Source organism: Mytilus californianus, unplaced genomic scaffold (assembly GCF_021869535.1).
Source record: "Mytilus californianus isolate M0D057914Y unplaced genomic scaffold, xbMytCali1.0.p SCAF_10, whole genome shotgun sequence".
NCBI classification, from domain to species: domain Eukaryota; kingdom Metazoa; phylum Mollusca; class Bivalvia; order Mytilida; family Mytilidae; genus Mytilus; species Mytilus californianus.
Window position 1 is genome coordinate 32,874,079 of NW_026262582.1, and position 72,089 is coordinate 32,946,167.

Below are 72,089 nucleotides of genomic sequence, written 5' to 3' on the forward strand. Positions count from 1 at the left end.
AATAAAACAGTCAAATAATGTTTAAATTAATTTCAACAAATATATAACCTTACCTTTTCTTCAATATTTTTTAATATAACAGTGTTTGAATAGAACTTGGCAGACAAAGTCAATAACATGATAAGTTAAAACCATTTTCACCTTGTTTATTAGAGAACAGATGTGTAATATCTTGGTTTGTAAATTTTCTATGATAAAACGAGTGTTATTAAAAGACATATACAAAAAAATATACGAAACAATATTAAGACAAACAGACAAATAATAGTACAAGAGACACGACATAGTTAACTAAAGACTAAGCAACACGAACCCCATCAAAAACTGGGAGTGATCTCAGGTGCTCCAAAATGGTAAGCAGATCTTGCTCCACATGTGGCATCCATCGTGTTGCTCATGTTTTTACAAGCCCGGTAAATAGTTTAATTCGGTAGGTCACATTCGTGGTGAAAAGGGAAGTGGATTGTTGTTACATGTACGACATAAGTTACTTATCCGATATCGTCTGTGAAAAGGTTATTCGATAACGATCAACCAATGGCGTCCGTAAAATCTACGAAGTGATGATTTCAACTTCACCATTTTGACCTCTTGGTTTGTTACGCTTACAAAGATGAAGAGGAAATTGATTGATACTTTTTTTAATGCTATTAAATAGGTTACAAATGTTAACGTTGACAATCATCTTTATTGTTTTAAGAAAAGTATTGTAAACCTTAAATATCCATAAAAGTTCAAACAAGAAGCACGAGAGGATTACTGATGGATATTCATTTTCATAAACCATTCAGGTTACATATGTTATAACTTACTCGGTGTGAGTCAAGGCCCCGTGTTAAAGGCCGTAATTTCATCCTATAGTTGTTTACATTTTACAAATTGTGATTGGATGGGAAGTTGTCTCATTAACACTCATACTACATCTTCTTATTCATGATTTTCAAACATGTAGTTTCGTTTGCCAATATTTGCAAGGTCTTTATTATTGAGATGGTAAGTATGACATCCTTTTTAAAAGATTTGATAATTAAAAAACATCGGTATTTATTTATTCATTAGAATCTAATATTGTTATATACTACCTGAAGAATAACAATCAAGCAGAAATAACAGAAATATCTTCAAAATACAGCAACTGACGAGCATTATCACATCTTTTTTAATTAACTGAAAATTAAAAGAATATAAATATTATTAGTACTCATAACTGTTTTAACGTGTCATTTGCAAATAATTTAAATAGATAGGTAAGTAGTTGTAATCTGACATCTAAGTTGAAATTTTTCTACATTGCTCTATATATTTGTTATTTGCATAAACTGCAGACATGAACGTAAATAAATACCATCGACATTAAGACATGTTAATCCTTTTTATAGAAAAGGGCTACATATAGACAAATAGAGAAACTAAAATTGGTTAGTATGGTCTCAAAAGTAGATGAGTAAGTAATGGGTAACACACACAATGAAGCAGAGTATACATGTGAAAAGAAGAGATTCGATACTTAAAATAGTTCGTAATTCCTAATAGTTCTATGTCTGTTAATGTAAACTTAAACTTAACCATGGCGTTGTCATTGTTTTTGACGTATGAGTATGAATGTCCCTTTGGTATTATTTGCCTCTCTCAAATTGTTTAGGTTAAACCTATATACGAACGAGGCAGTTCAAAGATAAATTCCCCTTCTGTTCAGATATCCTGGTATGCAGACAAGATGAAGTTGCTTGTCTGTATTAAATCGTACAAAATAATTAACTGATCAAATTTAAAAGCTAGACGTATAATACAACATATGTTACGAAAACATATTCAATTACATTTTCTCTCAAATATTATTATTGGCATTATGTAACTTTTCACCTTTCCTAAGCCTTGTATATTTTACGGTTACTATATCTTATGAATACGATTCTGAAATAAACTAATCTGATATATTAAACGGTTTCTTTTCATTAGTTTGGTACATGTTATAGTATAACATTTGCAAGATATGAATGTTGTTGTATACCTGGAAACATAAAGGTAGTCTAACGAGTTGAGTTAGGGAAAATCTTCTTTGGCTCTTTTGGTTACAGCGCTGCCTTTAGATCCAGAGATTGAGGGTTTGATTCCCGCTGGAACCATCCATGAGTTTTGCGAGCAATTACTACTTGTACATACAAGTGTGTATACGTGCTTGGCAGTTTGGTATGGTCACGAGTGTCAACCAGGACATAGGTGACCGGTACATGTCTATGTGACATGCAGGGAACTGGCCAGAGGATTACCAAGAAGAGGTCTCGGGGTTGTACAGTAGTGGACCTGTGAGTTGCTCGGATGGATGGTATGCAGCCCGAAAAAAGAATAGGGGGAAGAGTGTTGTACACCTGGGAATATAAAGGTAGTCTAACTAGTTGAGTTAGGGAAGATCTTATTTTACTCAAGCGGTTAGAGCGCTGCTTTAAGATCCCGAGATTGATAGTTCGAATCCCGCTTGTACCATCCATGGATTTTTACAACAATGATTAGGAATAGATTAAAGACAAATTTGTGATAGGACATGCTAAATAAAGGCAACAGTAGTATACCGCTGTTCGAAATTCATAAATCAATTGAAAAAAAAAAAAAACAAATCCGGGTTACAAACTACAACTAAGGGAAATACATCAAATAAAAGAGGAGAACTACGACACATCAGAAACACAACACTAAAATTTAACACACACAAAAACGAACTATAATATAACAATGGCCATTTTCCTGACTTGGTACAGGACATTTTGAGAAAAAAACAAATGGTGGGTTAAACCTGGTTTTGTGACTAGCCAAACCTCCCGCTGTTATGGCAATGTTAAATATAACATTAAAATGACAACATTACATGACAGGACTACACTACAAATAAATGGGAGAACATATAGGACAGAGAAACACACAAATAATAGCTATCAAAAAGTATATATGTTTATGTAACAGTAAATTTGTAAAATCAGGGATTATGTAGAATCCCTTTAAATTTCAGGGATTATGTAAAATCACTGGTTAGTTTAGGGATTATATATAATCGCTCCAATTTTCAGGGATTATTTATAATCACTAGAAAAAACGTCATGGACTATATAGATTAACTGAAATATATAACATAAAGTAAAGAAAAAAAAGAAAAACATGGCATACATAATATTCTTTTTGTCGGACTTTTTTTTAACATTGTTTTTCACTGAGAATATAGAATAAAATGAAAAAAATGAAATCGTCAATAAAGCTAGTTTACACGTACAATCGTAGTGATAGTCGTTCGGTTGTATGACGGAAACCAAGTGTTAAGCACAATATTTTAAAAACAATCATTTATTTTAACAAATTTGGATGGCATCGAATATTACACATTTGCCCTACCTTTGTACAGTCACATATATTCAATTCACATCTGTTTTTACCACAATATCAACATTCTAAAAAACATTGTTCATTATATATCGAATAAGATTTTACGGCACGTCTAAGACAAACAGAGTTTAAAGCAACATCTGAAGGTACCGTTTAAGGGAAATCAGCCTTGAATTGATATCATGTATGAGATCTGACCAGGATTCAATGCGTTATGGCAAGGCGTTAATCTTTTTCAGTCCTTTCGTGAATAATGGCCAAGATGTTTTTGCGATCTCTTTTTCCTCGAAACACTTGTGGAATTGTAATGAGATATGCATATCTTGCATTTTGTTTTTCCTCTGCAATTTGAATTAACATTCAACCCAAGCAATATCTGTGCCTGTACCATGCTTATTTGTTCGTGACATAATGAGGTTTAACAGATGAGTAAAATATAAATGAAAAAAAACTGATCACTTAAGATTCACATAGTAGATCAGGAATGCAAACTGTTCACTTTAACTTTCAAGGAGTAAGAAAAACAAAAAATGATAATATGTCTATATTTATTTATTCTTTTCATGAAACAAAGAATCATTGAATAATTGATAATACCTGAAATCATATTTGTGAATTTGTAGAATAATTATTAAAATGTTCAGTGTTTATGTAAAATCACCGGTCATTTTCAGGGAATCTATATAATCACTAAAATGGTTTAAGTGATTCTACATAATCCCTGATAAAACAGGAATTATACATAATCCCTGATTATACAAATTCACTGTAACATATACATTACAAGATTATTGCATCGTATTTACTTGCGTTTGTTTAAATTACATCCATTAAGTGGCTAAGAAATAATGGATATATTAATTGAAAAGTTTTCAACGAATGGAATTCTTCAAACCACACTGACTTAACAAGAACAGCCGATATTAATCAACTTCGACTGAGGCTTTCGCTAAATTATGTTTTAGTACTTGTTTTTTTTATATCATTATAACTTAACAGACTAAACAAATTTTTGTTGAACTCCCTACAAGATTCTGGTAAACTGAATCCCCCTATCCAATATAACTCTACATTCGAGTTGTAGACCTTATTACCTGATCGTCATCCCGGTCTTCCCACTTTGCAGAATCTATTGCTGTATTAATATATATCAATGTTTGAGCCAGTTCTAAATATGCATAAAGTAAACATCATTTGACTTTAAGCAAGCAACATAAATTAATCATTAGTCCAAGGATTGTCATCAAACGTTGAACTTTCTTTCAATTATAGGTGGCAATCAAGGACTGTTACCAAACTGCTTTTATTTCTAATTTATTTCACGCAACGTAATAAGTTGAATTTATATATGTTGCCTCAAAGAAAGAAACTATGTATAAAGAAACAACTAAATGACTCAAAGAATTACCTTATAACTGAAGTATAACAAACACATTGGACATCACGTACGAGATAATTCATACTTCTACTAATAAGAAACGTAGCGCCTTTGCCTATTGTCTTTGTGAATGTTAATTTTACTGCTTGGTCTGTTTTTGGTAATGTCCGTTTGACGTGACTCTGTTCTATGACATTTTTTGTATTTTTGTCTTGCATTTTTGCTAGTGTGCTTTGTCTGTATTCCCTTTTGTGATTCTTTGATACATATGACATGGTTCTGCACTTATACACACCGTCATTGCGTTATTATGCTATTGTATTTTTTTGTATTTTTGTCTTTCATTTTTGCTACTGTGATCTGTCTTTATGCCTTTTGTGGGCTTCTTTGTTACATATGTGTTTGTTTTTATAGTGATTTAAACATGTTAAATTGTGACACAATGTTGACTGCTGAACCCCTATTTTTGGACATTTTTACTTTTTGTGTCTGTGTGTTTTGTTCACACATTATTTTCAATATATTAGCATTTGATACTACTATCATACAATTGAGAGGTTTAGCTAGCAGCTGTAAAACCAGGTTTAATCAGCTATTTTGTACATAAAAAAATGCCGGTACCTATTCAAGAATATGACAGTTGTTATCCATTCGTTTGATGTGTTTGAGATTTTGATTTTGCCATTTGGTTAGGGACTTTCGTTTTTTTTAATTTTCCTCGGAGTTCACTACTTTTTAATTGTGACTTATCTTTGGTTACCTCCTTAACTGTGCCATTAATAAGTCGATTGTAAGTTCACTTCATAACATTATAGCAAGATTAAAGGCATTCGGTGAAACTATATATTTACGTATTAGTATTTCTATTGACATTAAAATTTAGATAGTATACATTCTGCGAAGTAACAAAATTCTTTTTAAATGAAAATATTAATCGTTAGTAATTAAACAAATCTAACCTTGTTATGGATATATGTGCAGTTAAACGTTTTCTCTGCATTCCATTCAAACTAATATACTCCTTGAAGATTCTTGAAAAGGTTCTCTATCGTATTTTATTCGGTAGAGCAAAAAACGTATAAGGAAAATGAACCCACAACAAATTGATGACAGACATTTGTAGAATTTAATAAGGTTGGTGTGTTTTCTGTGACAGTGCTGATAACATCAACATGATCAATGTAAACAAATCATTAATTCTTAATTTTTCCTCTTTTCGAATGTTCTTTTCCGTTATCATTTATTGAAAACAAAATGAAGAGGAAATAAATACAAATAAAGTACAATGGACAACTTTTACTTCGAATCATTATAACAATTTAATAATTCATATAGTTTCATTTCTTTCCATTTTTTATTTATTTAGCTTTTAAGTGGCTTTGTTGAACTAACTGTCATTAACTGAAGTACTGAGTCTCTCAAATCTGTACTGTCTGTCTTTGTGTGCTTTGTATCGATATTAAGAGTTTGGCACTTTTCAACTGATATAGATTTGTATCAGTTTTTCCTAGGTAATGTTGTTACACATCCGTCTAAGGAGAAGTCGGAAGGAGCAAGGAGGGTTGATGTGGAGCACCTGCAAACAGGTTTATCCCTGCCACATTAGGTATGTACATTTCTTAGGTCAAGACCTGTTATTCGGTGGTTGTATTATTCGTTCAAAGTTGCTATATAACTTAGGACGTTAGTTTTCCTGTTATCAGGCCTTTAAAAGCTGCCTTTATGGCTTATTGAGTTTTCTCATTGTTGAAGGCCTAACATTTTTGGTTTTATTTTCGTCGTTTGAAATCTGGTGGATACTTGACTGATTAGCTCTCATTCAAAATCATTTTATTTTTTTCTTTACGAAATGAATACAGAATGTGGCGGGGTTAAACTAATTTGATGCGTCACCCCTCGCCTATCATGGGACATTGATTTCACAGTACAACATAATAACAAATTATAAAAATCAGTACGAAAAACACACAATGCAAACATTTACTTTACTACTTGAACAAAATAGAAACATAGCAACATAAGCAAATAGTTTGAAAGCCTATTATTTTTAATATTTTGATGACGGTTTCTGTTGCTTGCTTTTGATTGTTTTTTGTTAGTTTATAGTATTTTTTTCTTTTAATTTGAATTTGTTTTTTTGCTGTCGAGATATTATGCACATTTTAATTATTAGTTGACTACGATCCAAACGCTTAAAAGCACTATAAATCACACTCAAGAAAATTAACTCAAATTCTTTAAATAAAAAGAAGATGCGGTGTGCATATATGATTGCAAATGAAACAACTCTTGATATTTGACAAAATGACATATCATTAACAATTATAATGACCATACTGCCTTGACCAATTAGCAAAGCCCATACCACATAGTCAGTTATAAAAGGTCCCAAAATGACAAATGTAACACAATTCAAACGAGACAACTAACTTCTGTTCATAATAATGAAATTATAACAAATATGTAATAACACAGCTATTAACGACAACTACTGAATTACATGTTTTCTGACCTTAAACAAGGACATACAAAATGTGGCGGGGTTAAACCATTTTGAATGCGTCAACCCTCCCCTAACATGGGACATTAATTTAACAGTACAACATAATAACAAACAATACAAACCTGTTGAATAAGGCTTAACTCATCAGACGGATACGAAGAGAAATACATCTAATAAAAAGCACAAAGTGTACGTGGATCGGTACTTGTACACCCCAACAACAAAAAGAACTGTACAACATAATACCAAATTATAAAAATCAGTACGAAAGACAAACAATGCAAAGATTACTTTACTACTTGCACAAAAAAGAAACATAGCAAATAATTCGACAGCCTATTATTTAAAATATTTTGATGACGGTTTATGTTGTATATGACGTATTCAGACATATGTACCAACTGCTCATGTTTGTAAACTAGTCATCATGATTGACGTAAAATCAAGAAATCATGAATGGTTGATGATTCATTAACGCAAAGATACAAATAAAGATAGTTATATAAATTTGAAACTTATGGAATAAGTTATTATACATGCTATTCCAATCAAAATTTGTCTCCTGTGATAGCATGTCTTTTGTAATTTTCTTGAATCAGCTCATTGTTTTCTTTTGTATATTACAAGCCAGTGATTTATGAGACTATCCATTGAAATATTTAAGTATTTGGAAGTATTTTTCGACAAGCTAGGTGGAAATATAATCGTGTTTTGATAATGGCTTGAGACGATGTTACTATAATGATGCATATCGATATCACAAAGATTTATCGCTTGATACGGATTTTCATAACCGTCACCAGATTGTTTTATAGAAGAGCTGTCATCAGAGCTAACAACATGAACAACATCGGCTCTTAATATATTATCGTTACTTTCGATACTGCTTGAGGCATTATCATTATTCAATCCTGCATTGTTGGCTGTATGATCAAAAATAGCATTGTTGTAATTCAAAGTTCCTATTTCATCATAGTTATTATCTGGATTCATGTTAACAATCTCGCTCATGTTTTTTCCACGCTCACTGTAGCAGAAAATATGTAAGCATCCACATAATAAAGCTATTCCTGCAGCTATACTGCCCATTAATATCCAACAATACCCATATACATATGTAGATTTAAAGTCGTCGTCTGAAAATGAAATGAAATACAAATGATGAAATCAATTATTTATTCGTATTTAGACAATAATTAAGTATTTTTGTTATCAAATGACATTATGCTGCAATTTTGTTTGAATCAGGCTAAAATGCTTCAAGATTTTTGTTCGCAATAACACAAATCATAATGTGTGCCTTTATTCACATTGCAAACTCTTACTTTATAGAACACGTTGCATAACTATGCTTATAACATAATAATATGATTTAGATTCGGGTGATTGTAAGTAGAGGACGACACCAAAGTCTATTTTCCAGTCTTGGAATAGCCTACCGCAGGTTACAACAATATGCATTATGGTGGTATTAATATTTTTCGTTAGTTTTAATTTGAATGTAAGATGTTTTATAAAAAAAATCAACTACTTATCAAAACAAAAGGATACATATATCAAGAAGAAATTGAAAACACATCAATAGAGACAAACATGAAAACTAGGTTGAAAAAAGTAACAAATGTGACGAAAATTGAAAAAAGTTCTCAAAACCTTTCCTCAAAAACTACATGAATTAATAACTGATATTTTAAATGGAAACACGTCTGATTGGTCAATTTGAAGTTGATATGGTCATAATCACAAATAACTACATTACATGTATAATTCATTATAATACGTTATAATGATTGACCAACAGAATCTCCCGTCATTTTGAAATAAGATTAATTCCAAAATGAATTGTAACATTCATGATGACTGGAAATTTGTGCACAGGTAAATAAAAGAAAAAGACTCGAAAGAAATCGTGTTTTCATGATCCTAGCAAATAAGAAATGTAACTATAAGTATTGAATGATTCTTTTAGTAATTTTATAGGGTTGTAAAAGTGTTGACCGTGCGTACATTTTTAGAATGAAGTGCTTCCGCGATTCATACAAAATGTTCTTCGGTCAACGCTTTTACACCCCAAATAAATTTACAAAAAGAAGCATTCAATTCTTAAAATAACTGCGAACACCATTTTTTTTTTAATTTTAAGGTTTATTTATCCCATAAATAGATTGCTTTATTATGTTTATCAATATATGGCAGAACCTTTCGAATTTTGGGGTCGAAATGCTCAACAACTTCGTATTTCACTTGGCGTTTCTAACCTTTTTAAATTGCGCGTCACTTATAATCTTTGAAAGACGAAACGGATGTCTGGTATTCAACATGTTAATCCTCGTTTTTAAGATTATTTTGCTTATTACTTCTTGTAACATTTATATTTTATTTTACCTTGTATTTGCATTGTTATTTCCTTTAACATATTATTTGTTTTGAAATCTGATTTTATTCTTAACGTTTATCTAATCTATTAAAGATAGCAAAGCGCACAAATTTGAAAAAAATGAGAAAAAGTAATAAAGAAACTGTATCTTAGTGCGATAAAAGGATGTCTGTCTTTTTTTTTTGCTAAATTTACGCCATGAAACTCACCTGATACATTGTCAATTAAATTGGTTGTCGTGTTGTTCACTGAAATAAGATTTCAAGAATATATTAGAGTAAAATAACGAAAAATGATCGAATACTATTTAAAACAAAAATTTCCGTTATATCATATGTATCATATGTATATAGATAATAATGTACATTTGATTGCAATAAAGAAAATATATTGGAAGGATATAAGTATATTATTTAATTATTATCAATGTTATTAAGTGTGAGAATGTTACATGTACCCTTAAAACTTACCTAAAGAAGTGACAACTAGTGTGATTGTTGAAGGTGTATCTGTAATAAGATTTAAAACAAATAAGAAAGCATAGTAACGAGAAACGATAAGAACGCAGACAGAACAATGGACGAACACGAGTCAACATAACAAAGATGCCAGTTAATTAAGATATATGTATGGCATTTTATTATTATTATCATTGATATAGCTATCTTTGATATTTTAGATTGAAAACTCACCCAAAGAAGAGTCAACTGATGGGCTGGTTGTTCTGCTATCTGTAAAACAATTTCAAAAATTAGAAAAGCAACATAACGAGTATCAATACCATGAGACATTGATTCATTATGCACGTTGTAGTTCGTCTCATTTTGATAGCACTTTAATAAATGGTATCCTACATAAGAGATATTTTCAAATGTTGTGTCAAATGTTTCTGCAAAAGCGCCTACAATTATCTTATTTGAGATGTTGTTATTCATATGTAGAAAGGTGCAACAGCATCTGTATCAAATATTAATACACAAAAAACATGATCCCAGGTGATCCTGTCTTTCTAATAATAAAATCAAACATTTTAATTCTATCGAGCCTGCGACATATTTGTGGAATCGAAAAATAACGACGCAAAAGGTAAACACATGTGTTTCATTCATGTTCCCTATTCATCTGATAACTGCACTTTAGTCTTTTTTTTTTTTTTGCAGTTGGAATTTAGATACAGTCGGGATTACATTTTTGTCACCATTACAATTTTGTTAAATCTATTCAGATATTTTTAAAACCTTTGAACATTTTTTTTTATGGTTTTTAAAACAAAATCATTCTTCTTTTACTGCTAAATGGTGTAGGTTTTAACACTCAATATTACATACACTTATTGATACCGAGTCGCATGGTTCAGGAAAACCTTTTACGATATGATTAAAATTTATTTTTTTGAATAGTCATCATCATTTTTTTCTAAAGTAAGACTGCTATTAACAAGTGCATTTTCCCAAACAAATTGAAAACAATAGTGATCTCATAAGTTAAGTATGTTAATTTCAACCACAGTACACACGAATGAATTTATACATGTGCAGGTATCATTGTACTAGCCAGACATGCATGATTTAGGAAGAACCATCTAAGGTATATCAATAATCTGTAATAAACTAAACCTATAACATGCAATTGTGCCACATGAGCTTAAACCTAGTCCTTTAAAACAAATAGTTCAGGACATATCATAAAGCTTTTAATTCATTTACAAAAAACCTTTAACACTGAAAAAGTGTCCTTTGATTTGGAAACTGCAAAGTTTTCCTTGATTTACAAGACATGTTTCGCTTACAATCATGAAAATGATAGACCTCTTTCTCTTACATGCATATGTTGGAAAATTATGAACATGTGGGAACTTATGCCGTCGTGACACATGCAGACAACAATCACACGAAATAAACACGCATTAAAAACCATACATGACATCCGAAGTAATCTGTATACTCACTTGTAAGAAGAAGTTTGTAAACATGATTGTTTGTAATATGATTTTCAACGTATTGACATTTGTATGTTCCTTCATCATCAAAAATAAATTCTTTTATCATCAAATTACATGTTCTGTTTTTGTAACTTCCCACAACATTTATGTTTGATATGTTCAACTTTCTATTAACACGAAATCCTTATGTATATGGAATTAATTTTTCTTCATTAAATATGTTTGTCTTTGACGATGACCTATTTGGTCCAACCCAGTTTCCGTTTATTTGACTTATGCATGTACAGTTTAGACTAATTATATCACCACTCCTGACAAATACTTCTTGTTTGTTAGCTGTATAATATAAAAAAAATCCTTTCATTTATACAAAATTCCGACAATGGTTTGTGTACATATGACCGTATCAAGTTAGGAGCTTAGACACTGCTCACACACTTATGCTATAGACTGTTATGTGGGCCTCAGTTATCGATTTGGGTTTTTTGTTACAGCCTTTTATATTTTAACTACCCCCTTTTTTTATTTAGTAATGGTTTACGATAAAATTGAAATGCAAAAAAACGAATAAGAGACAATACAAAATCAAAGAGAAAAGAGAAACTGACAACTGTATGGCAAAGAACGAAAAGCAACAAACAGAGTTTGATTTACAATTATCTATCGATATAAATATCATTCCAGAATCAGAATGATGCCGAGCTCTTATGTTTAAAGAATTATTTTTCAATAGTATTTGACTTCCAATCATACCGTCATTTAAGTCAAAATGAGGAAAAAATAAAAACTAGAGAATAATTGAGTGTTTACTATATAGAATAGAAAAAATGGACAAAATATATTTATAGGAAAAAAAGTGTCTGAATTATTAAAACAAATACTCATGTTTAAGAAATGAACAACACCCCACCATTTGAATCAAGGTCATTTTCATATGGCTACATTTCTAGACAATTTTTAAGATAGTAAGAATTCGTTTTCACAATAGTTATATAGCTAAACATTCTCAACCAACATAATGCATTAATCAATATGCATTCGGTCCGATATTATCTAATGTACATGTATAAATTATTATAAGAAAATTTCCTGCTCATGGATATTTACTATCTGATATGATTTTAACATAACAACAGCTACTAATTTTACATATAACCACTAAAAATCTATTACCTATTACTTTCAAAGCTTCAATGAATACAATGATAAATTTCCTTCTGTCCCACATCTTTTTAACAAACAAAAATCAGTGTACATTTATTTCGTTAGAGTTCAAATAAATGGTACATATTGTATTTGAAGTCTTTCTTAAATCATCAGGTTTGAACTAGCTAAAAAATTATGAATATTAAAAGTTTCAATTTAAAATATTCTCGGGTTTTAAATTTTGTATGTATCGAAAGCATTTCTATTTCCCTTTTCCGTTATTCATCTCGGAAACAATAGAAAAAGGAAATGCGAAATGTTTTCCTAGGGTCATTAACTAATTGTATAATATTTTTAAATTGTATAGCTCTTATCGATTTCTCTTTGACTGTTTGATTAAACAACAACTTCCTGAGTTCTCCATAATGACAATTTTAAATTGAAATTGATTTATTTTAACATACCAAGTTTATCTTTACAAAAATGCTATACTGAACATAACACTAACTGTCACATTTCAGCATATCGCGTAATTTTGGTGCACTGTATGGGCTAAACAAACGATCCGAACAGCGTCAATTACTTGTACAGATCATGAACGTCGAACTGCGACCTTGTTTATATGAAAATTTAAAAACCGATACTTGAAATTTACAATGCATATTTCAACTTCAAACGTGATTCAACGGTACACTACGGATTTTTTTTAATACAACTGACCATTTATTGTTAGATAAGGATTTTCGATATCTTCAAAAGCTCGTTATCTATAATCAGTCTGCAAAATACGAACCTTTGATCGGAACTCTCGGTTTCAACACCTAGATGTCATTCATTTTGACAAATAAAGTGTAAAAGTATAGTTATCAGTGCTCGTTATTTATATAATATGTATAAGTTTATTTCTAACTACAGTGTTGATTCATATCAGATATACTAGACATCTACGCATGTTGAAAAAAACCACAAGACGTGTTTGGATAAATTTGTGTTCAAGGTAGATCTACAATATAATTAAAATTTTATTTACACTCGGTACAATGAAGAATTGAAATTTAAAAGAGATATGTTAATTTTTTCAAGAGTAATATAGACTCCCAAAAGACAACACAACATGCAGGAGGATACCATGTCTAAATTGGACCGGCTTTGTACTAGACCTTTATTTTCTAACGTGCTCGTTTAAAAGTGGTTGTCACCCTGAAAGGTAACAATCCCCTGATCTTTCCACAACCTTTCAGCATGATACAAAAAATGCGAGCTTAGCGGAAAAGCAACAAATACAAAGTGTTGCCATATCAGTTTTAAATGACTAGGATCAAGCTCATGCCATTCCGTACTCAAGACAGGCACACCACGTTTAGAACTTTGAAAATTGTGTCATTCTTCAGTTACAACAGTTATTATATTTATTTTAAGATGCTCACCTGTTATCTTAAGTGTAACGTAGGACTCCAATATCCCCTGTTCATTGCTTCTTTGGGAACATATGTAAATCCCGTCGTCGTTCAATGATACATTTTGTATTTGGAGATTATAGTCACCTTCGTTTATATTACCAACAATTGCAAGGTTTTGCTTATTAGGTAAATCTGGATTGATCTCATTACCATCTGCATACAAAATGACTGTATTTTTTTCATTGGACTTTACTTTGTCCCATGTCGACTTGCTGTTTGGAAACAGTTTGCATTTAATGGTTACATTAGCACCTTCTGATGCATATACATTTTGAGTGTATACAGCTATAAAAAATAAAAAGAATTGAGTTTAAAATAAGTGTTTCACTTCCATTATCATTTTTTTTTTAATTAACATAGTGGATAAAAAGTTGTATTTTTATGTTTTTTCAAATAAGACGTTATCCTCGAGGATAAATATTGGAAATTTACAATTAAGTAATAATTTCATTAAGATCAATACTTTGTAAAAGTACAATCAACTGATTTTATCGGTGGGGGGGGGGGGGGGGGGGGGGCAAACGGCAAACTAGGAATGAAATCATTTTATTTCATTTTATTTTCAAACGGCTACTACTGTATCAGTAAATACTAATAGGGTATATCTATATTTTCGTTGTAAAAAAACAATTAATCCGTGGCCAACTGAGAACCAAATATTTTTCAACCACTTTTCTTTTACATGTAGTATATTATTGAGAATTGTTTTTGTTCATATCAAAAACAGAAAATTCTCTTGAAATCGCAAATCTTTATTAATTGTGATCGATAATTTGCCTTTGTTATAGCACAACAATGCAAAACTGAATAACATAAATAGTAGTAATTTTGAAGTACCAGGTGCGAGTTTTGACAAATAATGTCTCCACAGTGATGCTCGAGGCAACAATGTTTCGAAATACTCAAATATTAATACTGAATGATAATCATGATAATGCATGTTATTTTACTAAAATCAAATGTTTGTTTTATATTACCATTCATTTCATTGGATACATGGCATTTGTTAATTTTCACTAAACCTTCCATACTCCCCGCACCATAGCAAGTTACATGTGATAACATTAGCAACAGGTGCCAATGCAAAACGCTGAGCCCGACGCTTGCCGATCAGGAACAAAAATACCCAATGCAGACGATGTTTAACAATTCTTATTTCTACATCATCTCCGTCGTTTTGTTGTTATTAGTTATCTTTTAGTTATGACTTAATTTTCTGTTTACAATTTTCTTTCGTATTACATAGTGAACATTTGAAACATGAAGTATTCACGACTTCGTCTTGGGTGATAACTTTCCCCCTGTTTGTATATACCTTAACACCACAAACCAATTCAAGGGCTGTATGTTTATAATATGGATATGTAAAAAAGTAATTAATAATTTTTGCAATGCTAATACGAACACAACCATTCAACCACCCTACATGCAGTTATAATACGTCTGAATTACTATTCAGAATTCCCAAATTGGAAGTGTGGTCAACATATGTAGCAGAGTTCACCGTGACCATTTTTCTACAAATAAGATAAGTTGATAACCTTTAAAAGACTTTTGTTTAGTGTTGACATGATAACATCGATGCTCTCTGTGAAATGTCATTAACGACGCTACAGAAAGCAGACTGTATTATCTTTTTTATTTAATTTAACAAATAACGTAGTTATGTAGGATTTAAGAATCCAAATATTGATGCACTGATAATTGCGATTAAACATTCAGCTCTTGTAAATATTGATCTTAAATACATATCTAGTTGTCAATTTAATTTGACGTTAATGCATGTTTATGTTATAGCGAAATAGTTTTCACTCTACAGCTCGATTTTGTTCTGAATAAATATTCATGCGTAACACCATCATAACCATGTCACAGTGTCTATATGTTGTGGATTTTAGAGACGCATTATTTTCAATTCATTTAATTATTAAATGAATACTTTTTTACAAAATCCAAGAAAAACAAATAAGATTTTTGATAATGCATTTTATCTCAGTTACTAAAACTTTTTTTTTAACTCTTATCCAACTTATTATTAAACGTAGTTTTTGTTTCATTTTGATCAATATTCAGAGCATATAGTTTCTCGCTAAACGATGAACAAATGATCAATATAAACATGAAATGCGTGTGCATTAGCTAACTCGAACTTGGTGCCAAGGATATAGCAGATACATGTACAGTTAAGTCTGCTTCATAGTTTGACTTATATCTAGAGAAACTGAAAATGAAGATCGGTTTAAAAACGAAACTTTACAACAAAAAATAGATGATTGTAGCTTCCAAATTGCAAAATTTCTCTTTCTATGTAGCACTATTCAAGTAGTGCCTTCATACAGAGTTTATATCTCCAGATTAATACGATATTTCAGGGCTTGTAATTCATGTCGTGTTTTCCTTGAGTTGCGGCTAACAAAAAAGCTATTAATGACGTCGAAATCATCAATTCTTAAATTTTACGAACACAATCAAGATTTAGTTGACCGTTTTGAAATATTTGTTTTATTCCACAGATATCGGATATGTTTCAAATGTCTTTTGTAAATTCCGTTCCATTATCCTCGAAAATTACCTACCAAATAAGACGTATAACCGGGTTTTTACTGACATGAGCAACACGACGGGTTCCACATGTGAAACAGGGACTATTTTAGATCATCCCCAACTTTTGGTGTTATTCGTGTTGATCAGCCTGCAGTTTTTAGTTTTCGATGTTGTGTTTTGTGGAATAATCTTCTTCTGTTGAACTTTTATTTTAGCCATTGCGTTGTTAGTTTATTGTGGGCTTCTGAGTTTGAATGCCCCCTTGCTTTATTTTGCCTTTCTTTAACACAAAAATATAACTTTTTCTCTTACTGTTGTTTATATTTGTTTACATCTAAATAAAATGTATTATTTGCACAACCTACCGTATAAATGAATAAATAAAACTTCTGTCAAATTTTAAAAGAAGAATCAAGGCAAAACAAGAAGAAGGCGTCAGTTACTATATTCCTTACAAGCACGATCTATCCTCATATATTGCATTGTTTCGCAATCTGTGACGGAAGCAATTAAGAAAGTAAGTATTTCTTGACTTTTGATTTCAAGTAATTACAGATTGTTTTCATTACTAGACAAGACAAACAACACAACATGACGATATACTTTTTAAAAGTGTCTTTGTTGGTCTTCCTTTCAATGTATTTGTAATTCACCTTATTGTAACATCAACACATACTTGAATGTGTAATCATGTACTTAAATTAAATAATGCATCTACTTACATAGAAAATGCCATAAAGGAATTAAAAATATACACATGCATAATATATGCATTTTTCTTATCTACAATGAAAAACAAATAGTCATTTGTGTATGATCTAACAAACAGTTACACTAAATATTAGATGCATCGTGAATATCTTTGTAATATTATCTTTCAAAATGTAGGTTTATTGATGAACATGATGAATGAGGGACGCATTAATGATAATGACAGTAAAATTTTATGACAATTTATCGAAAAAGAGATATTCATAAAGAAATACTACGTACCTTTTCATGAAATGTATTGACGGACTCATTTAATAACTTCCTGTCATTTCATTTTTTTTTTCAAGTAAAAGGAAGGTTTTAAGATCATAAAACGGATATAGCAATACAACTTTGATAGGGAAATCATAATATCATACGAAACAATGGTAGATAATTATGATAAAATGTAACCTGTGACCTTGTTTCTTTACAATGTAGTTTGAATTTCATTATTTAAAAGGAGTCAATTTTAGCGAATAACTTCTTTTGAGGGTCAGCACTGTAATCTTTCTTAAGTTTAAACAAGTTACAAATGTACCATACTTTTCTTATTCATATTTCTGTCAATAGTTTTTGCCCATTATTTTTCTAAAATTCCTGGACTGCATATAGTTAATTGTTATATGTATCTTGTAACGAATTAAAATGCATCCCACTTATCAGTATTTCGAAAAATCAGTCGAACACATACGACTACATATTCCTTCACTTTGTCATAGCAGCACATCCGTTTATCATATAAAGTCTATGTCATCGTCATATCCGAACAAACATATAAAACTGTAAGCTTATCATGAAGTGATGTCGGCGGAAGGAGATGGGTATCACACGTAGGCATGCATTTATAAATGTATTCATGACGGTGCAGGTGAACTTTGCTTTGCTGATTTGCAAACATTTGTTGAAAAACAGGTCCATAGAACATGATAAATAAGTTGTAAGACCTATTGCTTTAAAAAAAAAAGAAGATGTGGTATGATTGCAAATGAGACAACTCTCCACAAGAGACCAAAATGACACACAAATTAACAACTATAGGTCTCCGTACGGCCTTCAACAATGAGCAAAGCCCATACCGCATAGTCAACTATAAAAGGCCCCGAAATGACAATTGCAATGTAAAACAATTCAAACGAGAAAACTAACGGCCTTATTTATGTACAAAAAAGAACGAAAAACAAAAAGGTAACACATAAACAAACGACAACCACTGAATTACAGGCTCCTGACTTGGGACAGGCACATACATACATAATGTGGCGGGTTAAACATGTTAGCGGGATTCTAACCCTCCCCCTAACCTGGGACAGTGGTATAACAGTACAACATAAGAACGAACTATAAAAATCAGTTGAGAATGGCTTAACTCATCAGATGGACAAAAATACAAGTGGACGTGACCGGGTTAGTTATAAGTATAAGTTTAATTTGAAGATAACTTAAAATAACGTCATGTAGGCGGTAAATGCATCTCAAATTCGAAAGTCGAAATATCTTAATATTATAAAGTTAAAAACAACATAACGAGCCATGCTTATTACAAGTAAATTAGGCTGAATGGTTTCTAATGACATATCTCTTGTTCATTGAGATATAATAAACTCTCAAAAAGCATGTCTAACAGAAAATGACTGTACAGTATCTTTAGAATTGTTCCAAAATTGTTATTCCACGTTATATTTACATAAGTAATCTTTTGGATCACATTCTCATCATTCCGGAATGCAGAAACTAAGATATTAACGCTATCTTCAAATTGAACAAGATATCAACTGATGTGTACAATTTAGTACCACAAATGTAAGCCTTAAATGTATGAGTGAATACATATGCAATATTCGAAATTAATGAGTCGAAAACAAATGACCAAATAGGGCCAAAGGTTGCATTTCTGTAAATATATACCGTACAATTTCCAACAGGAACTCTCATTACAGCTAAAACTGTATCACTTTTATTTATAAGATTCGTGAAAAATTATATCCTTGAATGGATAGTAGAAATACACTTTTAATTTATTCCAAAGTCAAAACATACGGCTGTGCGGCATATTTTCAACATATATGCCCGGACGTTCTAAGAGTCTTAACTTATAATTAAATATGTACCTAGCTTCACCTCGGGTGACTCACAGAATTCAGAATTCCCTGCAACCATGTTTATATATACATTCCTAAATTATATTTCTATGAGATGAAACATATAGATTTGACTGGGAACCAGTACGTAAACAAAATTATATATCTCCCTAAAAGAGGTTTGGTTTGTGCAACAGCTGTATTTACAAAGTGCAACCAAAAGTTCTTCTGTAAAAACATTGTCATTGTAATTGAAGTGGTCGTAAAGTCTTCTCGAAGCATCGATCAGTTACTGCAGCGAATGATAATGCCCTGTAGAAATTATTTCCTGAAAGACATATATTTATTAACCATATTCCTAAACGGTCCTTAGACATTTTAAATCAAGAATCAACATCAGTCAAGAACGATAACTTGCAAATACTGTTCGATTTATTGTTCTTAATTATGACCTTTGCTTAAAATGACATCTTCAATGAAACTGTGCAATAAAAGTATGAAAGGATGGCTTTGGAATATTGATATGAAGATATGATGCATTTGGTACACAGAAATTATAAAAAACGGCATTTCGTAGCCGTAGAACTACGACCGATAATGTTATTACTACCATGGGTCAATATTTCTGTCGAAAGACTATACGTCTGGCCACCAGCATCCCCTAAAGAGACATTAAAATGCGGGTCTGGAGCATTGACATTTGTACTGTTAACCAATGTGATATGAAAGGAGTTATAGGCCTTGGCAAGTTTAAATAAAAGCGTTATTGACCTGAACTTCATAATGGCTCACGGTATGCATGTCCTTAGTTTGATGTTTATATGTGGTCTTGATACAAATAAATGGAAGTGCTTTGGGAAAACCAGGATTAGTTGTTAATGGATATTTTGGCAGGACATTTAAGTTACCGAAGGAGCTATTTTCTAGAAATTTTTATTGTTACACCCAATGTACATGTTAAGGTGGATTGACCTGCACTTGTAATATAAACATTTTTTTTTTTTTTATTGCATATTTCATTTCTCTCATTCATAAAATTGAACAAAATACCGTCTTATAACTTAGAAGCCTCAGTAGCCTGGTGGTTTAAGTAGTTCAACAAATGTATCACTAGTCTGCTAACCTGAATTTGTTACTTCGAACCCCTACTAGGTAGATGCACTCCAATCTTAATTAATAAAGATTGTCAGTTTTTATCCCGAAGGTTGGTGGTTCTCTCCAGAAGTTACGGCTCCTTCCATTAACAAAAACTAACCGCCACGAAATAGCCACTAATGTTCAAAGTGGCGTTAACCATTAATCAATCACTTTAACTTTTGATTATATTACTTAATTGAAATGGGATTACAAAATCTTGTAATACATTAACATTTTTGAATTTAAAACATTATTCATGTTATATTTATTATGATAAGTTATTTCAACACTTTCTTGTTCAGACACAAGATATACATCAAATCAAATGTTTTCTACAGTAAACTCAGTACAGATAAAAGATTTAAGTCCATGATGCTATTACTGTCTTAGTTCAGGTTACTGCATCTTCTTGTATACAACAAGCCATGGCTTTGTGTAACTATCGATTGCAAAAGTAATGTGTTTTGAGGATGTTGTCGCTGCGCTTGTCGGTGATATAATTGTGTTCTGATAAATAGTTGGGATGATGCTACTGTATTGATGCATTTCGATAACCGAAGGAAGTACCGCCTGATACTCATTTTCATAACCATCACCAGGTCGTCCTATAAAAGAGCTTTCATTAGAGCTTTCTCCATCAACACTTGACGACACAGTATTGCTCTCGTGATCATGAGAGATATTGTCATTGTTCTCTTGCTCAAAGTCAGTTATTGGATCAACAATCACATTATTATAATTTATTGTTCCTATTTCATCATATTGACCTTCTAGAGAGATTTCAAATGTCGCAGTAGATTTTCTTGTTCGTCTTAGACAACAGCAAATATGTGAGCAAATACAGCATATAAGCATTCCGCCGACAGTGCTTCCAATGATAACTGAGCAATAATCATATGCAACAAGCGTTTTTTGTTGACACTCTGCAAAAAAAGTTAAAGCTTTCAATAACATCATGTCTGATTCACCAGTATACTGAACTGTTGTTTATCAAGTTTTTATATTGGTTTAATTACTAGCGATTTTGCGGGTCTAACATTTCCTCAAAATACATTAGTTTTATTTGTATTACTGATTGAAGGAAGGTTATTTGTTGAAAGTTATTTACATTTTTGCAACAACAAAAATGTTAACCTGAATGAGACCATGGACAAATTGAAGCACAAGCTATACGCGATTAATAGAAATACAATGAAAAGGCACAATCCGCAGTTTAAATTCAAGTTTAAACATTTGAATACACAGTTTTGATTAGTATTGTAATAGTGGGATATATATTGGAATGTCTGATATCTGAAAAAGGTATCTACCACATTTATTTCATGAACATATTATCCTGAATAAAAGTTATCAAACTAATCTAAAACGAACCACTGTAAAATAAACAAAGTAATGAAATTACCAGTAATGAAACATTAATGTCAAACTTGTCAGTCATATGAACAATAAGAGATAACAATTGATATAGTCTTCAATACATGAATTTATGATGAATAAACGCATTTTATATAAACAGTCAACTTTTAAATAGATGTTTCTTAAAACAACAAATAGGAAAAAAGAACTAAATTGACACATTTGCATATGTCTATAGATCAAGCGCGTTTACCCCAAACGAATTTCGTATACAATGATAATTGTGTCGACCATATTTTAGTAAATCATTGCAATTGAGATCCCCAATGCTTGTTCTAAAATTTGATACCTCATATCTCTTATTTATATAATTACAAAAAAACCTAATATTATATACCAGTCAAATTTGATAAGTCGACGATAAGTAATCAAGTTATTGGCTACAAGACGAAAATGACGTTCGACAAACAAATCCACAAAACATAGACAATTAAATATGCAGCAGCATAGTACCAACAATAACCTCTTCAAATCCATATTAATGTTACTCCCTCGTATCTTGTGATCTCGAATTTTCCATGGAATTACATATAATCCCGTTCTTAACCTGACAATGAACTTGAACATCTTAAGAGTTTTCTACTATCGTCATCAGGAATCAGTTGATATGATTAATGAAAAAGCTTGGGATATTTTAAACTAATTGTCTAATATATGACATGTTTGATAAATAAATATATATATGTAAAAATGGTGTACATTTATAATACTATTATAAGGTTAAACTGCGTTCAAACAGACAAGCAGTATATTTCCGAATGTGTACTTACCAAATGTTCTTGATACTGTTATATTAGTTATATTGCTATCTCCAATTTTGTTTCTAGAAAACATGCGCACAAAATATTGTTTTGTTGATACAAGTTCATAGAAAGAGTAATGCATTTTATTTTCCGATCCATCTTCTACTGCATCTGTGGTTGTCCATATTTCTGTGTCATCAGCTCTATATTGTATGAAAAATTTCTGATTAAATCCGCCATTGAACTCAGACATCCATGATACTATCATGTGGTGTTCGTATTGAATCACTGTAAGATTGGTAGGGGTTTGTGGTAAATCTAGAAAACATAGTATAAAAAGGTGACGACATCAATCTAAACATCAAATATGTTATACTAATTAACTGTGTATGAGAAAACAAGTGTATTGCAGCCGAGGGCAAAGTTGTATCCGAGGGGACAATCATCTTACTATTCCACGAATATCTAGTCAGTAACTGTTTTGTTATACTGAAAAAGCCAACATAAACAATGATAAATAATCATGTTGGGATAAATCAACTATCGTAATATAAAAGAAGAAACACAACGGTACCATACTTTTTAACGTTTACTTTATATTCTGAATGCTTTGTCTACGTCATGCACTAACGTCAACCCTAGATACAATAGGTAAAACGCGACGTCGCCACTCCCGCGGTATAATCAACATCCTCCAATCCCGTAGCTGGATTTGAAATTCCACGAAATATAATTACGCTTGCGATCACATATTTTCATTTCGCTTTGGGATACGTTACAGGTGCATATTTAACATGTTTATGCAAACCTCGTCGGAACATTTTATGCCACATTTAGTAAATGCTAAAATTCTTCTTTAAGTTATTTGTTTATGCACGCAGTTTATATCACACTAAAGTATTACTATTTGTTAGTGAAAGTTAGATTCACGGTATACATATAAATAATCACTAACTTAAAGCCAAGAAAGGCTTACCTCCCGATCTTATGTTAACAATATATCTATTACAACCTTCAAAGTTGCAAGCCACTACTGTATAATTTCCAAAGTGCTCCCTTGTCGCCAAACCCATGTAAAAAACAACTTTAACTGTTGATACAGTTACATTGACGCCATGCAAAATATCATGAGTATCAACTCTTTCCTGTGTAATCTTTGGTTGTAAATACTTTTTATGATTTGATATATTCAGTGATATATTAGCAGATCTAGTGAACAAAAAGACTGTTATGTTAAGTCCACGTTCACATTGTCCATATTGTACCCTTTGGTTGGTTGAAACGAATATTGGTGGTACTAAATTATAATAAAATAAGAACATGATTATATATTTGGATAAGTTTATACGTATTACTGTAATATTGTGCTGTTAAAGGAAAATAATGGGTTTCACACTTTGTGGCGTTTATATTCAATGCATGTGACGTGCAGTTTAAACTTTGATGGTGGTGTCCTGATGTACCGTCGTTAGTTCATGGGAGATGTCCGCTGCTATTCTGTGGTTACATGTTGTAATGTAATATTATGTTTTATTGATGTTTGTCTCTTTTCTTAGTGTCCTTGTGTTTAAATTGTAACAGCTCGTTAAAAATACTGATTTGTTTAACCCATTTTTCTCAAGTTAACTGAATATTTCTGTGATTAGAAAATACTGCAGACGTTGTTTATATTTTGAGCAATGTATGTGTATTATAAAAGTCATTACAAGATATGGCAACGGAATTAAAAAAGATTTGGTGAGACTTCGGCAATTGATAATTTGCCTAACGAATTTATAATGAAAAAAATCGCTGTTTCGTACCAGATTGAAGAGTAGTATTACTATAAATTGGCTATACTTTCGTTTTTCTTTCTCATATCACATCCCATTTAATAACATTCGGGGAATATCTTTTCATGCGAAAAATCTTATATAGACAACATCAATAAGACCCTGTTCACACTATGACACTAAGATCGATTTTAACTAGATCGGTTCACTTGAAATCAATTTAAGCCCAATATGAACGTTTTGAATCGATCTTTAATCGGTATAAACTAAGACACGAAAATAAGTAGTTTAGTTTTAATCGAGTTAAAATTAACCGATCATTCTTTAAATGCTAAAGGCTGAAATTAACGAAATCTTTACAAACAGCAGTGAACGTGTTATTAAGTGACACAAATACTTATCCTTTGTTTTGTACTTGTAAACGTGTGTATCAACAAATTAGATTGATTAAATAACTATATTTATACACAGTGTTTACATGGGTAATTATGTTAGATGGATTTTTTTTACTTGAGGTGTGAATTCAGTGGATAAGATTAGACACAAGGAGATCGTTAGTACTAAAAACAAGATTGACACTTACTGGTTTTATTTCGGTCGATTCAAATTGAGATCGAGTGAAAGAATGCTACTTGGAAAGGGTCTTAGCAAACAGTATACAATTGTCTTGTTTTTTTAACTATAGAGATTAAGTCTTCTGGTCTATTCATAATTTTTCTTGGAAATCAATTTTTATTTCCTCAAATAAAAAGAAAAAACATATAGACATATTTAACAGATATTCATAGTTTATTGTGAGACATAATCCTATCTTACCGAAAGAGACTTTAAGATCGATGCTTTACCATATCATGTTGTTTTTTGTTTTTTTTTATTTTTTATTTTTGCCATAATATTCATATTTAACGTTAACGATACCGTTTTACATGTTTGCATAATTATTATACCTGAGGATTGAATTAAAACTGCTCCTTCTTTGTATACATTTCTATAAGTATCAACTATACCATTTGACACTCTACATATATAAAAGCCGTCATTTTCATGAGATCGGGTTTTGTTTGGTGCACCAATAATGAGATTTCCTTCTGGGCCCCGGGGTTCCTTTAAGTTTTCGAATTGTTTCATTGTATTCCGATCGATGATACCATTTTTCAAATATATAAAGTTTCGGATTACCCTTTGGATTACAGTGCAGAATTATATTTGTCCCTGAAAATTGTTGCGATACGATGACGGATGGAGGATCTGGAAAAAAACATCTGTTAGATATGCTAAAGTTGTTACAGTTCATTTAAAGCTCCACCAAAATTCAATTCATATGAATAAGGAGATGTTGATATAGGTATTCAATAGACAACTCGCCATCCAAATCACAATGTGTAAAAAGTATAGTATTATTAACCAAAGTGCTTCTTTCAATGCGCAGCTTTTTTTTGGTGGGGTTTGTGTTGCTTAGTCTTTAATTTTTTATGGTGTGTCTTCTGTACTATATTTGTCTGTTTGTCTTTTAATTTTTAGCCATTGCGTTGTCAGTTTATTTTCAATCTATGAGTTTGACTGTCCCTCCGGTATCTTTCGTCTCTCTTTTTATTCATATCTAACAACGATTTCATTGTAATAGGCAAACAACCCATAATATAAAAATATAAAGGCATACACCACCAGTACGTGCACACATTCTACTACATTCAATCAGCACGGGCAAAAACCCTGCATTCAATATAGATAATAAGATGTGATATGAGTGTCAATGAGATGACTTTGAATGTATTTTTATTTCATACATTTATGATACTAGTACATAAAAGTTAGAAGATAACAAAGATAAAAGTTTTCGAAAAATAAAATACACAAAATGCTCTATCATTATAATACTTACAGAGGACGTTTATTTCTATGGACGTATTTGATGTTCCTATTGAATTTGAAGCAAAACATGTGTATCTTCCTGTGTTGGTACGGTGAATCAGCTTGAATTTCAAACACGATTCAGTATTATTAACAACTATAGGTGTAACATTTCCAGTCCAGTATAAATGAGATATAGGTGGGTTGCTGTGTCCGTGACAACAAACTTCTAACGAAGTATTTTCGATAACTTCTTGGTGTGCAAGATAATCATCAAACAGTATTGGTTTGTCTGCAAAACATATTATTTCATTTCAGTACTATAACGATTATGTGCCTTTCCCAGTCACAGAAATGTTGATTATTTCCATTAAATTTATAAGCATTTGAATATATATATATATATATATATATATATATATATATATAACTGTTTATAGAAAATATGTATCGAAACAACATGACAAATAGGTCAAATTGATATGGCGTTGGTACTTATTTAAATGATTAAAAAATCGAAAACTCTACGTTTCTTTGTATTTCTAAGTTATTCAAACTGAAAGACTCGCATACATCAAATACATATTATTTCAAAACAATTTCGAAAAAGAACATTCACGTCATCGCTGACAATGGTGTACGATTGAACTGTAAACTATTTTATACGGAACAGCAAGGAAGAAGTTACAAAAATAAATACCTACGATTAAAGATGCGTACTTAACATGATATGAAAAAAATTGCGTATATTTCGAGAACTGCTACAACACTTTGATCTTTTTAGGTTGCACTTTGTAAATACGGATGTCCCGCAAACCAAGCCTCATTTGGGGTGATATATTATATTCATAAATCATTTGTTTTGTTGACGTACTGGTTCCCAGATGAATGTATAATCTCTATGTTTCATCTCATAGAGACACAACCATGATAACTTGTGAATGTTACCAATATAAATACACATGAAAAGCGGTAAATTTAAAATCTGAGGAAAACCCAAAATGAAGAAAGGAGTATTGCAGACGTTAAATATAATTTTAAAATCCTAGAAGTTCAGGGAATATAAATTTTGAAAATATGCAACACAGGCTTATGTTTGACCTTATTTTGTTACAAGGCTTCATTTGTTCATTCGTAAAGTTTCTGTTTGCGTTTAGCAACGGTTAAGCAGTTGTGTTATATTAAGCATGTTTCTCCGAGTAGATACGACATGCAAGGATTTTAATGTTTTATTACGATCTCCTGAAAGTAAGTTACATATATATTCAACACAATAACTTAATTCTTGCTTCTCACAAAAATTATAAACATAGAAATATTCTTAATATCCTTTTTACTATATATATAGCATGTTTAACTCAACTTCGTTCTTTCATCTTTGAATTTCCACAAAAGTGTGTTAACAATGTAATTTACAGAAATGACACTCGAACGACAAACATAAGTTGATATATGATAGATAACCTACATGTTAATACATTAAAAAAAAGTACGCAAACATATTTTTGTACTTACACTGGATATCTAATGTTACTTCATCCGTCAAAGGCATTTCTATCATCTCACGGAAGGCAAAACATTTAAATAATTTCATGTTGTCTCTTTTGGTTGGGGTAAACGAGTATACCAGTGTACTACTTCCACCCATTGCTACATCTGAACCATTTAGGGTCAAAAGAAGAGTTCCCTCAGGTCTACCGCTTTTAACAGTGCAAACTATGTCAAGTGGTTGTCCATCTGTTCCGCTTATTATTTTTTTGTCCTTTGTTTCCAATGTATTCAGAAATGTCAGGTTGGTTGGAGGACCTTTAAAATTATGTTTTGACACGTAAATAAACAAATAAATTTAAAAAACATGAAAAGCTGTTTCTCTATCCATTGTTTCTGGAAATGTTAGCAGTCACTGGGAAAGTTTCCTATCTTTAGTAGTCTTTAAAACAATACTATTCTCCGTTTATTTGACTGACAATAATATATTGTTGTTGACGCACATTCAAACTTTCAAAACAAATAATGTGATGTTTTTTTAATATGTCGTTACAATCAAGGGGCTTTGTTAATAGCCATTATCAACCTTGTTGATTCATGCTGTGCTGGAAATCGTATCATAACTATGGTTGTTACATTTGAAGAAAGAGTGTGTGCTCTCTTTGTATCAGTTCTTGATTTTGTACATTTATAAATACCTTACACTTTATTGCTAGAGAAATGAAAGAAAATATTTTTGTCTGAATGGTTCATTTACAAAAAAAATATAAATCCTTTTCATCGGAAAAATGTCATGAAACAAGAGAAAAAACATAAACTATCCGTTCATGTAATTACACTAACAATTGGAACGTTTTATACAATTGCATTTAGATTACATTGTGCATCTTCATCAATTAAAAAATATACCATGGGCTGTGGTTATATTTTTACGTATATATAATGAATATACCACGTTATTGTCTTTAATACAATAGGATACAAATCTTGCAAATCTTTGCTGATATTATTTTTGTTGACGGTATATAGAAATGTGTCACAAATTAAATTAACTTGACACCCCTAAGTGTGTTTGACGCCAAAAAAACTTAATATATATATTTGAATAGCATAATAGTAAATTAATGATGTCAGATCAAGTATAAAATATTTTTGGCAAGGCAATTAGTTAAAAAATGTCTCGACTGTACGGTCATATATATTTTAATAATAGTTTCTTTCACATTCAACCAAAATCATTAAGTGTCAAATAATTGACCTCTTTATCTTTGATTTGTTATATTATAACTTATGATATAATGAGTTGAGACTTATCAATAGTAAGTTGAGGGATATTTATACATATATGAAACAGTGGGTGTATTTCAGATATTTTTTCGAGACTTTAGTGTGTAATATTTTCATTTGAAGTTCGCCCAGACAGTCCATCATCATGATTATATCATACATTTTGTTTCGTTTCATGAAACACTTATACTTTAACTTACTTTTTAAATATAGTGTGAATTTATTTAAATACAACACTCCTGATTTCCATAACTCGCATGTGTAGTTTCCAGTATCTACATCTGAGACATTTCTTATAACCAAGTTGCATACACTTTTACTATAATCTCCAATGATATCAATATTCAAGTCTTTAAGATTTTTGGTGAGTATCAGGCCTTGTGCGTAAAGATCTGTTCCTTGATCCTTTCTCGTTCTTCTAATTGTCGATCTTTGTGGACCGTACCATGAAGTTACGGTTTGACGGGAGCAAGTGCAATTGAGAATAACGGTTGCATCTAATTCAACAAATATGCTAGTGTGGGTCTTTACGTAAGGTGATTTACCTTGATAAGAATACAATTATGATGATTAATGTATTCAAAATATATTTCCACGTTTTCCCTTTATATTTGAAAAATAAATGTTTTTATAGCTTAAAATAGATTACATTTTTGAAATAATAAATAACAGGCCGTGAATTCGTGTGTTAAAGAAGGGTCAGTTGCATAATATGAATATATTTTTTCCATTGATCTTGCTAACATTCAAACGGTTATATCATATGAATATAGACTTTTTGCGCTGATGCTGCGTGAAGAAATCGTCAATCAATCAAGCATTCAATAAAAAGGTTATACAGATTCTAATAATTGCTTCACGTTTCTAAAAGACTTATCAACTGTAATATTTATGTTGTTTCACATTGCTATTTCAAATATGTCTGCTAACTGAATGCTAGTATATTACCTGAGGAAAAACAATAAGACAGAATTGTCACTAAAATCGTCAGCGAAATGACTAACATTTTTTTACCTATATATAAAATAAACATAATTAATTGAATTTAACATGAAGTTACAGTATCTGTTTCAAAGTTTGTTGTCTATTGAGCGACAAAGATAATAAATTAACATACTGTTAATTCAAACATTATTGCAAGGTTTCATAAATACGAATAATTTGACTTGTTTGGTTCTGCATAAGAAAACGTCTGTATCAAGTCAGGAATATTATTAGTACAGTTATTATTCATTCGTTTGATGTGTTTGTGCTATTGATTTTTCCATTTGATTAGGGACTTTCCTTTTTGAATTTTCCTTAGAGTTCGGTATGTTAGATATGTTAGTGTTTGCAATAGTGCTACCACGTGTTCTGACACCTGAAACATATATTTGTATCCAGATTTTTATAAATTCGCATTTATTAATATAGCATGTTTGTCTATTCTTAAGAGCTGAGGCGGAAGATACCAAATTCATAAGTGGAAAATAAACTGACAACGCCAAGACAAAACAAAATAAAGTAGTGACAAAAGACAAGCAACAGTATTCAAAACACAACATACTTATAACAAATTAGGCAACACGAAAGCCACCACTAACTAGGGACAATCTCATGTGCTTCGGAAGGGTAAGCAGATCCTGCTTCATGGAAGAGGGACGAAAGATACCAGAGGGACAGTCAAATCCATAAATCGAAAATAAACTAACAACGCCATGGCTAAAAATGAAAAAAGACAAACAGACAAACTATAGTACACATGACACAACATAGAAAACTAAAGAATAAGCAACACGAACCCTACCAAAAACTAGGGGTGATCTCAGGTGCTCCGGAAGGGTAAGCAGATCCTGCTCATCGTGTGGCACCCGTCATGTAACAAATCCGGTTAATAATCTAATTCGGTAGGTCACATTCATGAAAGGGAAGGGGATTGTAGTTACGACATAAGGGACATATCCGATATAATCTGTGAAACGGTTATTCCAAAATGGCCAACCAACTCGTGATGGCGTCCGTAAAATTTACGAAGGAATGATTTCAACTTCACCATTTGTAACTCTTGGTTTAATAGCTTCCTTGTGAGCAGCAACCCTCTACCAAGACATTGATGATAGAAAATACATGCACAGGAATATCGTATCAATTGTGAGATATATACCCCGTATGCAGGTGCTGCTGGAATGTTGCTACTTAGAAATGGAAAGTTCACAATTTGAAAGCTGGAACTTGTCGTGTTGCTCAAGTTGATACAAATCCGGTGACAATTCTAACTAGTAAGGTCATATTCGGGGAAAAAAGAGATAATACCGGTTCTAATAATTGAAACATATCCATCGTCATTTGTAAACATATTTTTCGTAACGGTTTTCCAACCCGTAATGGCGTCCGCTAATTACAAAAATAAACGTACGTTATAATTTTAGAATTAAGATTAGTACATTAATTATCTGAACTGTACAATGATTTTCTTGTTAGAGGTTAGTTAGTTCTAAAATATAAATAGAATGTTGAAATTAATTTATATAAACTGTTTACGACGTCATCCAGTGTTGATAACTGCTAGGTAGACCGTTAAGTTACTTTTCGATTTTCGGTTTATCATAATACGAAGTGAGCAAAACGTGCTAGGTGTACACTTTCAAAAATATAAATGACCATTGAAAATCTGAGTTACAGTTGTGAAGATGGTAACAAGATAAAGCCTTAATGATCTACCACTAGTACTGGTCGGAGAATAGCTAAAAATCTTTCATACACTTTAAATATATGCAGACGACAGAAATAAGTAATTCCGTTTACCTTCTTTTGTTTAAATTACTGTATTTTATAACAAAAGAAAAATAAGTAAACCTAACCTTCTATTGAGTTTTATTCATAACATGAATTTTTTTGACATGAACAAGTCAAAAGTATGGTCCGAGTTTTGTAATAATTTGTAACAGTCTTTTCGAACACAACTTTTGTTTTTCTTCGGTTTTCTTCGGGTCTACTTTTTTAATATATTTAAAGGATAGCATGAATTTTATCAGATTGTGTATGTAAATACTTACAGAACTCAACATTAGAATGTTCAGTAATATTGACAACACATAAGCTGTATTTGTCAAAACTTTTAGGAATTGATGGTTCTCAATGCTCTTCATATTCATATTTTATTTGTTGTTTTAACCTTTTTTTGTAGACGAAAAGCGTTTCTGGCACAATTACAAAATTACAATCCTGTTATGTACATGATGTATGTTGAGTTAATTGTACTTCCTTAGTGGTAATTTTAGTGATCGGCTTTTAATGGATTTAATGTCCCTCGATCGGCGGATTTCTGTTTACGGTTGTGTTATTCTTTTGAATTGTGCGTCTTCTTTTCGTTTTTTTATGTTTGGTCTTGACGTAGTCAGTTTTTTTATTGGCATGATTTTCTTGTTGGCCAGGCTGTATTTTCTCTCCTTTTTATTGGCTAATGAATAGACTGATAATATCTACTTACCAAAATGAACAGCCATTATTGTAGTTGTGTCCGTGATGATGTCAAAACATACCGAAACAGACACAACATGGACAATGAACATGAAGTTTTATTTAAAAAACATTTTACCAGCACCCTAGCCGAAAACAAAAACAATAAGCATGATAACAAAACTGTATTCGAGATAGCCGGCACTTGTATTTGATAATTTATGACCCCCTTTATGTATTGGAGGATTCAATATTAAAAGTAAGCCATTATTTTACCATTATTTTATTGTTAACACACAATAACTGCTATTTGATAGTTTAAAACATATTTTGATTAATCTAAAATCAAATGGACAAACATGTATCAAAGCAGACAGTTTCCTCATGTGCGGTAGTGTTGGGAAACATTACTATATATGAATTCAATCTCATGTCATGCATCGTCGTTCAGGGCTTGTCCTTTTTCTCCTTTGTGTTCCTTTATTTGTATACATATTTTGGTGGGTTAGTGTTCATCCTATAAAATGTTTGGTAATACTTGATCATGATGCTAATTTCGTATTGTTTTGCTTCATTGCCATGAGACAATTTGTTTTCTTTTGTTTCAACTATCATATCAATTGACGATCAGTTCATAGCATTTGAATTTTATTTTAACCTCTCGCATCTCTTACGGGATATTCCTCAAACTATTACAACTTAGAAATACATGTATATTTTTATATCTACAAATAATCCATTTGTTTCCAACTCGATTGAAAAAGAGAAATTTCCATTACCAACTAGATGAGAAGTTGCAATTTTAAGATAAGTTGAATAATGATTATATGTAAATTCCAGTATAAAGAAATCTAAAACGTTCTTACCTAAATTAATACCCAAACGTTATAATTTATGTCGCAATATAGTATCCTTGACTTATTTTCAACATTTCCTTGTTTTATTGTCAATTGGTCAACATATTTTGCATAATGTTCCGAAGCAACACCTGCTATGATTATAATGCGTAATAGTATTCGATTGTAGTTAATTTTACATAATGTATCCATGACATAGATTTTGAAATATAAACAATAGAAGGAAGTTGATTTGCAACAGAAATCCCATTATTAATATACAACCGTATTCAAATTAACATAGAATGTTAGTGAACAAATTATTCATTACATGTATCTGGGATTGTTCTTGTGTTTTTTTATAATACATGCATATCTTAAATATATTCTATCAGTTAAAATGTTAACAGATATATATAAAAAGGGGGAAAAAACACCAAAATACTGAATTCCAAAGCAAATTCAAGAAGGGGAAATCCATAAAAACTACTAAAATCATACGCTATCAATTAACGAAACAAGTGTAAAACAACTCCAATATATCTTGGTGTAAGACATTTTCTTATGGACATTATGGTTTAGACTTGGATTTATAGCTACACATGATGTAGCTAAAATCCAACTTGTTCGACAGTTATTTTATCTACAACACTTTTTTTCTAGTCCAACTTCTTATTTTGCATTTAGTATTTTAATACTTTATAGTATTCAAATAGATATATGTTAAAACATGTGTTCCCACAGGAACTGGAGTTTTATTCATCACCCAATGGTCATGTTCAAATAAAATTTTACCTTTTGAAGAGTTTTAACCTGCACGAAAATGTATGGCTACTCTAGCATTTAAAACATGAACCAAGAACAAGACATGTATTTGTTTTCTTCCAAAATTGGCATCATTAACTTCAGTTCATTGTTTTGTCGTGTATATAACAAGCCAAGGTTGCCTGAGGCTATTCATAGCAATGCTAAAGTGTTTTGGGGTGTTTGTCACCAATTCGAATGATAATATCATCGTGTTCTGATAATTGTCATTGATGATACTACGATAATGATGCATTTCGATATCGCAATGGTTTATACAGTAACTTGATAAGAGTTTTCATAACTGTCACCAAACTGTTTTGTTGATGAGCTATCATCGGAGCTAACGATATCGGCTCTTGGTATTATATCGTTTGATTCGATAATACTCGATACGCTTTTAATATTCACTTCCGCAGCATTGGATATCCAATCAAATATATCAGTGTTATAATTCAAAGTTCTTATTTCATTTTCGTAGTTGTGTTTTTTTGAGGTTTGAAGCACTGCGTTTAATCATTAATTTAGTAGTTGTATTGGTGTTTTTGATAACAAACAATGTTAAGACGTTTTGATAAGTATGTTGTCAACATAAAGGGTATGACTTTTTAAAAGGACATAGATTTGTGACGTATATGACGCAATACATAATAGGACAAATATGTGAGGATGAACAAATGTGTAACTATTCAAACTATATTAATAGCTACATCAGTTGGAAAGCAAGTCCTTGGAAACATCTGTTGTCGTCAAGCTCTATCAGCAACAATAGCAGGGGGAATTGATTATGTGGCGCTTCAGTCGTCCGTGACGTCAAAAAGTCCAGCTAATCAATCGGCTAAAAGATTGACGTTTAGAGTATTTTTTCAACTTGTCATGCTTTTATCATAATTGAACTTTAAAATTTGTTGGTTTTGCGACCAATATAGTTTCAATACGACATATAAACATTATCAAAAATAGCTTGTTATTACTATTTTTTTTATCTTGTCCGTTCTAAAAAAAATTCAGCCATCTGTTTGTTTGCCAAAAGCATCGATTTTTCATAACTTGACGTTTGCGTATCCAAATACGGAAATGAACGGTAATAACCTTAAATAAAACCGGGTAATCTATTTCAAGTTTCTGCATAATTTGAAGCCATCATTTTTTACTATTATACATCAATTTTAGTGACCACCAGTCATGTCAATTTGTACTTGGTTTTGGCTGCGTTTCTACTTCAAAACAGTAAAGTTCAACTTCTTTTCATTGTATCTGTTACCAAAGTACTATAACATACTGATTTTATTATATATATGAATGAAATTGTAATTAAAAATTGTTGTTTTTTACAATTCCATACGATACCTCCATTTTAAAGTAATTAAATTTCTTTTTGATCCCCTACACAAATTGACGCTGACATTGTTTTCTTTTTCAACATACGTCATATAACTTTAATAAAATATGTGTCAGGGTCATGTGCATAGTGAATATTTGGAAAAGTGAAACAACAAACAAAGTTCTTTTTTATAGCGTTTGAGACTATGCGTCTTAGAAAAATTCATTTATACTGGAAACAAATTAATGATAGCTTATGGTTGGACAAAAGCACAAAAAATAGCAATAGAAAATGCATTGCAAAAAAAAATTTTGGAGGAAAACACATATGAAAAAAGGAAAAGAGGGTCAGTTAATTATATTTATATTTATAAGTTAAAACCCTTGCTTATTTAATTATCTCTTTACTAGGTAAGCTACATTAATCAGAGCAAAAACTAGCTTATCAAGTAAAACAAGAAGTTAGATAGAGATGTGTTTTAACAAAATTGAATTTATTCAAATGGCAAATTCTTGTCAAATTTAATCATTATTGATCATTATCAAAGTAAAATGCACAAGATTTGTCCCACCAACTTTCATTTCATTTCTGAGATTGATATCCAATTAATCGGGTAAAATATACAATACTTTGTTTTGAAATATGTTAAGCAGCTGATACAGCAGCCTGAAGAGAAGAAGCACCATTTTTTTTCTCAAAAAGTTTACTTTAATAATCTTTGAAATACCCTGAGAAATTAGACAAGGCTGCCGTTTCATAAAACAATCGCTAATAACGATTACCGTTAATTTTAGCGTGTAACTAACGACTACATAACGATGACGTTTACGTGCGTTTCATGAAGCATACGTAGACGAATCGTTAGAATTTTCGATCGCTAGACAATCGCTATTTATTTATAGCACGGGAATCCCCGGATATCGCACTCTTTGTCGTTGGAGAAAAATCTGCTAGCAAACGATTGAAAGTAAAAAAGACTCCAAGTACAAGAAATCTCAATTTTAAATGTTTCCTCCAACGAGGTAGACTTAATAAAATTGTTTCTTATTTATTAAAGAATAATTCATGCAAGTCCTAGATTAGTTGGAAATTTTCACATGACACACGATTTATTTTTGCGTAGCCAAATTGGCCTTCGTAGGCTATGCGTACCCGCAACCGATTTTATAATAAACTGTCATATGATCGGGAATGAAACGTGAAAGATACACGAAAAATATCGGCTATTTCCTGACTTTGTGAATTCAGTGAAGATAATGGCAAAAAATATTTTTTTAATTTGTATTATTAGTTATAATACCGAAATTAAATGTAAATGCACATTAAAAGAATAAAATTATACAGAATATGAATAAATATATGTAAAAAAAACTCGAGTGAAATATTATTGGTTATATTTGTTTCGCGATCATTACAAGTAATATCTAAAAAAGTCATATTGTGTTCCTGTAATATAAATCTATACTACTCAAGGAAGAGAACGATTTCATTGAGCAGCAACTCCTCTGAAACCATACAAAGTCGGAAATATTTGTGATATGACGTATACATGTAGTGTTTTGTAGTACGTATTTTTCTTTGAAACAATCTTTTTTCTACAGAAAACGACAATTTTATTTAGTAAATATCAAAATTCGAAGACCTTTATCAATCCGTGTCTTATACGCTTTCGTGTATGCTCAGTCGGCGTACTACCCGCGAAAATTGATTTTTGTTTTGTTTAAACTCTTGCCTAATTGTACTGCGATTTCGCGGGCATCTTTAGTATATAGAATGCTGTCAGGATCAGTAAACTATGTTTTTATAAAAATTTAATACTTAACTGAACAGTACGTCAATTAGTCTTCGGTGAAAATTTTAGGATGGTCTATCTGCCAACCTCGCGATGCAGCGATTTACTTCCGGAATCAATCGTACGGCGGTTATACCCCGTGGGCATGATAGAACTATTTACATATGTAACAATAAAATGTATTTAATATGGCCATATATTCTTGCAATCACGTATTTGCTAATTTGTAACAACAATTTGTAAAGAATTCAAACATAATTTAAGGTGACTCGAATGTTGCTGATACTGGAATTTTGACTCGAACTCGAAGTTTAACTTGGAAAATAACTCAAAATATAACTTGAAGATCATCTCGAACTTGAACTCGAACTATAATTGATTGTAATTAAGCCACATGCAATTTACCACCTCGCAACTCCTAGAATGTGTGTTCCAGATATAATACACGCAAAGAATTTTGAATATCACAAAAGGAACTGATAGGATTCAGTTTTATTCATGTTTGATAAAAAATGAGGTGTGCATGTTAAGGTTAGAACCTATAATTATGAGATATCAATCTTGACCCCGAAATTTACTAGGCCGACATAAATGGACCTACCAATCTTTACTAATACCCCCACATGCTGCATACTAATAGGAAAAACAGCAAATACCAACTTTCTTCTTTGGTTTCAACTTGCTGAGAATCGAATCCACGTCGATTCAAATATGAGTAAATATTTTATTTATTTCATGGCAGTGCTTAGGTTTCGAGATATAAGCAAAAAACCGCCCCATTTATGTTTAAGTTTTTGCAATGGTGGCAATTTTTTTATGTATGAAATCCCCGGATAGAATTTATAAACTAGACACAACTATAAAAATCATCCAGTTAAAGTTGGATGTATTTGGAACAGTAATTTCAGAGGAGAAGAATTTTAAAATAATTTACGACGACGGACGTCAAGTGATGACAAAGGCTAACATCGCCCTATTTTAGACTGTATGTGAAATGTTAAAGCTGCAAAAAAACAAGTACTAAATATCTTTTCGATCTAGACTATTTTTGACATATCAATTTTCAGAATAATTTGATGATTTCTGAGTGATATTAAAGTCTAGGGACACGTGAGTTTTATAAGTTATAATTGGTGTAAGACTAGGTTCAGTAACTGTCAATCGGTACTTTATCTTTTTGATCGTTGGTTTTTTTATGCCTTGTTGAGTTGAACCATTTTCAATATATCTTTATAATTCATTCTTATGTTGTACTGTTTTGTAACTTTTTTTTCATGCATACTCTAGCCAAAATCATGACTCTGCACCCAAGCGACATTACATATCCAAGTGATAATACAGTCGAAAGTTGTTTACCGACAAGTGACCGTACAGTGAAAAATATATAGTGACATGTGTTTTTAAAGATTTAGAACTATTTGTGAGTGTAAACATATTGAAGTTAAATTTGAGGAAAAACTATATATTAATTCTTTTTAAACATCTTTAAAATTTTGAAAACAATTCTTTTATTAAAAGTCAAAACTTCAGCTGAACGAACACAACTATTTCCATAATTTGGGTCGGAGCTCTTAGTTTTATTTCAATTTCCCCCCTGTTTTTCTTGCTTTAAGAATTGGTTCGGCACCCCTTAATGTTTGAATATTAATGACAGATACAAAAGTTTTCTCATATACATTACAAGTAAGCCCCAGAGATAATAATGAAAAAAAAAAACACGTATCCGAAAATTATTTCGAATATCGGAGAACCGCTTGTTGACAGTCTCCCGAATGACCACAATATCTAAAAAAAACATACAGTTGCGTTCCCACATTGTGTTTATTAAATAGAGAACATAAACATTTATAGCTCTTTTTTAAAAATTTTTATACCTTTTTAATCACATCGATGGCTTTAATGAGGGTAGCGATGCACTTTACCGTCAGGCGCCAAACGGTCATTTTCGGCTTACGTCGCGTTAGCGACAAAATGGTTAAAGTTTTATCGTGATTCGTCCAAATATCCTTATCGTACGGTGGCAGAATGCTGCCATGTAAGAAAAAAATACTGTTCCCTCAAGATACTTTGTCGTTCCCTCAAGATGCTATGCCGTTCCCACAAGAAAGTGTTATCGTTCTCTCAAGATATTATGTCGTTACCACAAGATAGTTATCTCGTTCCCTTAAGATGCTATGTCGCTCCCTCAATATGCTATGCCGTTCCCACAAGAAAGTTATATCGTTCTCTCAAGATATTATGTCGTTACCACAAGATAGTTATGTCGTTCCCTTAAGATGTTATGTCGTTCCCTCAAGATGCTATGCCGTTCCTACAAGAAAGTTTTATCGTTCTCTCAAGATATTATATCGTTTCCACAAGATAGTTATCTCGTTCCCTCAAGATGTTTTGTCGTTTCCATGAGATAGATATCTCGTTCCCTCATGATGATATGTCGTTCCCTCAAGATATTATGTCGTTCCTTCAAGATATTATGTCGTTCTCACAAGATAGTTATCTCGTTCCCTCAAGATGCTATATGCCGTGTCCACAAGATAGTTATCTCGTTCTCTCATAGCCGCATATTACCACCGTATTCTCGAGATTCAGAGATCTCAAATAATTATTTGTTACCGTTATTTGTGGAGAAAAAAAATTGTCAAAAGCAGTCGATTTTTTTTATCGTCATTAACAAAATGGTCATGCATCGAAAATTACAGTTAATGTCATTTGACAACAATTTTTTTACCGTTGTTCGTAATGAAGGTTTCCCAATTACGACCCTCTTTTACATGGCTTTTGCCGACTGAATAATGTTTTCACAATATTTTAGTTCCATCTTCACAAAGAAGCGAGAGAAATTTTATTAATTAGAAAGATGCACAAATGTATACTATATCATTTGAGCTTTACTTGGCTGTTGATGGAGACCTTACATTTCAGCAAAATAAATATAAGAAGATGTGGTATGAGTGCCAATGAGACAACTCTCTCTTGTAAATATGTATACATTTTTGATTCTCTACAATCTTATGTCAGAATTACACATCGATTCAAAACATGCAATTGAAATGATCAATTCTTAATTTCTCTCATTCCAATCCAGACCAGTCTTATCATTTTACATGTACATATTTCCACCCTTTTTGTCAAGCCTGCGAAATCTATTTATAAAGCGGGACATACCGATAATAGATTACGTCGTCGGCGTCGGGGTCAACATTTCGGTACAGTCTGTGGACCCTCTGTGGTTACATTTTGTTTGAGATATCAATAACTTTGTCAACCCTTCGTATAATTTCATGAAATTGGACAGAAGGTTGTTTATGACCAAAAGACAGTATCAATCTAAGATTTTTTTTTTTTAATTCTGTAAGTCACTGATAAATGGACTAATTTTTAAGTTAACATTACACTTTTACGCTGACAGCAGCATAAAACCGCGTGACAAAGGGTTCCGAATTTTTTGATAACATGTATTCCTTTTCGGTTATCGTCATTATAAAATATTTTTTCTTTGTTCATATTTATAACCATTTTGCTACTTTTGCAGATAAGATATGTTTAAACTAAATGGCTTTCTTTAAATTATTTATATCGTTCCTTTCTCATTGTTTTAAAACTTTAAGGCACTAGTATTAAGGTTCTTTGGCTATCGTAGTACTACCATTTCATTTTCATAGTAATAATAACATTTGCAAAAGCTATTTTCTATTATATATAACTATTGAAACCATTTTAAGGGGAGCTAGTACCGTTCTGTATTGTTGCACACCCGAAATTTTATTGTTCAAGTTCCAATTTTATGTATATTTTTCGTCTGTTGTGTAGGTAAGGAACAAATATATCCGTGTACATCACAGGCACTTGTTTCTGTCATTTGGAAGGTCAACTACTGTGGATTAATTTATTTTCGTGGCTATCAATGTTCGTGGATTAAGGAAAAAATGCATTTTATTGATATTTATTTCGTGGTTTTGCCAATTTATGCATACAAAGCCTATAGAAAAAAAAATAATTCGTTGACTTAAATTATTGGTCCACCTGTACCCACAAAAGCCATGAAAATTGGTATCCAACGAATAATGTTGAAACCCGCACAGTATCAAAATATCTGACGTCACAAGTTTTTTTTTATAAATATACCCTCATACCCTTCCCATATCTTTTTGAAAGAGTGCTGCTTTTTTTTTTCTAACAGCTACAGATTTAGATAATTTCAAATGCACTCGTGGAATAAAAATTAAAAACAAAATATTATTAATATTTCAACCGGAGTTATTATAATTGGACAAACAAGCACTCCCTGCCAAAACGCGGACGTGACAGAAGACACCTGTTAGTAGCGTCAACAGTAAACATTTGGTATAAAATTTAATTTGTCCATGTTTTTATTCATATATCACCAACAAATGGTTTGGTCCAGATATTTCTGATTGTTTTGTTGAAATAATTTGTTATACATATAAATTGTAAGTACATAGCACGCACATTCTCTTTTACTTTACCCAAAAGTCTGTGTGAAAGGAGGTTTTGAGAAATTTATCAAAGTCGTCCTTTCAAGGCGTGGTAAAAGTGTATCTGAAAACTCAAATATGCCCTATCTACCAAGACGGTAGCGAAATATGATATATGTGTCATTTAAATTGTCCATGATTGCAATCCTTCCCTGAAAACCCTGTGTCGTCTAAAGATTCGGTGTCGGTTGTGCCTCAAAGTATGCAAGGCGACGGCCATCTTTTATGTAAAGATCGCTTTGCGACAGGTTTAACCACACGTAAATAGCGTTCGCGATTCACACGCAATGTACGACCATCGCAAAGTACGATTGTTTTATGAAACGGAATTTTAGCGTTACGTTTGGTTAACGTTTAAACGTATGCTAACGATTGTTTTATGAAACAACAGCAAGGGCTACTGTGCTAGCTAATCTAATAGTTGAATTTTACAATAATAATGATTTTAAAATTCAAAATTATGTCACTTTCACTAATAATTTGAAGCATTATTTTTTTTCAGAATTTCTGTCAATATTTTTAGTAAACTTATCCTTTTTCTGTAGGATATTTTCTAGGCAGTATTGTACTGTTCAACTAAGAAACAGGCTTGAGTTTAAAGGCTCTTTTACTTTGAAGAAACCTATTGTGACTCTTGGTCCCACTTTATAGAATATAGAATATAAATGATTAGTACTATTTATTATTTTACTTTCCAGAAAGATTATTCAAATTGTATAAAATATGTTTTATTGCATTAAAAATAATAAGAAGTGTTTAAAAAAATTCTACTAGGAGTGATCCCATATACCATTATAAAAAAATACAAAGTATATTTCATCAGCCAGAGCTAATTTGTATCAATATAGCTAGGTTTCTACATGTAGGTGCCATTATCCACATTTCTTAATCATTTTTTTTACTAATTTTTTGTCTTTTAATTTTTACATCTAATCCTTCTCTGAAAAGTAGGGAAGTATCATTCTTTTCTTTATATTTTTTTAACATAGTTGTTAATCGAATTTCGTTTATTTTCTTTCTGATTTTTGTAAAGTATAAAAAAAGAAGATGTGGTATGATTGCCATTGAGACAACTCTCCACAAGAGACCAAAATAACACAGAAATTAACAACTATAGGTCACCGTACGGCCTTCAATAATGAGCAAAGCCCATACCGCATAGTCAGCTATAAAAGGCCCCGAAATGACAATGTAAATCAATTCAAACGAGAAAACAAACGGCCTAATTTATGTACAAAAATTGAACGAAAAACAAATATGTAACACATAAACAAACGACAACCACTGAATTACAGGCTCCTGACTTGGGACAGGCACATACATACAGAATGTGGCGGGGTTAAACATGTTAGCGGGATCCCAACCCTCCCCCTAACCTGGGACAGTGGTATAACAGTACAACATAAGAACGAACTATAAAAATCAGTTGAGAAAGCTTTACTCATCAGATGGACAAAAATACAAGTGAACGTGGACAGGTACTTGTACATCCCAACAACAAAAAGACACTAGGTACAGATCTGAGAGAACTCGCAGTTAACTGACAACTAATAAAAAAATTCATGCATCTAAGACTAAATTATCAATCCGTACACATCCAACATCCAATGGATTTCGTGTAAAGTCGTCATAAACAGTCAGAGAAAAACATGACCTTGTGCAATGCCAAGATACAGGTTTCGACGGATTGTAGATCCATGAATGTGTATATGTATATAACATACAAGTAATATTTAGTTTGCTTTTAATTTACTGATAACAAAATCAATATTTATACCAATAAAAACAATATTCAATGATCTTATTACAGTGTTGAATTGGTAACCTTTTAGAATAAGTGTATTTAACGGATCGACAAGTTTACCAGGATCGTTTCTAAATTTTCGGGCACGGTTAACAACATTTCCGTAAAAATAGTATACGCCTTTTTATGCATTTTGCTGGGTTTTTATTTTTGACTGGTGATATTAAGGGGAAATACTCACTTGCACAAATCGTCCATAAAAAACACCGCTTCGTATTAAAAATAACTTGACGTTTGCGTATCCAAGATTCTATTGCCTAGATATTCATAATGAGTGTTTGTCTTTATGAGATGCTTTATTAGATTTAAATTCAGCTCATCATTTTTAGTTTCCTCGACAATATTTAGATTTTTCGATCAGGAGACTTGACAATATTCAAGATTATTTGGCTCAATAAGTTTTTATAACGAGAGTGGTATTTAGTGAGTAAAATTGAAGTTTGTCTCATCCGTAGTTTTACTGAAATTTCACGGTCACGTGACTCTATTGTTGCTGATAGACTTGGGGTCAGACCGTGACCTGCTTTCCAACTGCATCTCAATTAGGAAGAATATATTTGCCACTTTTGTCAGAATTGGTTCTATAGTTCAAAAAAGATGCCTTTAATTAGAATTAAGACTTTAAACTTAGCTGATGAATATTTGCAAAACAACTTGTTCGAAATGCTGATGATCATGCTAGTTCTGCAGACTTGGCAATATATGTAATGATAATGTTTGGATAGAACAGTTAATTCATTCTTGTTGTTGGAAAGTATAGTGCAACTTCAAAGTATCCCTTTACTCAGAATAGTATTAACCAATAGACATGCGTATAACACAGTGTCTTAATAATTCTAATCTGTTGATAAATGCCTGTTAATTGTTGATACTTTTATAAATCTATGTGGCAATTCAATGAGAAAAAAATGACTATGTCATTGTGTTAGTGTTTTACTCTTCATTATTATGCCTTGCTACTTTGCGCATTTGAAATGAGTTTAACATAATGTTTTTGGTATATAAAAATTAGACAGTTAACATCTGGATGAGGTAAACAGTGATAGGTGGTCATCCTAAACTTTGATGTACTTTTAGTCAATGGTAAACGACTCGCTGTGACTTTTGATTGAAAAACAGCAACAAAAGACCTATTCGTGAGTCGGAATTGTGTCATGTTAATTTACAAATTGTTTATCAAGAATATATACAACATTAATTCTTGTAGTAATTGTTCTGTTGATACTCTGTCTCATATGCATTTTTAAGTTCGATAAAATTATCCACGATAGTGAACAAATCATAACCCGCCAGTGTTCTTTCTGTTAAATCAAAGCATCATGGATATTGTGATGCAGCCAATTTTGTAGCTCGTCTGACAATTTTTTTTACCATTTTTTCAATAATTATCTTGTTGATCTTTATTTCTATTATTTTACTGTAAAACGTTTGCTCTATTGCCAAAATACTGATGCAATTTTTTTGGTATTTCAATTGAAAACACTGTAAGGGGCATTTTTTTTTTTTGAAACATTTGAAATTCAATGATTTTGACAAAAATCCTCAAATGTGTAGCATATACTGTATATGCCACTAATAATAATTGCCTTCATAATTTCTAGAAAAAGGCATGAAAATGCACTTTCTCATCAAAAAAAACTTTTATCTAAATTGTTGTTCATTATTTCATTTAGGAAAATATACATGTCCTGTATTTATAGGTACACGTACAAAAACCTAATCATTAGATAATTCCATTTACTGTTAAATAGCAATATCAAGCTTTTCCCGTAGTATAATCCACTATTATTAAATGTCATCGAAAAATGAGATCTAACTTAAACATCAACGAAAGTTTGTTAACTTTGCAAACAGTTGTTTTACTCTAAACGTTTATCGTTTATTTAGCTCAATATACAATTACATGTTTACTGCATTTCCTTTCACTTTCTCAAAGTTCTTACATTGACTTCAATGCATTTGTTCTCTAAAGATGGTCAAGCCAAGGTCTATACAGGGAGTCACTACGCCAATTTTGTCTATTAGGCTGATGAATGTGAAAACATTTTTTTTACAAGTTGAAAGTAATATTGTTAGCTTTTGAGTCATATTTTTTTTTTACATTAAATGTCTTACATGTTACATTTTTGTAACAAAGAATAGTTTGTTGAGTGTTTTTTACTTGATCCATTTGCTTTCTCGTTTGAATTGTTTCACATTTTTTTTTTATGTTTTGGCTTTTTATAGCTTTCTGTGCGATATGGGTTGTGCATTTGATCAAAGGCAGCATGCTTCAATCTATTTTATTTGACCTCTTGTGGATTATGTGTCATTGACAATCAGATTATTTGTTTTTACTTTTTTGGATTCGAGCGTCACTGATGAGTCTTTTGTAGACGAAACGCGCGTCTGGCGTATATACAAAATTTAATCCTGGTATCTATGATGAGTTTTTTTATACTTATTGTAGCTGTACAAACTTTAGCATCCTTTAATTTAAAAAAATATCGACGAAAAGGAAACACAAAAAAAAAGAAAATACTACAAAGACAAATAGAGATTTAGCGACGGAGAGACACAATCCCCACCAAAATATAAAGGTGTCATTGTGTGCTCCCGAAGGGAATGCTGCTTTTTCTTAACTAATGTCATCTGTTTAGTTGCAAATGACAAGCAATAAATCGTTGTTCAGTCTCATTCGTTCACTTTTTTACTTATAAAATTGAAAAGTTTAATGTTAAGAACGACTGTCTATTGAAACACAGATATATCAAACGATAACTATACATCGTAGATAAAAAAAAATAAAATAAGCATCAAGCACATTTGCTATGTTAATAACAACATAATGTCGATACGTTAGGCGCGTTTTGGGTACAAAAATTCAACATGTTTAGCCTTGCATCTGTAGTTTTTATACAAAAACGCATATCTTTTCAATCTTATTTCTGATAAAAAAAAATGTGTATAGATAAAAACACTGTTGTTATCAGTGAAACCATGCTCCAAATGGTGAGTCTCGATCACAAAACTTGAAATTTGAAATCAAAATCATACAATATACGTTATTATTCATTCCTTATACATTTCTATTTAAACAAAAATGTAAAAATGATATTAATACGATAAACTCATCATAGATACCATGATTGAAATTATGTTCGCAAGACATGAGTTTCATAAATAACAGGCTCGAATAAACAAGTTGAAAAAGCCAGATAAAGTTGAAGACTATTGAGAACCCCAAATTTCGAAAGTTTTCGAAATATTGAGGACTGTTTAGGATGCAATGGGGTGTCAACATTGTTCACCAAAGGGGATGATCATTCTTTTCCTACCTTTATTCGATAATACTGAATCGTTTGTGTTTCACATTCACCCCTTCATCAAATTTCACAGAACGATTTCAAGTCAGAGGTACTGCCTATCTCGATCTCGATGAAATATTTGAATTTGTGAGAAATTGGAAGTTTGCAGCATGACACTTTACAGACACTGTCTATATAAAATAATCAGAAATATAACATCCTGTACTTTGATATGCAGTATATTTTAGAGTTTTAACTCAAATTAAGACATATCTATTTTTTCTTACGATGGCTATATATATACATGTAGTTAAAGAATTATTAGTTGATTCAGATGTATAAGCATATTCATAGCAACGTCCTTATCTTAATCATTATACTAAACACATGTTGTGCTCAATATACCAAATACTATCAAGATAACACGATCATATACTAATAAGAACAATTCAAAGATGTATTCAGCTATAAATGATTTGAAACAATGATAAATACTTACAGCAAGAAATTTCACGAGCAAGTGCCTAATCACAAATATGAACAATTTGAATGTATTGTAAAGAATGTAATATGCACTTTAGGTATTTTTTTTTCAATTATCCTAAGTTATGCATGATAAGACAAAACATATTTTAGACACCAAGTATAAAAAATATATATAAGACATATAATTATTTTTTTGTATTCATCTAATACTTTCTCTTGTATATAACAAGCCAGTGATTTATTTTGCTATCCATTGCGAAGTATTTTAACGTATTTTGCAGCACGCTTGACGGGAATATTATTGTGTTTTGATAATTTTCATTGGTGATACTACTATATTGATGCATATCGATATCACAACGATTAATCGTCTGATAAGGATTTTCATAACCGTCACCATATTGTTTTAGTGAAGATCTTTCATTGAAACATACGACATCATCCCTTAAAACCATATCTGAGATACTGTTATTATTCAGTCCTGCAACGTTTGTTATTTGTTCAAAACTATCATTGTTATAATTCAAAATTTATATTTCACGATCATTAACCTGTGCAGAGAAGTTAAGCGTCCAATTGAATTTTCTTGAACGCTTTACTGAGCAGTATATATGTAAGGCAATGCAGAATATTATAATTCCTCCAACTATACTGCCCATGATTGCCCAACAATCACCATACTTATGTGTAGGATTATATTCTTCGTAGTCTGAAAATGATAAAAAAACAATAAACTGAAAAATTTGTTTCAATTTCATAATACGATAATGTTGCAAGTTTCCTCTATATTATGCTGCTTTAATTTCAATAAGATGTGAAAAAAGGTTTTCAAAGCTCTATCCAAAATTGACATTATTCTTAACTAATTGAAATACTTTTTTACTATAGGACACATAACATATTAACGGTTTAAAATATCATGTTAAAATACATTTAGACGCAGTTAACTTTTCTTTTTTTCTGAACTTTATTTTCAAATAGCCTCATGAACACCAAATATATTTTGAACCTTGCTGTTAACTTTATTTAAGAAAAAAAAACCGTTCGTTAGTCATATATATGATTAAAAAAAAAATGAAAAACTATTTGAATAATTTATATCGAGATGTTAGTTAAATATTTTTTAGGGTAATAGGCAGTTGATAATAGGTCAATTTTAAATGATAAAACAGGCAAATAATGATTTTTTTTGTGACGTCACAGTGACACAATTTGGGGCATTTTTCAACTAGTGATACATGTGATAGCACTGTTTCAAATTCATTCACTCCTTTCACCACACTTAAATTGTTCATCGCTAAATAATGAGGATAAACAAATTATCCCTTTGTTTAGAGAGATACTGATGTATGCCGTTCACAACTGCTACACGAATTCATTATGAGGAGACATTTTAACTGCTTTCAAAATTTACTAATATATATGGAAGCCTCAGCTGTCATATATTAGAGATTTACAAAACGTTATGCTGAAGCTTAAAATGTAAAGTTAAGACAGCGTGATGTTGAATTGAGTCATCAAAATGCTAACTCTAAATTACAATATGCTAAGTTGAATTTGCGCAAAGTTGACTTGCAATGACAAGTGCTTTAGTCGTGATAGTATAATGATAAGTCACGATGTTGTGATGATATGCCAAACACACGTAACGTTGGGTTTAAAGTACATGATGCGAAGTTGACGTTGCATGATGTTAGCTTGCAGATGGATACTGCTCAGTCGTCCACTTCGATAGCTATGATAGCAAATAAAATGAATAGCTAAAATGTATGGTGCTGACTTGTTATTTATAAATGTTGAGCTGAGATAGTACGATGTTATATCATTGTGATATTACGATAGGTCTATCATGCAATCTGTTGATTTAAAACACCATGATGCACAGTTGAAAGTACATGAAGTTAAGTTAAGATAACATGATGCTACACCACTATATTGAAACGAAAGGCTTACCATCAATTTGTTGACTTAAAACAACACGATACAACGTGTTAAGCTAAGATGCTCACTTGAAACTACACGACGTACAGTTGAAATTTTGTAATGTTAAGCTACGATAGCACGATGTTATATCATTATAATGTCACAATAGGCTTATTATACAATTTGCTCATTTAAAATTACACCTCGTACAGCTGAAAGTACGTGATGTTAAGCTAAGATAGAACGTTGTTATATCATAAGAATTTCACGATAGGCTTACCACACGATATGCTCATTTAAAACTACATGATTTTCAGCTGAAACTAAGTGATGTTAAGCTAAGATAGCATGTTGTTATATCATTAGAATGTCATGATAGGCTAACCACACGATATGCTCGTTTAAAACTACACGACGTACAGTTGAAAGTACTTGATGTTGAGCTGTGATAGCAATATCTTATATCATAATAATATCTCGATAGGCTTGCCATACAATATGCCCATTTAAAACTACACGACGTACAGTCGAAAGTACGTGTTGTTCAGCTAAGACAGCACGATGTTATATCATCATAATGTCACGATAGGCTTATTATACAATTTGCTCATTTAAAATTACACCACGTACAGCTGAAAGTATGTGATGTTAAGCTAAGATAGCACGTTGTTATATAATTAGAATGGCACGATAGGCTTACCACACGATATGCTCATTTAAAACTACATGATTTTCAGTTGAAACTAGGTGATGCTAAGCTAAGATAGCATGTTGTTATATCATTTGAATGTCACGATAGGCTTACCATACAATATGCTCATTTAAAACTACACAACGTACAGTTGAAAGTATGTGATGTTGAGCTATGATAGAACGATGGTATATCATAATAATATCACGTTAGGCTTGCCATACAATATGCTCATTCAAAACTACACAACGTATAGTTGAAAGTACGTGTTGTTGAGCTAAGATAGCACAATGGTATATCATTATGACGTCACGAGAGGCTTATCATACAATGTGTTGACTTGAAACTACACGATGTAAATTTGAAGTAGTTTAGTCTTGACTTGAAACAGTAAAATGTTAAGTTATAAAAACAGAACGTAAAGTCAAAATAAAACAATGATAGGATGACATATACTTGTGCAGAATTGAAGATTTTTGGTGTTGACTTCGAATATAGTACAAATATTAGATCGTTTTATGTTAAATTGAAAGACAATAACGATGCGTAAAACATTACAGAATTATGTGAATTGAAACTGCAATTCTATGGAAAAGAATGAGGGACAAATCCCCAGGATTTTTTCTTCTTCATTTGCAAGTTCGGAGGCAAAATGATATACAAAGAAAGTTTTCCATAAATTCATAAAGCAAAAGAATTACCCATCGCTATATATTACACTTGAATACAGTTTTGCCGTATATTTTACATGTTTTGTTTGGATTTTTTTATGATTAAAAGCAGACTTTTTTTTATGAACAATATTTAAGAAATATTTATCTACATGTATGTTGTGTGTTAATATATATACAACATAATATTGTGCTTATAAGACTTATGAATGTAAGGGTCAAATTTTACTCATATAAAATCACATCTATGTAAGAGTTAGCGGAGAATTTGTATTTACCACTCCCGTTTTCCCCGAAATAAAACATAAGAATTTGGAGTTTTAATCTTAAAAAACAAAGATCAACTGTTATGACAAATAATACGCTTAGCGTAGGACTGAGAGGGTCAGAGCTATATCAGAATGTGACCCCCCCCCCCCCCCCCCCCCCCCGGTCTTGTTAGAGGTATCAAAAAATTTGTGAATAAAACAAAAGAATCTGGACTTAATCAAAAGCGATGCGATTACGATTTCCATAGAATGTCAGAGACAGTTTGTCGACTAGTTCGTTGAAAATTCGACTAGGCAAGTAAAGTTTGTCTTGTAACAAAGCAGGGTTTATTCATATTCATATCACACTTACATATTCTTGTCCTTATATGCATGTAATATTTGCCACTGTACACTAAATACAAATACATTTTGATCAATTCTTTTTAATGAAAAGGAGCCTATTTTAAGCACGTTCATCGATTTGACACCCTGTAATTCATGTTTTTTGGGAGTTCCTCGAAAATTATAACACATTCCTTCTTTATTTGCAAAATCGCCATGTGACGGGTGCCACATATGAAACAGGATCTGCTTACCCTTCTGGAGCACCTGAGATGATCCTTTTTTTAGGGTTTCGTGTTGCTCAGTTTTTGGTTTTCTATATATGTTGCGCTTAATATACTGTTGTTTGGCTTTTGATCTTTTTTCTATCGTTTATTTCGGCTGAGTTTTTGTCATGACATTGTCAGTTTGGTTAAGAGTTTTACTATCCCTTTTGTATCTTTCGCCTTTTTTTATCCATTTTTGTGTATTTTTTTTTCGATTCTCCCCTCCCCCTGAACAGTATAATAGATAGATAAATGAAAACATAAACCCTTTTCAACAAAAGGAGATCTACAAGTAACTCGACGTGATCGAAATTGCAAATTTCTTCCTCATTAGATATATTGCCCTTAGGGTAGATCGGGTTTCTTCCGCCATCTTAGGGAGCTACCATTTGATTTTTATTGGGGGGCTAGGATGAAATTTGAAAAAAAGGCAGGACAGGAGTTTTGGGTAAAAAAAAAGGCAGGATGAGAAACTTGGCAAAAAAAAGGCAAGATGACAATTTGTGTAAAAAAAAAGTCAGAATAAACTAATAAAAAAAATGCAGGACCGAATAGAGTGAAAAAAAAAGGCAGGACAGAGATTACAACTAAAAAAAGGCAGGACAAAATTTGTCATCCTATCCCACCCACCCACCCCCCATAAAAATCACATGGTAGCTCCCTCAGATTCTCATATAGCTCAACACAATCGGTCTAGATCTAAAAAAAATATACACATTTTGAGAGAGGAATGTCATTCATATGTAGTACTTTTCATCTTGAAAAATTAAAAAATTATGAGATTTATCTGATTAAAACGACTATTTGTTTTTGAATACAGAACGTTTTTTGCATATGTTTTTTAACTTTTCCATATAGGAGAGATAACTCGGATAACATTATTTTTTGTCGTTTTTTATTTTTTTAATTTTTTGCCATGGTATTGTCAGTCTGTTTTCGACTTATGAGTTTGAAATCCCTTTGGCATATTTCGTCTCTAATGATGGAATGTGTAGGGACTTTATCTATTTTGTTTTGTAGACAGAAAACGAGTTTTGTGATCCCAATTTTTATATTTTTATTTTTATTTTCTAACATTGAGTTTTCCATGTATAGTTTATACAAAATCTGACAATACTGCATAACCTGTAGCTTGCAAAATGCTCTGTGGCCCAAACTTTTTATTATGTTTTTCAAAAAAGAATAAACTTCATTTTGGCAAATAATTTTAAAAAATCTACCGATTTTAATTTAGACCACACTCATGAAAACTATGAGAGAGAGAGAGAGAGAGAGAGAGACTGTTGACATAAAAAAAAAACATATCTACAAATTAATCAAAGCAATACCAAAATAATTCATGGACTTTAACAATTTTTACAGATTTTTGATTTTTTTCTTTTTCTTTGAAAACACATATAGATAGAGAGAAGCTGCAAAGAACCAAGAAAATCACTATGGACAAGAAAATAAGTGACGGAAATCATTAATTGGCTTCTTATTATAAGTTAAAGGGGTCATTGTCCATTAATGACTTTACAAATTTAAAAACATAAAATATTCTCCGAGTGGATATATACATAAACCTGGGCACTATCTTACTTGGTGCTGGAAAAATGGTTGGCACTGCTGTAAATGTTATATATTTTTTTTAAAGTTGCAATTTAGAGTGGAGGCTCTAGGTCAAATTTCATTCGGTTTCATAGACTTCGTGTATGAGCGAAAAGTATACAACAGAATCTACCATACTTTATGTTTGGGTTGGCCCCATGCAGTAAGATTCTTCCACTTATCAATTCTTTTTGTTTTATTTCGTGGATAGGAAAATTCAAATTTTCAGGGGGGGGGGGGGGGTCACGTTCTCATATAGCTTTAGCGTATTATTTGTCATATCAGTTGATCTTTGTTTTTTAAGATTAAGACTCCAGATTCTTTAGTTTTATTTCGGGGAAAACGGGAGTGGTAAATACAAATTCTCCGCTAACTCTTACATAGATGTGATTTTATATGAGTAAAATTTGACCCTCACAGTCATATCTTATAAGCACAATATTATGTTGTGTATATTAACACACAACAAAGATAAATATTTACTTAAATATTGTTCATAAAAAAAAAAAAGGTTTTTAATCATAAAAATAAATCCAAACAAAACATGTAAAATATACGGCAACACTGTATTCAAGTGTAATATATAGCGATTGGTAATTCTTTTGCTTTATGAATTTATGGAAAACTTTCTTTGTATATCATTTTGCCTCCGAACATGCAAATGAAGAAGAAAAAATCCTGGGGATTTGTCCCTCATTCTTTTCCATAGAATTGCAGTTTCAATTCACATAATTCTGTAATGTTTTACGCATCGTTATTGTCTTTCAATTTAACATAAAACGATCTAATATTTGTACTATATTCGAAGTCAACACCAAAAATCTTCAATTCTGCACAAGTATATGTCATCCTATCATTGTTTTATTTTGACTTTACGTTCTGTTTTTATAACTTAACATTTTACTGTTTCAAGTCAAGACTAAACTACTTCAAATTGACATCGTGTAGTTTCAAGTCAACACATTGTATGATAAGCCTCTCGTGACGTCATAATGATATACCATTGTGCTATCTTAGCTCAACAACACGTACTTTCAACTGTACGTTGTGTAGTTTTGAATGAGCATATTGTATGGCAAGCCTATCGTGATATTATTATGATATACCATCGTTCTATCATAGCTCAACATCACATACTTTCAACTGTACGTTGTGTAGTTTTAAATGAGCATATTGTATGGTAAGCCTATCGTGACATTCAAATGATATAACAACATGCTATCTTAGCTTAGAATCACCTAGTTTCAACTGAAAATCATGTAGTTTTAAATGAGCATATCGTGTGGTAAGCCTATCGTGACATTCTTATGATATAACAACGTTCTATCTTAGCTTAACATCACGTACTTTCAGCTGTGCGTGGTGTAATTTTAAATGAGCAAATTGTATAATAAGCCTATTGTGACATTATAATGATATAACATCGTACTATCGTAGCTTAACATTACAAAATTTCAACTGTACGTCGTGTAGTTTCAAGTGAGCATCTTAGCTTAACACGTTGTATCGTGTTGTTTTCAGTCAACAAATTGTATGGTAAGCATTTCGTTTCAATATAGTGGTGTAGCATCATGTTATCTTAACTTAACTTCATGTACTTTCAACTGTGCATCATGGTGTTTTAAATCAACAGATTGCATGATAGACCTATCGTTATATCACAATGATATAACATCGTACTATCTCAGCTCAACATTTATTAATAACAAGTCAGCACCATACATTTTAGCTATTCATTTTATTTGCTATCATAGCTATCGAAGTGGACGACTGAGTAGTATCCATCTGCAAGCTAACATCATGCAACGTCAACTTCACATCATGTACTTTAAACCCAACGTTACGTGTGTTTGGCATATCATCACAACATCGTGACTTATCATTATACTATCACGACTAAAGCACTTGTCATTGCAAGTCAACATTGCGCAAATTCAACTTAGCATATTGTAATTTAGAGTTAGCATTTTGATGACTCAATTCAACATCACGCTGTCTTAACTTTACATTTTAAGCTTCAGCATAACGTTTTGTAAATCTCTAATATATGACAGCTGAGGCTTTCCATAAATATATATGCAAATTTATCATATTCATGTCTAAACAGAACTAGGTCTGCTTTTTAAGTAGTAATTACTTGTCTTCTCTAAGCAAAACATGTAGAAATGTCAAGTTTTATCAGTCCCGTAGACAATATGTTTTCAGACAACCTGGTACATTGTAACTAAACACTGTCTTGTCCAAAGAAACTTTGAATTTCTAAAGCATTCAGCTCAGTAATGTGTCACTAAAAATGTAGTGATTTGCCTAGACAGTAGACTTAAGAGTATATCGAAGGTGGGCGGAAAATAATGCATAAATTGACTGAGCACAAGAGTTCAAATTCGTTTAAAATTGAATATTTAATTGTGGGATTAAAAGTTTGTTTTTGAATTAACCCTGCTAATTCGTTTAACACATTGTGTCGTGCTCACATGGCAATAAAGTGATAATGTTTTATATTTAAATGAAATAAATAAAAAGTGTACTCAACTTTTTTCTGCTCACTGTGGTACAGCTGCAGTAGTTTTTCCTTCCTTATATACACTAAATCTAAATATACCACTGAAACTTCATTCTCTGATTAAAGATCACCGAATTCTGATAATTTTCTTTTTGTTGCATATTTCAAATTTCCGAAACTTATTGACCAATGGCTACCGAACCACGCAAATCATTGCTCTGTGGCAACACTTATATGTCGAACATTTAAAACAGAATTCCGTATGATCTGTTTTTGAATTAACCCTGCTAATTCGTTTAACACATTGTGTCGTGCTCACATGGCAATAAAGTGATAATGTTTTATATTTAAATGAAATAAATAAAAAGTGTACTCAACTTTTTTCTGCTCACTGTGGTACAGCTGCAGTAGTTTTTCCTTCCTTATATACACTAAATCTAAATATACCACTGAAACTTCATTCTCTGATTAAAGATCACCGAATTCTGATAATTTTCTTTTTGTTGCATATTTCAAATTTCCGAAACTTATTGACCAATGGCTACCGAACCACGCAAATCATTGCTCTGTGGCAACACTTATATGTCGAACATTTAAAACAGAATTCCGTATGATCTGATATAATGTGTGATTTTTAGTCAGCAAATGGACTTTCAACGGTTTTTCTATACTGCGTTAATAGCTATAGATTATAGTAATGACCCAAAATATATTTTAGATTTGTACGACTTTGCCCCCCGCAGAGCTATTGAAAAACAGTACATTAACGGGTGTTACACGGACTCTTTTTAGATGATACACGGACTCTTTTTAGTTGTTACACGGACACTTTTTATGAATAGATTCACTCGTGCATGATCAGTGAGTTCATGGGCACTTTAACTTTCAATTAGATTTGAACTTTTTGGTTCACCGACATATTTCCTGTCTTTTTATTCAACAAAATATTTACGTTAGCATCAATATCTTTTTTCAAACATTTTCAGTAAAATACTATTCATATCAGTACACTAAGGGATTAGACATTTAACTTCAAAAAGGGGGGTATGGTTTTCTCCTAAAAAAAGATATTTTGATCCCAAATTTTATGAGAAAAAATTTACTGTGGTCAAGCAGATGACAAATTAATGTTCTGCATGATTCCTGATTTTCCGAATACCGTATAGTGCTAATTTAAACAAAAATATTTGGGTGATGGCGTTGAAAAGTAAATAGTTAATATACTCAGAAAAGAACATACCGCCCCATTTATGAAGCAAAATAATCGGTCAATAAATGTTTCTTCGATATATGGACATGAATAGTATTTTGGACAATGCTGAAAGTAAAGAAATGATGATACCGACGTTCATATTTCAATAAAAAAAGACAGGAAATAAGTAAATAAAAATCAAATCTTATCAAAAGATAAAATCCCTATCAACTCACCAATGCACGATTGATCCTATAAAAAAAAAAAGTGTTCGTGTAATATACGTCCAAATAAGCAGCAAATCTACAAGAAAATCATTCAACTTATGTGATCAGTTTTGGACGGTAAGCTGCGATTGGACCATATAGTAACACGTGTTTAATCCCGATCAACACTTGCAGATCTAGAGACGAGCATGAATTTTAAAAAAAATCAAAGTATATGCCTGAATATATATAATATTAAGACAAAATCCATTTTTTCATAACATTTCATTCACTAATGAAGTAGGAAATTCATTCTTTTGATACATTTATATTGTTATTGAATTTATATATACATATATATCAGTTGCGGATCCAGCCATTTTAAAAAAAGGGGGTTCCCAATCCAGGACAAAACAGGGGGGGGGGGGGGGTGTCCAACTATATGTCCCCATTTAAATGTATTGATCGTTCAAAAAAGGGGTGTTACAACCCCCGGGACCCCCACCACTGAATATTGAATTCATGTATTTGGCAACAAACGTGCGATTTTTACGATTTTTTTAAAGGGGGAATGGGGGGATGGAATGGCACATTCTGCATTTTTTCATCAAAATAAAGATCACAGCCTGTTTATTTTAAATTAAATTAGGCCCCCCTCCCCGCTTTCCGTTTCATCCATAAAAATCAAACGTTAGCTTACTTACCACTAAAATATTTCTTTAATATATTACTTTTTTACGAAGTTGCATTTTAAAAAGTCTTAAATGTGTACAGCATTCATCTTTTACTTGATATGGTTCTTTTTTATCAAATTACTAGATTCCTGATTTTTTTCTTGAAAAAAACTCTCGGTTGAAGGGAAATGAAAAAAAAAGTGTGTTTATACTATAACTCACATTTACTGCTTTATGGCTAGTATCTAAGTTTCTCAAATGTTTAGTCTTGCAAAATGTATTATTACTTTCTTGAAACGTCGTACAAGTCAGATACAAAACAAAAGTAACAAAAAAACAGGCCGGAAACAACCTGCCGTATAGTTTTTCTGCACTTGTAGTCAGGTCAAGGTCCTCGGCTATCGCCTCGGACCTTGACCTGACTACTCGTGCAGAAAAACTATCCGGCAACGGTTGTTACCGGCCTGTTTCTTTGTTACCTTTGTATTGTATCTAATACTTAAACCCCTGCTCAATACATATGTTCTAACCATGCATAACATAACATGATGAATGAATGTTCTTCAAGTTCCTTTGTTGCGTATTATTGAAATAGTAATCAGTTCATGTCTATATATATATATATATATATATACATTTGTACGTTTTGTTTGCAAACTACAATTAGCGAAAGTTTTATTGAAGTATAGAGTATTTTTATGATATCTTTCAAAATTTGGACACTACATATAGTTACAGTCTAGGTTGACATCTATTCTTCCAGATGACCGTTGACAACCTATATTGTATTCAAGTTACCCGAAATAATACTGGATCATACTGGGGTCCATAACTTTATTTTTGTTGCTAATATTTAAATAATCTCAATCCACGTAGGTTGTACTAATCTAGTCTTTCAGTTGTACAGGTTATGCATTCTATTCAAATTTATATTTTGTATACACATAAAATGACAAAGAGGAAAATCTTGATGATGTCATTTTCAACGTATAGGAACTAATTAAAAGTGGAAATAAAATATCTGTATTTTTGAAATACTACATTTGAAAAAAAAAATGTTGAAAATTTCGGTTTGTATGCGTAATAGACATTTGCGGAAACTAGGTCTATACCTAGGATTACACTTAGACTTACGATTACAGTTGACAAAAAACAAGGGGTCATCTCAAAATAAAAAAAAACCAATAACAATAAAGATATACATAGTAAAACCAAATGTTTCTTTTGGTAAGTTAACGAAATCTTTTCGACGACAAAATAATGCAGCGCATATTAGGGTCACAGCAAATTCGAATCGTTGTATTGGATGTCGCATAACGTTGCACTTTTTTTTATATTTTATGATGGCTTGTTCAACCGTTTAATGAGACTATTTAATTTTCTACACTTCCTCTACATTTTCTGGGGTTTCGAACTATCTTTTGTCTTGTATAAGGTGTCAATATTGGATGTCTTTTTTATTTTGTAGTCCACAAAAAAATGCAACGAACAATACTTTTCCCCGAGAAACAGAGTTGGTTCCACAAAACTTACGGCAAAGAAACTGACCCCAGAGTACTTCTGTTTATGTTATACTACCAAAATTGGATCTAACTTTATTTTAGTATTATATAGCAAAGTCAGAAAATATTTCGTTCAGTGTGATCTCTACAAATGGTGCACTTGACAAATCACGGAAAAATGCGATCAGCAAGTTGCACAATATATTAATTATTAACCCCGCTGAAGCGCAGTGCTTTTAAAATATTAATGTCCTTCTTTACAATTTCTTCTCCCAATATATATTTTATCACTTTAAATCAAAGGAATAATTTTCCAATAAACATTGTGTGACCGTCATAAGTGCACTTTATAGAACAATTTTCTTCATTTGTATCGGTCTCGGATCGTAAGTTACTGCGTATGCTGCGTATGCTTCGAGCAGACCAGACCCACCTTTGTTTTATAGAAAGAACATTCGACACCATAAAAAAAATAAACTCAATGATTTGAAATAAAGAAATTTTAAACGACTCATTGCAAAAGGACGATTTTCGTCAAAGTTATCTTGGCTTGTATGCAAGGGAATGATTTTGTATTTGGTCTGCAGCTTCATAATTATGATGTGCAGCGTATAACCAATTTTTACATCAGTCATGCAGCTACCTCCCGTATTCCGATAATTAGAAATTTTCAACACTCATTTTTGCATTCAACGAAAGTGAACGATTAGCCGTTGGTATATATTCAACCTCTATCGATTACCTTCAGCGGCGCAGGTTAGGACCCGCTATTGGTCTTCTTTGGTATGAAAAAAAGAAGTAAATTTCCAACTATTTGAGGACGCATATTTTACATTTCAACTGAGTCTATAATTATATATTCGACACAACGATGTTTATTGATAACGATTTTGTGTTTTCGTATATTTTTAAATTAGGTTTTTTTTTAATACTATAAACGTGCCCAATTCAGCAAAAATAAAATAAAAATATACCTAATGGCAAATATAATGCGTGAAGAATAAAAAGTTCTTAAACACCTACCCGCTGTATCCCTCATTCTCTTTTAACCAAATAATGGAAAACGTATGTCTAAGCATAAGCATAAGAAATTATCAACATGCAACTTAGTTTATCACCCGTTATTAGCACTAAGACTTTCTTAAAATAATTTCTAATTGACCCTAGCCAACGAAAATTGCAATTTTTTTTTTCGTGTCTCATGTATAAAATGATGGTTGTCCATTCTTTCATAATCCGTACATTTACAGCATGTTCAACCTGATTGTTGTATAAAAAAATAATTTAATGTGTACACATTACTTCATATATTTTTAAATAACCCAGTGGTTCAACTATAGAAAAAAATGTTAGGAGCTATGCTTTGTTTTGGACGGCGGTTTATATATACACTTCGAGACGACCCAAGATTTAAATGCTACCTGTAAGTGTAATCGTAATCCTAACCGTAGGTGTATGACAGTTTCCGCAAATGTCTAATGATACATGTCGTTATATCACAAGATACATACACATCTATGGTTTTCTTTTATTTTTATGTACACAAATCTTTACATTTACAATAGATATTTTATCAGACTTGCTTGTACGACCTGTTTGATTTGGTAAGTCAAATAAGAAAAGTAACCAGCTTCCAATCAAATATGGCGGCTAAGGGAAGTAACTCCAACTAGAAGTACGTGAAATAAAAACTATATAGTCAAATCAAGAGTATTACTAAGACTGTGTTGATGACACGAATGATGCTAAAACAGTGTTGATATAATTGACAGGTTCTGTTGCAAACGAGTTATTGTTCAATACTGCTGTCCCAGAACAAATAACTGTAGTACCAGGAGACGCTATTGGTTGGTATGTATCGAGACTTAAACTAAAACAGGATTCAGAAATATATTGTTATAATGTCCCATAATTGACCCCGTGGTTATCAATTATCAAAAGTATACTGCATAGCTACAGAAATCGGCCATCACTGTAACATGTAATTGATGTAGTTCAAAAATAGTATGATGTTCTTCCGTACATAATGGGCTGTCAAGAAATTTTGACAGCAGAAAAATCTGATTCTGTTGGATAGAAGACTTTTTTTTAGGGGAAAACTGCTTCACCGCTTCATATACATGATATATATACATGTACCACGTCTACTTAACACCAGATCTATGACAATGTCTTATCTTTACCGATTCTTAATGTAGCTGTGTAACCATTATATTTATGCATTTTGATTGTATTTAGATATGCTAAAGGCACGTCAGAATACGTTTTTAGTCAACACAATTTGTATATGGTACAATTATCTCAGGACACAGTGTTTCAACAATTGAAAAAGTGGCCCTGATTACAGGTTTACTTGAATGTGGAATGACACCTATCGAAAGAAAAACTTGACAAGTCACAATGTCTGGTCATAACCTAACCTTGAAAAGTCACATGGTCTAGTCATGACCAAATCTTGACAGGTCACAATGTCTGGTCATGACCTTACCTTGACAGGTCACAATGTCTGGTCATGACCTTACCTTGCCAAGTCACAATGTCTGGTCGTTACCTAACCTTGACAAGTCACAATGTCTGGCCATGACCCAACCTTGACAAGTCCCAAAGTAGGAGGCGTTCAAGTAAAAAAACATGCCGTTTTGTACTTGAATCCTTTATAATTTGGATAAATTCACTGTATCAATTCTGCAATCAATTACAGACCTTCTAAAATTCAAACTGACCATTATTCCGTGCGTTCATCGTGTATCGTGCGTGTTGCGTGCGTGTATCGTGCGTGTATCGTGCGTGTACCAATCGTGCGCTCATCATTCATCGTTCCGTGTATTTTCCGTGTAACGTGCGTGCATCGTGTATTCTTAATCGTGTATGGTGCGTGTATCGTGCGTGTATCGTGCGTTCATCAATCATTCATTCTTAACCGTGTATCGTGCGTTCGTCAATCGTGTATAACTGTGTACATCAGATAACGTGCATTTGTCAAACGTTCATCTCTAATCGGGTAACGTTCATTCATTGCGGTTTTTATATGATAGTCGGTTATAGAGCTCATCAAAGCTTATATTTTATCTCACGGTTAAAGTGTATATATATGTTCCGACTTTTAATAAAATTTACATTCACACTTACTTTCTTGTGAACACTTAATTAACTTCATCGTACATAACGTTCATACAGATTCATGAATTTTTGTGTAAAATTTATTTATCATCTGTAAACATTTCGTGGTTATTCAGTGAATCTTGGCTGGGACTGACACATTTTAATATATCAATGATACATGTTCTACGTACAAACAATAACATGATGACATTTCTACGACAGAACAGTTAAAATTGGAATTTCTATTCAACTGAGCGAAATGGGCTTAAAAATATACTGTTGGCCAACTGTTTTTTGTTAAAAAATATTCCGCCAATTAAAAACAACAGTGCTTTTGCAAAATTTAGATGTGGGGTAGCTCCACTAAAAATAGAAACTGGAAAGTATGAAAGAAAAGAAGTCCACGAGATGACATGTGTTGTAGCTCTACTATTGAAGATGAACTTAATGTCATTTTAAAATGCCCATTATATGTAAATTAAGCTAAACATTTTAACCTTTAATTATCAGATAGCGAAAAATTATACTTTTATTTAATAACGGCAATGCTGCTGCTATAGTTGCCAAAAACATCAACAATATTTCATTGAAAAGAAACGGCATTTTATTTCCTAGTTCTCAAAGAAAAAATGTTTTATTTTCATATAGTACAGGTGGACACTGTAAATTTTAAATGTAAATGAGTAAATATATTGTGTCTTAAAAGTCTCTCATTATTCTTTTTACGATTGGTACATACAATGCAAATGTTTTAATGTTTTATGTTTATTTCTGTGATTCTTATTTTATGTTTGTATGTGGTGAGACTATAATAAAATATTGAATCAGTATTAACATGATTAATGTTCAACTTGAGTCATTTCTCCAATGTTGAACAATGCAAGATTATAATTCTTCGCTTATTTGGCAAATTCATATTCTACTAAATATTCAAACATTTAAGTTTTGATAAATACCATTACAAATATATTTTTTGTCTTCGTTTCTGATGGTGACGTGCAGGTAAGGTTATTCCATTGAGAAAATACAATATACAAGATTGTCGGGTAAATGTGGATTGCGGATTAAGATTTAAGATGTCAAACTTGAATTAACAAATTAAACTGAGGCGAATTTAACACGAATATGTATTTTCTCTTCAACAGTGTTTTTATTCTCTGTTCTTTATTTTCATTTAAAATAAGCTAAATATATTTTGTGGAAAATTGAATACAAATAAACATATGTATTTGAAGGCATTTTTGTAATTAAACAATTATAAGATCACGCAAATATATCCCGTATTCCTTAAGAAGGATTTTAAATTGAGGAACTTTTTAAACTTGAAATTGTGTTTACGAGTTCAAGATATTCTTTTTTATTTAAATGTTTTGATAAAATAGTTAAATATATTGTATTATCATAACAAGTCTTTATTTAAATGGAATAAGCATGGAACACTTTCACAGATTCACTTTTCATTGTGTTCATGGTTGCATATCAAGGACACCGTTTTTAATGTCTAAAAGATTAATATCCGAAAAAATAATTCACAATAGTACTTTGTATTAAAGAATGACGGATTATTTTACCATGGGGGTATTTTTTGTTCCGTTACTGAGGACATTTTTTTGTCCTTTATGAATCCATATGACAAATTTGACCCCAATAAGGATAAATTTTATCTTATAGAAAAATCGGTAGTTTTTATCCGATAGATTTTGTGTTCATCTTTATCGGATATAAAAGATTGAAAAATACAAACAATTAATTGAAGTTTCGTATGCATCTATCACGATCCAGCAACTTTTGACTAGTATAAAGGGTTGCCTTGGTTTTATAGCTCTAAACGGTATCATTTGTTTTGCTTTACATTGGGTTAAATAATGAAATGTATGTTTCAGAAATTTACACAAGTTTGATTTCGGCTTTGACTCCCGGGGACACTGTCGTTTACAGTAAAAGACGAAAATCTACACATGTACATTCTTATAAAAAAGAAGTTGTGGTATGATTGCCAATATTCATCATTATATCATAATTGTTGTACTCCTCCTAATAATGAATCTATAATATATGCCACTGGACGTTAAACGATCAACTATTAATTCATCCATCTTATCCTTTTAGTTTTGTGATAATTTGCATATCAAATACATGAAACAACAGGGGCGGATCCAGCCATTTTAAAAAGGGGGGTTCCCAACCCAGGGCAAAAAAAAGGGGGGGGGGGGGGGGGGGGGGTTCCAACTATATGTCCCCATTCAAATGCATTGATCGTCCAAAAAAAGGGTGGTCCCAACCCCCTGGATCCGTCACTGAACAACTGCAGAGTTTCACTAAAGTTTGAAGACCGATATTATTGCACATATAAAACAGACATTAACATCGATCCCTACGTTTTGATTTCCTCACAAAACAACACTTTATAAATTGCATGCATCTATAACGCTTTTCTGGATTTACTTTCACTAGGAACGCTCAATGCTAAATATTTGAAAGCCAAAGAATGTATAAAATAGATAGGAGTGTAGAGCTATATGACCAATAAAGGGCCTATACACATTCACAACATTCTGTGTATTTATGTGTCTGTCCAAAGTCAAAAGCACGTAGTTCAGTGGTTTTCGTAACATCAATTCTGTTATATACATGTATTTGGGCTTTTTTTTGTTGCAAGATACATGTAGCTTTGAAATAAAGAAGGCCGTTAGTTTGCTCAATTGAATTGTTTCATATTTTTTTCATGTCGGGGCGGGGCCTTTAATAACCGACTTTACAGTTCCCGTATTTTTTCATTATTGAAGGTCGTATAGATATAACTGCAAGCATTCCTCTTGATTTGAACTTTCTTGAATAGTTGAATCACTAGCAATTATACCACATTTTCTTATTTTTACATAAGCCTTCAATCCATCAAAAGCCAATTTAGTCTGCTGTAGCTGAAACCTACGTTTCTTAAAAAAAAAATCTAAATTTATATAACTGACAATTTAAGAAATGTTTGTCATAGATATCTGTTCGTGATATAAGTATCAAAATATTTTAGCTATGAAGATGTGTAAACCCTTAAATAAACCCTATTTCTTTGGGCAATACCTAAGGGAATTAAAACAATAAAAACCATTATTAGAAAATCGGAATATATATGTGTGTATGACTCGGAGGTGCAATGGAGATCATAAAGTTTGATGGCCACGCGTGAAGTGCGCTGGTCTGCGCCGAAGTGCGATGAGCTGTTCGATGGTTTGCGATGGTTTATATAACACGGGATACCTAGATTAAAGTCTACAGATGTGTGCAATTATTATGAGCAGTATATTTGTTTCAATGTCAGTATATAAAGCATTTACTAGTGTTATTGTCTATGAATGTAATAGTTAAAGTTGCCGCGTACTAATTTAGAGATCGTCCTATTTGATGTTTTGCATGTGGAAATTATTCTTGCTTCAACATGTATCTCTACTTAATTTGTTCCTCTAATGAGATCATCATTTACCGTTATATAATCATAAGAATAGTTTCACGGTGGACCCGTATGTATTTAGGGAATGACACTTCATCGTACTTAAAAACAAATCTTTCGTATATTTCCCATTTCACAGTCCTACATGTATATTGATTTTACCCACAACTCAGAAAGTTGACCAGCGCGGGGTATGCTTAAACCTCTTATTCTAGATGTCAGGTAACTTACTCGTGTTTATGTTGGATTGCTGTCTGATTGACGAATATCCGTCATTTTATATATATATATATATAACAAACAAATTTAAACTTATATATATATATATATATATATAAAGAAAAGTTAAGTAGGATCCGTATGCTGGTAACATATAAGAAAATTAATAAAAGATAATAACGGTTTCAATTCATCACTTTTACTAGCGCTTTCACTGCTTTTACAGATATTCAGGTAATATATATATATATTTAAATTTGTTTTTTAGGGATGCATCCAGTTGCACCTTTTCATTTAAAATATATTTCCGTGAAGTAATCTCAAAAGATCATCTCAAAAGATTACTCACTTCAATAAAAAAAAAAATAAGGGAAATGAAAACTCTTCTTGCATGTTGCACTTTGTGTAATTGTTCTCTTCGACAAAATACTGCCTTGAACTCAATTTTGGTATAAATACAAAGAAGCCACATTTGGTTTTTAAATGGATATTTTTTAAACACCTAAAGCTAGGTAAAGCCTATCTCTTGATATAGGCTCTTAAATTCGGCAACTTTTAGAGACCGACCGTGCTTGGGCTGTATAGCCAGTCAAGGTCGCTAAACTCTCATTATCCGTTTAGAGATGTTCTGAAAATACGATGGTTACTGTCTCATTAGAAACTAAAACCTTATCAAATATGGTGGCCTTCGGATGTCATCTGCTCTTTTCGGGTTGTTGTCTCTTTGACATATTCATCATTTCCATTCTCAATTTTAAAATAACTAAAATATGATAAACAGTTGTCAGATCAATATTCATTTAACAAGCCAGTGCGTTGATACAGGTTATATTCTACTGAATTTACTATATCCGTTATTATTACGTAATTATATAAGTCCCGTGTCCAGGTAAAAATAACAATTTGTGGTTTGTATGTCAGGTGAAAGTGACAACGGGTGGTATGTATACTAAAATGTTTATCGTCTTCCATTATACATGAGGATGTGGATGGGGGTTTATAGAATAGAAAATTATTGACCAAAAAATAAAGAATACAAAAAATAACCAGACAAATATATAGAAAAGAAAATGATGAGGTACTAGAATACATGGAATAAAGAATGATCGACAAAAGGTATAACGATTAGAAAAAAATTGCCTAAAATGATAGAATACAGATATAATGAATCCCTATTCAGACCCTCATAATCTGACGATGACATTTAGCTTTAGGACAATTATGGGCATGTGATACAGTTTTAGAACCACAGTGATTTTTTTTTACAAAAGTTCACATATATACAAGCTAATTATTATAAAATCAATTTGTATATGTAATAAAAATTATATTTTCATGTGCTAAATTTAAAAGACAAATGGGTTTGAACTATTCGACATTTACTTATAACATTTCGGTTTCTTGGACATATTTGTCCTTTGAACAGACATCCTTAACTTTTTTGTTTCAAAAGATAAAGATATGCGGATTTCGGTAAAGAGATTAGGAATATCTTCGTTATAAAATTGGTCTCTACATTTGTGTAACAATTCTTTGTTAATATTTAATTTTTGTGAAAAGAAATTGATATAAGAAGAAAAAACGGTATTTTTGTTGTATATTTATCTAGTTAAAAAAAAGTCGGTAATTTCTTCATAAAAGTTGCAACGAATAATCTTCATACAGTATCAAGCAAAATGTCATGTCTAAAATGAGGGGGCCATAACTGATAACACTTTTTTCTTAAAAAAATGAAAAAATAATTATTTGGATAAGAAAATAACCCAGATATTTAGATATATTAGAATAAAAATATTTTTTTAATTTTTAAAGAATCATATAATACTCATCGGTTTATGATTAAATGAAAAATATAGAAAATTGTTAAGTTGTTTTTAAGGAAGGAAAATAATGTTTGTCCCGAGAAAAAAGCCACCCCCCTATAAATGATCATTAATTTACCTAAGTGGGGGCTTAAATTTGGAGACCGATCGCGAGGCCTGACTACCATAAACAACAGATAACGAACAGCAAACAGTGGATACACCAATTGATATGTATGAAAGACAACGGCGGACACAAAATGATTGCACTGAATAATTTCAACTACCATTGAGATCGTTTTTTTCAAATCTCCTTATCAAATTAGAAATGCATTTTAAAAAACCTTGGGATATCTTTCACTTTTTGGAATTGGAATTGGAATTAAAAATTGCATTTCCCAAAGAGTTTCAGGTAAAACCCCGAGAATCTCACCTCCTAGAAATTTGAAGTGCCAGGATGTTTGAAAATATGTATGAATTTTATTACATACTTGAAATTGTATAAGGAATATAAAAAGATTCAGTATGTTTACTGTACAAACAAACAACAGGCACCAAGTGATGGATACAATTGTGGCTTATATTGTTTAATTCATTTTTACTGAGAGCAAAATTTGATTGATTGATTATTCAGTGGTTGTTTAAACGTCCAGTGGCAAAATTATTTATATTAAGTAGAATTATAAAATCGATGAGTTTTATAATTTGACAACACTCATTGATATTGGAAATACTATACTACAATTAATTTATTTAATACATGGAGTGTTTAGTAAAACTGTCGACCAATCAACACAGAAAGCGAGATATCTAAAATTTGTATACCCTTATAGATTTTCATTATCATACATCAATTTTAAATGTAATTCCAAATAAAATGGCTTTGAGAACCGTGTATTAAGCGCTTATCGTTCATTCGTCAATGAATCATTCACTGTGCGTGTATCGTGCGTGTATCGTGTGTTCATCATTCATCGTGCATCGTGCGTGTATCGTGCGTTCATCATTCATCATTCATTTTTCGTTAATCCTCCGTGTAACGCTCATCGCTCATCGTGCGTGTATCGTGTATCGTGCATTCACCGTGCGTGTATCGTGCATTCACCGTGCGTGTATCGTGCGTGCGTGTATCGTGCGTGTGGTCAGTTTGAATTTTAGAAGGTCTGTAACATATGATGAAATATTAACCTTCTAAAGCAGTCATAAAGATTGGTGTAGAAAGAGACCAAAGTTGCAACATACCTGTTAGTATGATCTGAACAATAAATTCATTACATCCTTCCTTGTTACAAGCTTTAATTGTGTAATTTTAGTAAAATCTTCATTTGTATCCAATATAATCTGGAAGGTTACTTGTATACCGGATACGGTTACATTTACATTGTGGAACAGTTCACGTGTAAGAATTCGCTGCTTTCTCGCAAGTATATTCAAAGATTCATTTAGTTTTGAAATATATACTTGTATCCGGCCAAACGTATTGTACAAAATCACTGTCAAATTAATCTTCTGACCGAATCGTCCGTCTTGCACTTCTTTGTTTGAATCCACAAATACTGGCGGGACTAAAATAAAAAAAACTGTTTAAGACATTTGTTGATAGATATGTTTCTTTTCAATGTCCAAATACATTACTTGATATTTGATTGATACTATAAATATCAAATTTTTGCCATGTCAATGTTATGTGTTTGTTGCTTTTTCACAATATTCTGATTGTTTTTTTTCATATTTTTAAAGACTTTTAACACTTAAATATATTGTTTTAGAGTCGTAATGTTGTTTTTTCTTTTAAGTAAAAAAATAACAAGTTGTTTATCCATACAGTCATGACAGTAAAGCTTAAAACTTGAATCTAATTCGTTACGTTATGATTGTTTTAATTTTCTTTTATTTCTAATTCAATCTATCGCGTGAAAAGCATGCCAATACAATATTATTTTATTTATACTGCAACTAGTTGTGTTTATTTCCTAAATATATTAACACAGCTATATTTTGTGCAATGACAATTTCATCATGGAACACTTTTTCCACAATCAGGGGTTCCTTAAAGGATGCAAATCAGTTTGAAATTAGTTTAACAATTTTTAAAAATAGCTATCAATGTATTTATTAAGTTGCAGTATAAAAACAATAGTAGGTCAATGTCAGAAAAATATAGACTTTTTTGTATTCGGCGCAAAACTGAGGAAGGACTCGGTAGAACTTCGCCCTTCCCCAGTGTCTTATCCTTATACAAAATAGTTTATATTTTTCTGACATTGACCTAATATTGTATATGTATGTATGAAACGTACTTATTTGTGAGTATTTGAAAATTTATATAAAAAAGGGGGCCATAGAATTTTCTTTTAAACGTGTTTAAATATATATGTAAATGCCTAATATATGCGTTAATAATATGCAGTCACATTTCTAAGGTGCTTATCCAATTGTTGCAATTTAAATATTAAATACATACATATCTAGTAATTGATTGCTGTGTGTACATGGGAGAAAACTACCCTTATATTTTATCAGTTGGGGCTGCTTTTTATGCAGCTATGAACACCATGTCTTCAGACTATTAGATACTGTTTAAAGGGGAATAATCCTTGCATAAATTGATCGTCTCCCTCATTACTTTCTCTTCCATTGCATGCAATAACTGTTCAGTGTTCTATTGTGTTGTGTTGTGTTTATTTCATTATTATTTCATTGTTATAACAAAAATCATTGTAATCATTGTATGAAATTTAAAACCCGCAAGGGTCCATAATTGGATTATTCAAGTATTCTTATTCTTATTCTTCTTCTTATACCCAATTTTGTTAAAACGTCTTTGCTTAATTTAAATTATTTGAACTTTAACTAAGAAGAAAATAGTTGTAAGCATTAGGTCAGATAAAATAAAATGGGCATTGTCCCTGATACATGTTTTCTGTAAATACATAACAATACTGATTAGATTTGACAAATCAATAGGTAATAGTTATATATATATACACCGAGGGATAGGTGTGTCTGGATAAGAAACCCCGTCGGCCGGAGGCCGGAATGGTTTCTTATCCAGACACGCCGCATCCCGAGGTGTATAACTAACTTACACCCCATTATAAACCCATTATTTGTTAACATTGATTATTAAATGAAAAAAAAAACCGATAGCATATTTATTGACAATATCAAACCATGATTTATAAGAATTCTTTTTTATTACATGAAACCCCACTAGTAACCTTTCTTAGGGTATCTTTGTTCAAACTTTGACAAGTGAGTATATTTTACAAATGTCAAAGTTGTTTTGCATATTCCCGTTAAATCCATGTGCTAAAATGGATCAGCGGGTCAAGGTTGACCATTTCGTGTATTCTTATTACAAACAAAAAATACATCATGCTCCTTGTATGCAGTTGTCAATATGGACGGGTATAAGACGGACGACATTTTGTGGCAAGCGTTGGGTTTGGTAGAAGAGACTTAAGATAAAGGCTATATTATAACCCTAAGTACTTACCTGTATCAGTGTAATAAAGGTAATCATAACTGTATTTTATATCTTACGGTTTTATAACCACCCCCTCTTCTCAAAATAAACAAACATTCATATTCGGACATACTAAGGGATAGGCGTGACCCGACTTTCAGACACGCTCAACATACAAAGATACAGATTTAATATTTAGGAACTCCCTTTTTGGGGGCAAACAGGGGCTGATCCAGCTTGGGGTTCCCAACTCAAGAGAAAAAAAAAGGGGGGGGGGGGGTCCAACCATTCAAATGCATTGATCTTTTAAATAAAAGTCGGGTCCAAACCGCGGAACCCCCACCCCCAGATCGGCCAATGGGTAAACGGGGGAGGGGGGTTCCCGGGAGTTAGAATCCCCATTTTTTTTTTAAAGATCAATGCTTTAGAATAGAGACATATGACTGGGATAAAAAAGATTACCTTCAAGCAAAGGAGTATTTAAAGGATTATTTTTGTATTCAAAATAGATGCTTAATGTTTTTTCGCAATTGTAATTTCCTAAAATGTGTTTTTTTAATATCTTGAAACAATTTGTAGTGAACACTATTAGTAGTTTCTTATGTTCATGCTATTTAAAAAAAAAATCAATTTCTATTGTTACGAATAACAATGGACTTTGTTTGCGGGATGTAGAAGCAGGGGTTTCCAGAAACCCCGCTCGTCACACCCTGTGGTCAAAATCCTT

General features: G+C 31.7%; 2 protein-coding genes across 2 annotated transcripts; both read right to left on the reverse strand.

The window, feature by feature from the left end:
• Positions 1-6,816: 6,816 nt before the first annotated feature.
• On the reverse strand, positions 6,817-17,530 carry LOC127717959 (uncharacterized). The gene is made up of 5 exons (XM_052223839.1): positions 17,445-17,530; positions 14,146-14,463; positions 10,323-10,361; positions 9,840-9,878; positions 6,817-8,389 (listed from the first exon to the last, which is right to left on the reverse strand). Exons 1-5 carry the CDS (start codon positions 17,494-17,496, stop codon positions 7,854-7,856), a joined length of 984 nt encoding a protein of 327 aa, XP_052079799.1. The 5' UTR covers positions 17,497-17,530; the 3' UTR covers positions 6,817-7,853.
• A 2,720-nt stretch (positions 17,531-20,250) lies between these two features.
• Positions 20,251-33,564, reverse strand: LOC127717955 (uncharacterized). Its single transcript, XM_052223834.1, has 9 exons — positions 32,717-33,564; positions 30,196-30,261; positions 29,448-29,792; positions 27,988-28,278; positions 26,504-26,764; positions 25,569-25,869; positions 23,826-24,146; positions 22,877-23,167; positions 20,251-21,613 (listed from the first exon to the last, which is right to left on the reverse strand). Exons 6-9 carry the CDS (start codon positions 25,747-25,749, stop codon positions 21,087-21,089), a joined length of 1,320 nt encoding a protein of 439 aa, XP_052079794.1. The 5' UTR covers positions 25,750-25,869; positions 26,504-26,764; positions 27,988-28,278; positions 29,448-29,792; positions 30,196-30,261; positions 32,717-33,564; the 3' UTR covers positions 20,251-21,086.
• Positions 33,565-72,089: the final 38,525 nt, after the last annotated feature.

Bases quoted from the DNA above. Each gene is read 5' to 3' on its own strand.
- LOC127717955 (XM_052223834.1), bottom strand. From the start codon at position 25,749: ATGAAACAATTCGAAAACTTAAAGGAACCCCGGGGCCCAGAAGGAAAT. The intron at 23,168-23,825 runs GTAAGCCTTTCT...TATGTTTTCTAG, and splicing joins TGTTAACATAAGATCGGGAG to ATTTACCACAAACCCCTACC. The intron at 21,614-22,876 runs GTAAGTACACAT...CTTTTTTTGCAG, and splicing joins AACAGTATCAAGAACATTTG to AGTGTCAACAAAAAACGCTT.
- LOC127717959 (XM_052223839.1), bottom strand. From the start codon at position 17,496: ATGCATATATTATGCATGTGTATATTTTTAATTCCTTTATGGCATTTT. The intron at 14,464-17,444 runs GTAAGTAGATGC...TATTTTTTATAG, and splicing joins TCCTTTATGGCATTTTCTAT to CTGTATACACTCAAAATGTA. The intron at 9,879-10,322 runs GTGAGTTTTCAA...ATCTTATTTCAG, and splicing joins ATCAGTTGACTCTTCTTTGG to TGAACAACACGACAACCAAT.